Source organism: Phyllostomus hastatus, unplaced genomic scaffold (genome assembly GCF_019186645.2).
Source record: "Phyllostomus hastatus isolate PE091 unplaced genomic scaffold, TTU_PhHast_1.1 phas_scaffold_21, whole genome shotgun sequence".
NCBI lineage: Eukaryota > Metazoa > Chordata > Mammalia > Chiroptera > Phyllostomidae > Phyllostomus > Phyllostomus hastatus.
This window is the reverse complement of record NW_025334017.1, coordinates 9,354,156-9,426,244: the sequence shown is the minus strand read 5'-3', so window position 1 is coordinate 9,426,244 and position 72,089 is coordinate 9,354,156. Positions and strand designations below refer to the sequence as shown.

General features: G+C 38.5%; 1 long non-coding RNA gene across 1 annotated transcript; it reads right to left on the bottom strand.

Annotated features, from left to right (window-relative positions):
• Window positions 1-22,889: 22,889 nt before the first annotated feature.
• LOC123832884 lies at window positions 22,890-24,522 on the bottom strand. Its single transcript, XR_006788136.1, has 2 exons — window positions 24,387-24,522; window positions 22,890-23,846 (listed from the first exon to the last, which is right to left on the bottom strand). It is a non-coding gene; the product is annotated as an uncharacterized LOC123832884 (long non-coding RNA).
• Between the last annotated feature and the right edge of the window lie 47,567 nt (window positions 24,523-72,089).

The following is a 72,089-nucleotide window of genomic DNA, read 5'->3' as shown; positions in this document are numbered from 1 at the left end:
ATATAGAACATCTTTTCATGTACCTCTAGGTTTTTTATATGTCTCCTTTTTATTATTTATTTTTCAGTTACAGTTTGTATTCAATGTTATTCTGTATTAGTTTTGGGTGTACAGTATAGTGGTTAGACAACCATATACTTTACAAAATGGCCCTCCCTGATATTTCAAGTTCATATATCTCTTTGGAGAAATGTCTATTCAGGTCCTTTTCCCATTTATTAATTGATTTATTTTTTATTTTATTTTTTGCTTATTGAGTTCTATGAGTTCTTAACATGTTTTAGATATTAACCCCTTAATAGATATATGGTTTGCAAATATTTTTCCTCTTTCATAGTTTGTATTTTAACTTTATCTGTGGTTTCTTTTGCTGTGCAAAAGCTTTTTAGTTTGATGTAGGCCCATTCGTTTACTTTTTCTTTTGTTGCCTGTGTTTTAGGTGTCATATCCAAAAAATCATTACCAAGACCCATGTCAAGGAGCTTTGCTTCTATGTGTTCTTCTAGGAGTTGCAAGTTTTACATTTGTCTTTAGTCCATTAACTTTTGTGTGTGGTGTAATATATGGACCTAGTTTCATTCTTTCACATGTAAGGATCCAGCTGTCCCAGCAGCACTTAAGGGACTGTCTTTTCTCCATTGAGTATGCTTGGCACCCTCGTCAAATATTAAGTGACCAAATATGGTTGTGTTTATTCCTGGGCCCTTAAGTCTGTCTCATCGCTCTATTTGTAAGGGTTTTTTTAATGCCAGTACCATGCTATTTTGATAGCTATAGCTTTATGGCATAGCATGAAGCCTCTAGCTTTGTTATTATTTCCTGGGATTAGTTTGGCTATTCAGGATCTTTTGTTATTCACATCTTAATAGTGAGCAGACCACCAAGGATGGCCAGATATTTTTGAAAAGACTTTATGTAAAAAATAGAAGACAAAACACACACATTGGAGAAAAATAAAACAACATAAAAGAAATTAGGATGAAACAAACTATTTTAGGACAAAAAGTAAAACTCTTTTATTAACTATAAATGTAAAAAAATCTAATCTGTAGTAACAGAAAGGCAGATCAGTGATTGTTAGAAACCAGAAGTTAGGGGGAAGGTGGTGAGAAATGGACTGGAATAAAACAGAAGGGAACTATGGGAGGATTATGAAAATGTTCTATATTTTGATTATGGTGGTGGTTGCACAAGTGTGTACATTTGTGAAAGATCTACTTAACAATACACTTAAAATGGGTGCATTTATTGTATGTAAATTGTATATCAATAACATTGATTTTAAAATCTATTATTAATAACTAATACTCTTAAAAATAAGTTTATGTATCCATGAAAGAAGAACAAGATGCTATATGAAGGTGGAGATGAGGCACTCATCTCTTTGAAAAAGAGATCTTTGAAATTAAAAAGTCAAAATGAAAAAAAATTAAGTTGATAAAATTTCTCATTAAATAGAGCAAAATATAACAAAATAGAAAATAGAAGATAAAAATAAAACAATTAAAGGGCCTTTCTAGAAAAGAATTCCAATATTCAAATAATAGAAATTCCAGAAAGAGAGAATGTTAGAAAGCAGAGAAGAAAATCAGGAATAATTCATGAGGACATCCTAGACCTGAAAGACCTGAGTTGATGTGACAGTTCAGAAGGGTCTATAAAGTTCCTGACACAATAAAATTTGAACAATTTAAATAAAAATTGACCTACACCAAGCATCATTGTGGAATTTTGGAATGTTAGAACAAAAATAAAGAAGTTTCTGTAAGTTTTCAGAGAGAAGAAAATCTTATCAAAAGCAAGTGATATGGGATAAAAATGACTTTGAACTTCTGAACAATGTTGGAAGCAAGAAGACAATAGAGTAATAAATACCCATAGAATTTTTCAGCAGCCTTATTTTTAACCTAGAATCTATATTCAGCTCAACAATCAGTATGAGGATAAGTTATAGACACTTTGAAAGATCTGCTGAAAAACTCCCATCAACCATCTCTTGAGAAACTGTTGGAAGATATGTCCCACTGAATAAGAGAAACACCAAGAAAAAGGAATACAAGGAACAGAAAACAGGATAAAAACAGGATACCCAAAATAGAACTTAGTGGAAAAACAATCACCAGGAGAATGGAGAGATATTCTAGGATCCTGGGTGTGCAGCAGCTGTGGAGGGCCAGACAGGGTGTGGAGAACAGTGGGAGCACGGCCACCACAAGGTCCTCTCTTCTCAACCTGAGGACAGAATGCCTGGTGGGACTGACCAGGATTCCTGTACCAGGCTTCCTTTGACCATGTCCTTATGAAATTTACGCTCTTCTCTATTTGCCTTGCATCCCTACTTGTGGACACTCACATCACTGCAAAAATTGTGCTTTGAACTTCTCATAAGATTGTCTCTGGTGAGCTTAGAAACAAAATAAAGATAAGCTTGTCCTCCATGCCAGAGTCTTGCTTGATATTTTAAATCTGATTTGTACTTAAGGTCTGCCTGTGTTTTCACTGTGGTGAGCCCTGTGATTCCCAGGACAGACTTCTATTTGGCCTTGCCCACTGACTTTCTCAGAAGAGTTCCTGTAAATTGCTAGAAACTGAAACCAGACTCACAGGCTTTCTCTGGGAGCTTCCTTCTGACAGTGACAACAGTACTTTTCCTTACACAGTTGGATTTGAGCTTGCTACTCACTTTTTAAAAACTGAACCATGTACTGCTTAGGGAGACATGTGTATGGGGTAGAACTATAGAGTAAAGTGGAGGTATGAAGAACACAGAAATCAGGATCATGGCTACCTTTGAAGGGGAGGGAGAAGGGTATCAGGGAGGAATATGCAGATGGCTTCTAAGGTAAGATGATGTTCCATTACTTGATTCAGATAGAAAAAATACAATAGCCTATTTTATATATCATTTAAATTGTATATATGTATCATTCATATATTCATGTATATATGAATGATATATTTCATAATTAACAACATATCCTATGGCAAATGTGTTAGACTTTGAGAAGTGACATAGAAATGCTCAACTCTGTTTTATATCTTTCCAGATACCCTGTGGGCTTTGGCAGATGTTGAAGCCTTAACCTAGCAGGATCTCTACAAATCAGGTTTCAGACATTTTATCCTCAAATACATTGACTTTAAAGTTTCAACATTTCAAAATTACTAAATATCCATAACTCAATTTCAAGTGATAAATAATATTCAAGAATATTTTTACTGTTTTTCAGATGTTGTCATATTTTGTGACTACAAGCAAACAACATAGTAATTTAATTTTAATTGATCAAGCTACTTCTTGTTTCAGATTATAAATTCTCTATGTATAACTCCCAATGACATTTTTTTTCCCAGAAAATCTTTATTGACTGCTCAGACCTAGAAATATATCTTGTACTCTTCCTAAGCAGTGGGGACTGAAAGGGAAGAGACTGCAGAGGCTATGGGAGAACCTCGATGAAACTGATGACATGTGAAATAGGAGAGACACATGAAGCATTATTAAATGATTAGGTTGAATATGGAAGGGCTAATGTAGCCTGGAGAATTGTGAGAAAATAGAGTTCCATATCTTTATTGAGAAAATCAGGATTTATTAGTCTAGTTGCTGGACTCATTCAAGGCCTGTACTTGTTAAATTTAGAAATTACTTCTCACAGGATTTTAAGAATATTCTAAGGCTAGGAACTATAAACGTTTCACAAATTTCTATTTTGATTAAAATGCTTTCCCACACTACCAAAAGAATAAGACTTTTATGAAAGAAAGTGCATAATAGTATGCTATCTTTATTTCCTAATGCAGGAGATAGAAAATCAAGGACAATGTAATATGGAAATAGTCTACTCTAACGTAAGGTCTTCATTGTGGACTTGCTGCCTAAAAAGACATTGTTAAGATGATATTAAGTAATAAAGTTATTTGAAAGCTCATCTCAAGTTTTTCATAAAATTTCTATAATTACAGCTCATCAGGAAGATGACAAGTGTTTAACTTTAAATGAATGCTAAAATCTAATATGCCTTAGATTTCTAGAAGAGAATCAGCTCTTACTCAATGCTGGTTTGTATTTAGGAAGACCAAGAGCCTAAGCATTTTCCTTGCACCCAAATTAGAGGAAAAATTCTCAAGTTAGCTTGGGACCAAAGTCTTAATTTGAAAAGAGAATAAATCAAAACAAAAAGAAAGAGAAAAGTACAAGCTAATTTTCTTGCCACAATACATACTGGGATTGAACAGACTAAAATTAGCTACAGCTAATTTTCAAGATAGAGAGAGGAGTACTTTCATGCTTCCCTAGACAATTTGGTTTTATGCTTCTTTTTGTGAGCACCTCCCACATTTTAAGGTTTTTCTGTCTGTGTGTCAGAACATCTTGAGTCAAAGAGATGGCTATCTCAACAATTGCATACATGTGGCCTACAATCTTCTCACAGTATGGTCAAGGGCAATTTCTGGACCCAAATATAAAATTCAGCTTCTTGTTGACTGTATTGTTTGTTGTAATATTTACCCCATAGTCTTGTATTGAAGATTTCCCCCCTCAATGATATGCTATGCCCATTTAAAAAACTCAGTCTATGGTTGATATTCTTAATGTTAAAAATTCTATTGAAAATAATGCATTTTACCTTTAGAAATGTTTATTTAAGGTGTGCAAAAAGATACAAGTTAATACACTGAACACGAATGCTACCTGGCTTAAATGAATTAATATGTATAGTTAAGAGTTTATTTTCAGTGTTTTATGAATATCTCATAATTTACTTAACCATGCTCCTGTTGATGAACATCTAGGTCAATTCAAACTTTTTTCTAGCATAAACAGTGCCCAAGAACATTCTTGTACTAGTTGCTGCACACACATGTGAGAGAATAAGGCACATGCCTAAAACTGGTCAGAGATATGTGCATTTTCACCATTATTAGAAATTAACAGTGTCCTCTGGAGTGGTTGTAGCAATTTAAATTCCTTAGGTTGTTGATTAACAGTTCTTTTTTCAACATCATTGACATTTTTACTGTAAGACTAAATTTCACCAATCTGATGGGTAAGCAATTGTATCTCAGTGTGCATATAAGAGTTTGAAGCGTCAGCTGTGTTGTGTGAGGGTCTCTGAGTGATGGAAATTTTGGCATACTTGTAACCAGCACATGTTTTCTCTAACTATGAGTTATCAATATTTATTTGACACAGCTAAAGATTGAGAAACCTAAAAGCATGAGAGAACATGCCTCTATCCTCAGGTTCCAATCCTCAAGACTTGGGAAGAGTGGTAGGAAGAAGTGGGTTGTATGGTTACCTTCAGCATTTTAGACAATGTCAGACTTCTAGTAGTGGGTGTCAGGGATATTCAGGATGCTGCTTTTGCTTTTCTTCTACCTACACTGGAAAAATCATCTATTTATTCCTCATAAGGGGGAGAAGAATGTAAACATGCTAACACATTAAACCAGGTCTGATCTTTGATAGACTGAAAGACTAGATATAAATAGAATTTTTGATAATTACTGCAACTATGGCAACTTTACAAGTGTAGATTTTATTTTATATGGAATTAGACATGTAGAACTATCATTTAGTTAGTCTGCTTATACATCCATTCAGTAAGTATTTTAGAACCAAATACATATAAGCTACTGGTGGTATTTCCAGCCTATGGGGTGGGGGAGAGAGAGAGAGAGAGAGAGAGAGAGAGAGAGAGAGAGAGAGAGAGAGAGAGAAATAACCATGATGCTATAAATCTTTACTGAGGACATAATGTGTAAAAAAATATTGCAGATAGTCAAGAGAATGAAGAGGCAAAATGCTGATTCATAAAATGACTTTAGGCTATGCTCAACTGAAAGATGGAAAAAACTAAAAAATAAAATAAAAGTCAAAGTTTTCCATCAAGTCTAACATGTTATACTAGGTGCCTGAGTTTAAATTAAATTTCAGCCTCACCATTTCCTAGCTGCGCAACCTTGGGCGAGTCAAATATACTCTCTAAACCTCAGTTTTCTAACCAGTAACGTAGAAAAATAACTGATTATACCTCTTAGAATTGTTGTAATTAATAAATAATTAATATACGTAAAGTACTTTAAAATATACAGGCATTCAGTTAACATTCAGTAAGTGTTAGTGATTCTAGGATCACTCATTAGTATTGTATGAAGCAGAGTGAAATTTCCCTTCATCCCCAGTGTGGGGCCGTACCTCTGTATTTCCTAATTTCATCTGTGATCTGGAAACAAATATCACCTACAAATCATGGTTTCAGTCCTCTCAGACTCCATGATTTTCTGTATCTATTTAAGACTTTGGCTTTGGATTCATATTTGAATAATTTCTCAAGCCACATTAAACTTCTAATTTTGTTCTTTTTACATATGTCAGAACATTTGTCCATTGTACATCATAGATGCTTTAATTTCTGCTCTACTTTCTGAGTCTTTTATATTTCATTTTGCCTCTGGGAATAGCATTTTCTCTTTTCCTTTCAACATCACTGTTGAAGCTTTGTGTCTAACTGTTCTAAAAACTTAATATCTTCACACTGGCTTCTTTGATTTTGAATGCCATTATTGGGGGGAGATAAATATAGAATCTCTATTTCTTTTTTATGTGGCAGTCTTGAGAACTTCAACCTTGTGGCAGTTGCCAGCTGTAGGCTTTTTGCAAAGCCTTCTCTGTGCTTTTATCAAACCCAGACCAGGCTGGCATGTGAGTGAAGCAGCCACTGGCAAAGCTCCTATGCCATCTTTTCTGTACTTCTCCCTGTTCTCTCCCCTCCTGGACATACTGTCACCCTATTTGAGTGAGATGCTGGATAAGGGAAGAGAGCAGAAGAATAGTCTGAACCTTGAAGTGAAAGGCTAGGGAAGAAGTGTGAGGAAAAGGAAGAAAGAGAGAGTGGAGAAAGAAATGAACATTTATTTAAGACTCATTATAGGCCTGACACAGTGCTAGATGCTTTACACATATGATCTCATTTCACCCTCTGTGGGTATGTATGTGTGCATTGGGGAGGGACTGAGTTGTAGTGTGAAGACTACTTTAGTAAGTTCTTAATGAGCTCTTTTTGGAAAGTAAATGATATTTTGGATGTGGCAGAAGGTATACTCATGCCTAGATATTTTAGAATATTTTTTCGCAGTTATTGGCAGGAACATTCAATAAAACTCTTGAATCCCAAAGTATTTGTTTTTAAATAATAGTAATAATAATAATAAATAATAATACTTTGTTCTCACTTCAGATATAACCACAAGTAATTATCCACACCCACTAATTCATTATCAGTCTTGAAAAGAATTTAGTAAGTGCCTATAACGTACAAAGGAGTATGATAGCAGGCACAGCTGTAGGACCACACAGTTATGATATGTGAAAATGCCAGGATCTATTTTACAAGTCTTATGTTAACTACAAGGTTAACTTTGTAGTCTGGGAAAAGCAGCATTGAAGAAATGAAACTTGATCAGGGTATTATTGGTGATAGAATATAAGTAGGCAGAAAGGAGAAAAAAAAAGGCTTTCCAAGTAGACGGAGAAAAACCCAATACTGAAGTCAGTGGAGCATGCTTTGGAAAGTCTAATTAGGAATCACTCAGAAAGAATGATTATGTGTTACAATTTATGTCTAAAAATGTGCCAAGCTGATGTGGACCCTGGCTCATGGGGTCTGAGACATTGTGGATGGAGGAGAGACATTCACATGGACTACCGAGTGCTGTGGAGGAAAAGGGCGGGTGGCTTTGCTCTCAGGAGGAGCTGAAAGCCTTGGCCTCCGCCATGACAGGACTTTATTTCTTTTTCTGGGCATATTACATGATGGTCCTCATTTACTATGCACAGGTTCGCTTTAGGTGGTTGCCTTTTACAGAAAACAAAGGATCCTATGCTGCTAATCACATCACGGAAGAAGGATATTTACAAATGAAAAGGGGAAAGTAGTAGAAACTGTTACACTAGTCCTTGGAAGGTTTCGGATAGATTTTAGGAAGTTACAGTAAGCACTTGCTGTCTCAATTCAGGGTGAGGGAGTTTTAGCAAAAGTAAGTCTCAAAGAGGCCTAGGTACATTGCAGGCCTGATTCCACATGGGAAAACCTATCTATGGGCATGGGTCCTGTGCATCTCCAAGTGGGAGCTGGTCCCACTCCACACAGAATGGTCTCCTACACCAAGCCCCAGACACAGCGATGGCCGTTATTATTCTCTAAATGTGACTTTATGACAGTGAACCCAGTGTATGTAATTTTTATTTACTGTGTGTAGAAAATATGCCTCCCTGAGACAAAGGCCAGTGGCCATGGGTGAAACTGTGAGCTTCCTGTGAAGAAGGCTAAGGGCTTATGCTATCAATTTTAAACTTGGGAATATGACTATTGCAAGACAGTGGTTAGGGGTGTTTAGTTTTCTGTCTGATAGCTCTACCATGAAATTAAGAGTTCAATTGCATCCTCCCTGAATGCTTTTTTAATTCAAAGAATTTCTTTTTATTTATTATGTATAAAATAATATCATCTGTAAAAATTATATATTTTTTCTTCCTTTCCATTTTTTTGTTTTTTTAAATCCTTTTCATTGTTTTTTCTATTATAGTTTCCTCAATTTTCCCCCTTTTGCCCACCTCCACCCATCCCACGCCCAATCCCACAGTAATTCCCACACACTGTCGTCCACGTCCATGATGGAAGGGGAAGGCACTAGGCAAAAAGCATGTATGAATGATCCCTGAATGATTTTGAATCTCTTTTTCACCCCATCTCAATTTCCTAGGACCCAACAATGACCCTTAAAAAAGTAAAAGAAATCTATGCCTGTGGCTGAAAGGCATTCACATGCCACTCATTAATATTCCTTTGTGAGAAATATTGAGAGGAGTATCTAAAATATAATTGTGCTCCAAGAGAACTTAATTTTATTTTTGAGAAGTTCTTATGGTGATTACTTGACACACCAAACATAGGATTCGGCACTTGATCAGAGCTAAGAGTGAGAGCTTACCTTGCAAACACACAGGCCAAAGCTCAAGGACAGTTATAAATATGCTTCTTGGTGTTCCTTGGCAAGGAGAGGTTCCTGTGCATCCTGGACACCAGCCAGAGAGCGACTCCAGGTTGGCACGGTTCAGGGACAGGAAAAAGCAGTGGGTTTTGCATCAGAAGACAGTGGGAGAATGTCGCTTTATTCACAGCAGTGTGAAAATGCTGCGAAACTATTAAGTGCTAGACAATTGAAGTTTAATTTTATTGTGATTAAAAGGGACTCAAGTGAACTGTACTCAAATTAGCACTTATAGCACTTACTATGGCAACTATAGAATTTCTAGCATCTTTAGCCTCAGTCTGATGGACAAACTGCTGAGGGCCGAGAATTCAAAACAGCAGGATTAAAAACTATTAATGATTTCACTACTTTGTGGAATTTTAAATCTGTACTTGTTAGAAGACACAATTTATTGATAACTATATTATATCATTAGTAATTAATTTGTGAAAGACATAGTAGTTATTAGCATGAATTACATTCAGTCAGAGAGATAATATGCTCATACCCACATTGTTTAGACCCTGGGACTACTCAGAGAGAAAGTGTCATACATACACGTGTGAGCTGTCATCAGCCCCTTATGCTTTTGAGCATCATAATTTCAAAAGGCAGGAACATGTAAGAATATGCATTTATCAGTCACCTGGAAGCTGGTTTCCTAGTCATTGACTTAATTACCATGTATGATTGAGTTAAAGATCTCACTTATATGTGGAATCTAATTAACAAAATAAACTAACGAGCAAAATAGAATCAGAGGCATAGAAACAAGAAACAGATTGACAGCTGTAAGAGGGGAGCGGGGAAAAGGGACTGGTTGAAAGAAGGTGAAGGGATTAGCCAAAGAACATACATGCATTACTCATGGACATGGACAATGGTGTGGGGATTGTGTGAGGAAGTGGTGAGCAGCTAGGTGGAGAAGGGTATAGGGGGAAAATTGGGGCAGCTGTAATAGTATAAACAGTAAAATATTTTTTAAAAGATGTTAATGATTTGGATCACATCTTCTTTCAGTATTATCATATCTTTTTAAAAAAGATTTTATTTATTTATTTTTAGAGACGGAAGGGAGGGAGAAAGAGAGAGAGAAAGAAACATCAATGCGTGGTTGCTGGGGGCCGTGGCCTGCAACCCAGGCATGTGCCCTGACTGGGAATTGAACCTGCGATGCTTTGGTTTGCAGACCGCGCTCAATCCACTGAGCTATGCCAGCTAGGGCAGTATTATCATATCTTAACGGAAATTTGAAATACATAGCAAGAAAGATTATTTTTAAAAAAACAATAAAATATTATTTGAGTTTTTGCTGTTGCTCCTGTCATGTGTGAGAATATAATGACAAACCTACATATAATAGATCTTAAATAGCTTTCTGAAGAATTTGCAGTCTAATCGACAAAACAAACAGGCAAGCAAAATATAACCAGAGACATTGAAATTAAGAACAAACTGACGGTAACCAGAGGGGAGGTGGGAAAAGAGGAAAGGGTTTTCAGGAACATGTATAAAGGACATGTGGACAAAGCCAAAGGGGGACAGGATCAAGGGTGGGAAGTGGGAATGGCTGGGATGGCGGCGAGTGGTAGGGGGAAAAAGGAGACAACTGCACTTGAACAACAATAAAAATGTTGGGAAAAAAGGAAAAAAAATAATTCATGGCTTCTTTTGGGTCTAGATACTGTTATGTTATATAAATTGAGCAATTGGTAAAAAAATTAACTATAAAAATTTAAGATATAGCTATTTCTATAAGAAATCATTGCACACTAGCCTTTTATAACAAAGGATAATAGAACTTTCTCCTGAAGATAGAGGCACAGTGTGAAAGTCTGTTATACATAGATGTATTATTATGCATTGAATTATATAGCATGTATACTATGCTTTAGAATTAAGTGTAAATCAAATGCCAAAGAAGGATATACACCATTCCAACAAGATCCAATTAATCTTAAATCTGCTGATTATAGTCTCATTTATTAGAAAGATATTCCCACTGCATTAAATAAATGCATTGTTAACGAATGTCTCCCCAGATAGATAAAAAACCATTCATTAAATTTCATGCACATCTATCTAAATGGAAGCTAATGTACTTGGTGTCAGAGTCAGGTTTCACATCTTTCCCAGGCTTTTGAGGGTGACATGTCACTTTGTGTGCTATCTCAATGCGTTTCAGTTTTTCTGGTTCCTCAACGCAACCTGGATACTCTCAGTGTAGTTCCACTACTCTCTCCTGAAGTTGGCACAGCAGCAGCCTATAACCAGTCTGTGTCTCAGGGTGATTTGTCAGACAGAACAGGGGAAGGGAAGGCCATAACTTTTGTGTTTGATGGTGTTCCTGCTCATCCAAGAAGCACCAAGAAGTGCAGGTAGGATATACTTGAGAACTATTACTTATTTCTCTATATACTAACATGGGAGTTTAGAGGGGTACCTATATATTTTAGGATGTATTAATTTTCTTTTTTTAAAAGATTTTATTTATTTTTAGAGAGGGAAGGGAGGGAGATAGAGAGAGAGAAACATCAATGTGCAGTTGCTGGGGGTCATGGCCTGCAACCCAGGCATGCACCCTGACTGGGAATCGAACCTGCGACACTGGTTCGCAGCCTGAGCTCAATCCACTGAGCTACACTAGCCAGGAGGAGGTATTAATTTTCTCACTGATGCACATCATTACTTATCAAATTAACACATGGGAAATGCAGAATTACATTACAGAACTGCAGGAGTCTGGATGCCTTTCAGCACTATTTTTCTGTTCTTCTCCACCACAGCCAGAGAGATGGAAAACTGGATCAGAGCTTTGGAATTTCTCATGAAACTATCTTCTTGCTTCACCTATGCTACAGCTGGGGAAGGTCCAGAGAGTCCTATGAAGAGTCCTTTCTAACTTTTGAGATGTAGAAACTGACTCAACAGTGAAGTTGTACACTGAAGTGAGTGAGTTTAGGGTTGGCCCTAAACTCACTTAAATCCCTGGCTGTCTTTGATCCTATATGTTCTTACCTAGCTGAGATTACTCTGCTAAGCCTGGGTTCCCCTCAGGAGGTGCTGACTAAGGCAGAGACTTTTGTAGGCAGAAAATTAATTTTGAGAGTAAAACCAGGGAATGGAGTGGAGATGGGGCAGAAAGGGAGACTGAAATAGAAGGAAGAAAAAAATCCAAAGAGTGCATTCGTGTGTTGGTCTTGTGGGCTTGATTCTGCTAGAAACTTGAAAGGGGCTATGCAGAATGCATCTCAGTATTATCCATTCCAAGAATGAGGTTGCAACACCTGAGTGTTGGGCCCATTTCCCTAGGCAACCCTAGAGCTCTTTATTTCCAAAATATTCATGAATACATGGAGAGAAACTTAGGACCCTTAATATCCAGTCTTAGAGCAATTCCCTTCATTTCCTATATGTAAAAATGAAAAGATTTCTTCAGCAGTTTGCTATACAGGTATCAGATTATATCATGTTTCTATTGCTTTTAATGTTGCTGTTAGTATCAGAATAAATTTAACTTTGGAATATATCTTAGTTATATAACTCTATCCTTTTTGTCTTTCAAACAAGAAAACACAGGCCCAGAGAGCCAAAATAAATATCTATAATCACACAGCAGTTCAGAGAAAGAGCCTATTTTATACCACAAGATGACTTGGCTCCCTGTTTAAGCCCTATCCACCACACCTTCAAAACTGCACAAAGCATCTGAAGACAGGTTCTATTTTAGCCACATTAGATTCCTGAATTCCAGGACCCTTAGAGATGAAGTAGTCAGTCACTATATACAAGTAATAGTGATTACAAGAAGTCTTATTTTGGTAAGCATTACTACTCACCTATATCTATTATCTTCAATTTCAGATACATGGATGATTCCAATTCTCTGTATGGCCATGTGACCAGTTGTAGTCAATAAAATGTGAATGGAAGAAATATTATAACTTTTAGGTCAAACCATTTGCCTGTACTTGAATCTCAAGCCTTTTCTTTCCCTAAAATATTGCTTGGGAAGTTCATGTGTTTGAAATGATGGCACCTTTAGACAGGGAAGCCTTCATCAGCTGTATTTCTTGAGGCACCAGTGTGAACAGTCTTCCTTCCAACCTCTGTTGTTACATGCCGTTGAATTGTCTCTGACTCCTGATGACTCCATGAGAGAGTGATGTCCACAATGACCTGTCTTCAGCAGCCCTGCTTTACATATATTCCAACCTATACTGGGCAAGTAGTATGCACAATATGCCAACATTTATTATTCTAGCTTAACCTAGCCCATCCTAACTAATATATTTTGGGAACAAGATAATTATTCAATACTTTTTGAATCACCTTTATCTTTTATTGATAGTTTATCCTATTCATATGAAATCTGGGTTTTCTTTAATGTGATGGTAGGTAAATCTGTGTTACATTTCCTGGCAATTCACTCTTCTATTAACAACAATTTGCCTCTCTGTGGTAGCCATGAGAATATACCTCACAGACCTCCAATTACAGAGAATGTAATTAACCAAGGATACCCAGCTCTTGTGCTTAAAATCCATCATTATGTTTGTTCAGAGACCATGTTTCTCATGGACTGCTCCCAACCTCTGACTAACTCTGAAAAGGATACTAGAGCAAGCATGTTCTTGGGTGAACTGGGACTCCTCCAACAGCCAACTTTGGCTCAGGGACTTCATGATGATTGTGTCAAAACTTCCTACCTTACAGTCTAAGATGCTTGCACTCCACCTTCCCTGCCTCCCTCTTTCACTGAATATCAAACCTCCTCACCCAGCTTACCCACTGCCCTACTATTTTCTCTCACACAAGCATTTCCATTCATAAGGACATTGCACGTTTAATTCAGTTTTGGCATTTATTTCTTGAAGGACCCAGACTTATACTCTATGTCACAGCTAAGATTTCCTCTAAAATATGAAGTCTTTCTGGGCCTGCTTATTCAGTGATCAAATTTGCTACTTTAGAATTATTAATTTTCTTTAATTTCTAGCCAGAAAATTTTAAGCAAGAAAAATGCTTAGAAAAATGAACCAGAGTTTCTCAAAAACTCTGCATTGCATCAGAACCAGCTGTAGTACTTGTTTAAATTCATCTAGACCTCTAGATGTCTCTGAGGATAGGACCTAGAAACCTAAATTTATAAACTAGCTCCCCAAGTAGTTCTTATAGCTTATTATGGAGAATCACCAATCAAGTTCACACAAAACTGAAATCCAGTGAAAGAAATAAAGTAATCCCAATTACTCAACCAATTAAAGTCAGAGTTCAGCCTAAAATAGGTCTTCAGATTCCAATGTCAGCACATTAACTAAGTACATGACATACCATATTATACACACTGCCTCCCACAGCTAGAGAATTCCTACTCTCAGATTTTTTGTAATCAGAATTTATATGAAAGAATCTTTTACCCCATTGGTACACACAATACCTGCCATTGCCTTGACAATTCTGACAGACATTTGGCCATTGTCAAAGACTTGGTCAAGGTGATAGCCAAGAGTTATGAGCAATAAACTGAAGAGGTAATCATGACCACTTTTCCCGAGCCATAAACTGAAAATTTCACAGCTACTAATATGAATTAAAGAACAGCTGAAAAATTAAATGTATGGTAGTACTTTGGAGTAGACTTTTGAGTGATTAGTTGATTTGATGTTTAAACATTTAATATAGCAAGATCATGAAGAAGTTGGTCTCATTATTATAACCAATTTAATAACTAAATTAGATTTGGTGTGCACCATTAATCAATCTAATGAAACCAACTGATGGTTTGTTTGATCTAAGTTAGTCACATTTACAAGCCCTGTAAAAAGTAGCATATAAATTGAAAAGGATCTTGATAATTGAATAGCTCATTAAAATAAAGAGTAGAAAAATGAAAAAAATTAACAGGAACAAAGCCACAGTTTATCAGAAATATTCATAAATAAAAGATAACTATCAAATTATAGAGTTTACATGTACATACATATAGTGAAAAACACATGGGAAGTCAAAATCTGTGTCAAACTGGAAATAAATATAATAATATTATATAACAAAGTAAGCACCAAGTTCAAGCATGACTAGTAAACCAAAACTCAGATAAAGTTAATACTTTATAATTAACATTAGGGCAGCTAGTGTTAATATTTGCTCAATTGGCCTTCAAATTTGACAGGGGATGGTAAAAGCATTCCATTACCAATGGGGAAAAGAAGTGGAACCTACAAGGAAAGTGTAAATGTATTGTCGTGTTTATCCCAGAAAAGTAAAACACAAGTCTGCTTTTATCATAAAGAAAGTTCTAATGGCTGGAATAGAAGCCCTTAAAGATAAAAGGACTTAAATCATAAAAAGTTAGTTTATAAGAGTAGAAAATTTCTGGGAACCAAAGTGTTCCAGGTTCGATTCCCAGCCAGGGTACATGTCTGGGTTGCAGGCTTATAACCCCCAGCAACCGCACATTGATGTTTCTCTCTCTCTCTCTCTCTATCTCCCTCCCTTCCCTCTCTAAAAATAAATAAATAAAATATTTAAAAAAAAACAAAAAAATATTAAAAAAGAAAAAGAGTAGAAAATTTAACTCTGGGACAAGCTTCTAGATAAGACTATAAATTCCATAGAATAAAAATTATATCTGTTTTATTGAATGTTAAATATTCGTCACATGTAACAGTGCCTGGCACCTACTAATTGTTCAGATAATGATGAAATGGATGAAAAAACATGTTTTTTAAAGTTGAAAGTCTGGGAGAATGTAGGTGTTTACCAGGACAAGGAGGAAAGCTTAAAACTGACAGTAACCAGAAGGGAGGTGGAAGGGAATAATGGGGGGAAAGCGGGAAGGGTTTTCAGGAACACGTATAAAGGACACATGGACAAAACCAAAGGGGGGTAGGATCAAGGGTGGGAAGTGGGGATGGCTGGGGTGGTGCAGAGTGGTTGGGGGAAATGGAAACAACTATACTTGAACAATAAAAATGTGAAAAAATGCAAATTAAAAATTAAAAAATAAAAAAATATATACAATCAATTCAAGGTTTTTTTATATTTATGATTCTGTGGTATAAGTTTGGGTCTTATGTCTAATGGCTGATGGTTATGTTCAATGTTATTGGTCTAAAAACTTACCTTACTGGATTCCATTATTTAATTCATATAAGAATAAGCAGAGGGAGAATAGTGGAAAGATGATGTAGAAATTTTTTTCATTGAAATGACATAGATTTAAAAAATGTTAATATCTGCAGAAAATTATTGCAGCAACAACAGCAGGAGGATGGAGTCTGAAAGAACCAATTTAAAAATTTTTTTTATTAATAATTATCTTGTGTCAGGAGGTTTTACCATGTTGATTAGCTAATTGTTTGAAGGTAACTGCAGGAGACATGGGTTCAGGCCACAGATAAAGTTGATTTTATTTTATTCATAATCATGATTTAGATGTTAACCACAGATATTCTTTATCACTAGCTTTTCTCACATGCATGTACATACATACACACTCACTGCAACCTTCTTCCTCATACCCAGCTGACACAACTGCTGATGCCTACCGGGCATTTATAAATATTTTACTCTCTGAATTGAAAAAGTAAGTAAAAATAACCCATTTATAGAATCAGAATCTATTTTGTTTTGAGTATATCCAGATTGTGAAAATCACTTACTGAAGAACATATTTTTGGAGTGATTATGGCAGGTCTCTATTTGATACCTGACATTGTCAGGCCAATTAAAATATATAACTACCAAAGCCTTGTTCTGGGCATACAGAGAGTAAAATCAGGCCAAGACATTCAGGGAAAGGTAAAATTCCTCTGATCTAAAAAATTGACACTCCACGGCTCTTGGGCAAGGGGATGCCTTTCTCAACTTAATGTTTTTTTAGCAACCCAAACTTCATAATGTTTGCATTGATAGTGGCCAGGGTTCTTAATGTTTAGCGTGTCAGCCTGGAATGCACAGCAGCATTTCTTTGGGGAACTCCTATGAAGCACTGTGACTGGGTTCCGAATCCTGTCTGTCTAAATACATGGTCTGGCACAAACAGTGCCCCTTTTTTATTACAAAATTGTAAGCATGCAATTCTGTAACATAACAATATCACACCCAAGCACACCATATGACATTTTAGGTGAAATATTCAAATTAAAACTATAAATTATTACACCCATATTATTACCCTACCAACCATATTCAAGCAGGCCTTATTTCTGCTGGGCCCTGTATGCTGTGACCATGAGGTAACACATTAAAATAAGTAAGGAACAATGTGCTAAACTGATTTTCTTTTTCAGATATCACTGTTTTGTATTTAAACAAATTGACAGGAGGAGGGTATTTTGTCTATATTGTAATAATTCTATTATTTATATCAGGAACATTATTGCATTCAAATTAATGTTGTCTTTGTTTTTTCTACAATGAAAAATTTTGACCAACAGCTAGGAAGGAAAAAAACAATTCTGCCTTTCAATCCATGGGATAAGAGTTAAATAATAAAGTAATATATTGTTAATTTAATTTCCTATTATTTTTGTCTTAACATAACAGAATCAAAATAGCAGTGCATGCCAATGAAGAAACACTCTTCAGATAATATCTAGTAATTTCTTAGGAATTTTCTACATAAATATATTTTATTGAAATATTGAAAACAAAATTGAAGTAAAATACCCTCTTAGTTTTTTCTACTGTAGCTCAAAGACTTAACTGGCCCCATTTCACCTTATTCTGCCTTGGTAGTATATTCTGCTTTGAGTACTTGGCTTTTTTTTTCTTTTTTCTTTTTTGTTTTACTGGCTATTTGTTCTTCAATGGAAATATTTTCCCTGCAACTTGCAACTATCAGTCTTCTAAAATAATTATTTCCAATTTCTTGATATTCCAATTTTATTGTATCTTAAGAGCATTATATTTTCAATTCCTACTCAGCCACATTTCTATATTATACTAGTTACTTAATAGCAGCTGATGGAAATAGCAGCGACAGCTGAGTCCAAATACCAGATTAAAAAAACACCGAGTTTACTAAAGCCCATTCAATCTAATCTAAAGAGCTTTTATTTTCATGATCCACAAGTATTAAATTCTGTATTAATTTCACCTAAGAGCATAAATGAGGACACAATTACTGTGTGGTTAATTTTTAAAGAAAAGTACCAATAATTAGTTGCTTTTATTGTATTAGTGCTTCCCATAAATATATTGTTTAGATATTACTCCCACAGAAGTGAACATTTCTTTGGATTCTAAGTAGCCAGAAGTCAGGAGGAGTGTTTCAGTTACAAGATGTCACCCCTGTGTAAATATAAAGTAAGGAGGGGTTAAAACTCTTATATAGAAATTCAGAGGCAAATACTGGTCAGGCATTTCACCTCGGGCTGCATCTCGTGGACATGAGAAGCCATTTTAATTGGTTCTCTTCAGTTTGTTTTAATAGAGCAAATTTTTTTAAAGTAGAAATGTTTCAATATGTATTTCATATTTTAATTACCTAGAAATTGGTTTTAAACTTATAATAACTATTAGGAATATGGTAAAATGTCACTGGGTTCATTCTCTCATGAGTAAAATATGAATTTACTCAGAAGTTGAAATTAAGCACAGAGAAATAATATTTTAACTTTTTAAAAGAATGTTTAGAATGAAAATATACATGTTCTAATAATTTTCTTTATTTCACTAGGCCATAAATTTGTAAATGCATTCTTTGAAGGGGTAGCTTTCAGAAGACAAATGTACCTATAGTTAGTTGTATGAAATTTTACATATGTAGCTAAATCTTTAACTTAGTTTAATATTTAATCAAGAACTTTTTTGTATTATAGCAAATTATAAAATCATAATTTTAAATATTGGCTTATATTCTCAGCAACCTTACAGCTTAATATTCTTGTAAGAATTTCAATTTTAAAATTAAGTTTAAAATGAGTAATATTAGATAGTTATTTCATTCTGGCACCATAATATAAACAGAACTTTATTTTTACAAAATTTATTTAACAATCACATTATTAGTAGAATCATTTTATTACATTAGCACTGATACCTTCAACAATAGATTTCATGTCAAAGATTTTTTTTAGAAATAGGCTGTAATTTTGAAATACACAACATTGAATGAATACAACTGTACATATTTTTATTCATTATACATCCTATATTACATAAAAATTAAAAAAGATTTTAACCTTTTTAAAAATCTCCATTTCATTTGAGAAGAGATTGTATACTGAAAAACTCATTTTTAAGCACATAACACCTCCTGTTAGTGCCTATGCTGTGACCATATCTTGTCATGGCTAAAGAGGACTTTGCAATTTGAGGGGGGTAAAGGTGCAGAAATATAACTACAGAAATAATTGGACAGAATGAAAACTTTAAAACATTAACTTTTCACTATCCTCCGAATAAAAGGAGATTATCCAAGGAGTGTTGGAAATTGAAATTGGATGGCCCCTTCAGAAGTACAATATGATGAGAGCTTTTAAATTTTACAGATTAAATGTTTCTAAGAGCTTATTGTTTTCATTCCTTATTGCAACTCAGTGCCATCTGGCTTTTGTAACTGATGTCCTGCCTCTTATGGGTAGCAGAGGGCGCTCTGGTATTGTTGACACCGGATACCTCCTGGTGCATTGCGCTAGCATCTTGTTCCTGGGACAGAAACATACTATTTCCCTGGAGGGTTGTCCTTGAGTATCAGAAAGGGTCAAGCTGTTCCTAAGTTTATTCCGAGAAGCTTTAATTTCAGCCCACTAAACGAAAGTTATGATTATCAAAGGTCTCCCACAGCATGCCTCACCGAAAATTTCCAATTACGAAGCATTGATTGATTTATTGCAAAAAATGCTAAGCATAGAATTTCATAGCAGGGAAATTGGCAATGCACATTACAGCAGATGATTATTTTAAGAGAAGTAGAAAATAGTCTTTTAAAAAATCTAGAAATATTACTAATCAATAACCACTCTAAATTTAATCACGGCAAATAGATTACTAAATTGTGTTCCCTTACCTAAGTGGTATTTTAACTTCCCTCTTTCACAGTATGTACTTTATTTCTGTTTAGAAAGTGATTTTTAAAACGGATTGAGTTTTCTGGAGGATGAGTTTGGGCTGTCCTAAAGAGAAGGATGAGGGTAAGGGAGATTAGGTGTGCTTCTGTTAAGTAATGTGAGTTATAACTCTACTCAGACAGCAGTGTTTTCCAGGTTTGGACCTGTTCCTTCATGAATGAGCTGGGGGGATGTGGATGCAGGGGATCAGTGTGGTTGTATGAATACTGGAAGAAAACCAAGGCTCTAATGCTAACTTGTAATGCTTTAAACCCATTTCAATGTCCATTGGCTGGACATTGGGCTCTTAGAGGGCTCATAGTGGCACATGAAGAATATTCCCCTAACCCTTTCCCTTTATCACTTTAGTCCCCCTTTTTTTACCAGTGTGTTTTACCTACTCCCTCCCAAATTGTATAAAATGAAATACAAACCTAAGTCATCAATGCACATAAAAGACCAAACTCGCAGAGTTCTAAAATTGAAAGACAAATAAAATCCACTCTGAAGGATGGGGAAAAGATATATCTGGCTGAGGATATTATCCTTGGTTGTTTTATTTTATGAATCCTTTCTCATATCTCCTCCACCCAGGGGCATAAAAGAACAAACCTGATGAAATGTATGACCCATTTATGGTCCATTTCTATGTCTGGATCAAAATTGGTGTTGCTGCCTCAATTGCTCAGTCTAGATTGTTTTATCTATTCCTAATTTTAAAACTGTGTACAATTTGTGGATTTATAAACTAACACAAGCAAAGGCACAGTACTTTCTTTTGAGAGCCCAGGCTGGCTACAAAGTTGTTGGTTTTCTCGCTCTTTCTCTCTTCTTTTGTTCATTGTTTAGTTAGGAGACTTAAATTTTATTATTTATATATTACAATACTTTAATATTTAGGACAGTGGAATATGCTGAGATATTTAAAAAGGCATTGAATATACTGATATGGACCCACAGGACCCTAGGCTCCAAAAGTGAATCTTCATGGCCTGGGATTTAGTAAACAAACCATCCTGACTTGTTCTACCTGCCAGAGCTGTGAGGATGCTGCTGTGGTCGGTTTTTCCGCAGTGCGGGTTTCAGGCCTCCTGGCCTTGTTGTGCTTCCTGCTGGCTGGGAATCGGTGAAGCAAGCTCTGAGCTTGGGACCTGCCGGGAAAGGCTGCCCTGGCGAGAGCCTGGCCAGAGGCAGCAGGCTAGGTGGGTGGGCTCCTCTTGTCTCTCACCTAGTCAGTCCCCATCTCATCTCCTTCAGATATGTCTTGAGGCCCACACTTGAGTCTGTCGCTTGTCCCTTTGGTGAAATCACCAGCACTGTTAAACTCTGTGGCTGAGGAGCTTATGTTGGTGTGTTTTAAGGTAGATGGCTTAAGAGAAAAAAATGGCGACTTCATTCTTCTCGCAAGTCCTGCCCTTTGCTTAGATTCGGGTTTTAGCCTAAAATCTGAAATTGTTTCCCAATGCATGTACACTAAGTGTATATGCATAACTACATAAAGTTGGAAAAGCACAAGCCAAGTGTGGCAACAGCTAGAGTGGACGCTCTTGGTAAATATTAGGTGTTGCTGTATGCGTCATTTCCCTGCTTTTAATGTTTCTTTCGCAAACTACCTAATATCCTGTTACATTTCGGGGGCAGTAGCAGGACGGTCCTATTGCGTTTGGCGAAATTAGAGAAGAGGGCCATGGTCAGCACCGCGGACAGCGGCAGGCGCGGAGGGCGCGGCCACTTCAGTGGATCCTCCCCTTTGTTCGCGGCCCCTGCCGGCCCCGGCAGAACAAAGGCTTCTATCAAGGCTCGCTTCCCAGCTCGGGTCTGTCTTTGGCCCTAAGGCAGTGGTGCAAACTACTATCTTAACAAAGTCCACCTTATTGGCTTTCAAATAAAATAATTTACCAAGTCCTTCTAAAGTTTCTTGTTCTCCTTTGACTGATTTGGCCATTGCGAGTATGACGAAACAAGGAAATTATCTTGGCTTTTTAAAGCCAGGCTAGGCCCACTGCAGACTGGGAAGAGAAAGGGGAAGTGATGGTGGGGGGTGGTGGTTGTGAGCTTCCCCAAGGAGCTGAGCCAGTTGAGGTTTCTTGCGCAATGTGGTGAGGACGCCACTTAATGTTATTATCCTCTTTCTCGACGGTTCTGTTACCGCAGCTTGGCCCAGGATCGCAAACAATCATTACTACCCGCTCTTGAAGGAATCACTGCTTTCTAAAAACTTAAACTCTCTAGAATATTTGCACAAATGGGAACTCCCGCTCTCCTGACAGCTGTCACTGAGGCTCCCCCAAAATTCCCCTCCGGGATTTGCGTGCGGATTTCCGAGCTCTTACTGAGAACTGTGACCCTTTTGCTTGCGGAACACTAGGTTGGTTCTGGAATCAATTTGAGGGTCTCTATCCGCCAAAGATGGGGTTGTTCTACCACTCCTTAAAACCCTTTTCAGTTGCCTTTTTCCCTCTCATATCCTGAGACGCTCTGGTGTCCTTCAAGTGCAGCCGTAGGCTCCGCTCTTGGCATTCACCGCGTGCCTTAATTGTATGACATTAAATCAAGGTCCGCTGTGAACACGGAGGGCAGAGTCTGATCTTGATCCGTAAAGTAACTGACCCCCTGCGAATACCACACGTCTCCTCCTGCCCTTCCCCCTCCCTGGAGCTCTGGGTCCCCAGGACTCCGCAGGAGCCATAACTCAGAAGCCCGGCTCCTGTCTCTGCTCGCCTCCTGCCACAGCTGCCAGAGAGAGAGGCTGCTAATTAGACTGTTCGGAAGAAGTGTAGACGATGCATGTCTGCGTATACATATGCATATTTCCGCATGCCATTTACAGCACCCCTAAAAACATACATACGCCTATAAATCTAGTTTTCAAATGACGGCGTGGATCGAAGTTAATTACCCCTCTGACACAGATCTAATTTCACAATCGTGTTATTTCGCTGAAGGCAATTAACCGGGTTGGTGTGCCCCGCATCTCTTCTTAGTCCCTTGTAAGGAATGGCAGGTTTTAAGGACCGCGCCACGGCATGTTCTGCTGAAGAAAGCCTTGTCAATCGTTTCCTGCTGTGGGCATGCGATCTAGCACATAAAGGGGAAGATAACCATACGTGTGTGTATGTAAGATAAACACGCAGATATGCCTAGTCTCTACGTCCTCTGATAGCGTTACCGCGGTTTTGGTTGGGAGATTTGGGGAAGAGAGGAGTCCAAGGGCGGTCTAGGTCATCTTTCTTTGTGATGCGGAAAAATTAACTCAATCGCACCTGCCTAGTCCCCAGAGAGCGGGGCGGCCCATCTGGTATGGCTACAGCTTTACTGCAGAGAGAAAAGGCTGCTCGCTAAGGCTTCCCCACGGCCGGGGAGCGCGGACCCGAAGGCTGGGGCCGGCTCCGGGTCCTGGTTGCGAGCAGCACAGCGGACGCGCACTCCTCAGACTGCGGCCAGATTCCGGAGGCAGGAGGAACCTGGGCCGGGCGGAGGGAGGGCGAGTTGGAGAGGAAGGGGTGAAGGGAGTTGACCTCTACGGGTGGAGCCCTCTGCGCAGCGGGCGGGAGGCGGCGGCCGCTGCGGCTCTTTTCGCGGCGTCCCCTACGGCGCTGTCGGCCCCGAGGGAAAGGCCCGCTGCGGTTCCAGGGTCCGAGGAAGGGGGGATATTCTCCGCCACCGCGGCCTGAGGGCGCGTAGAGCTGGCTGCGGCTGGTGAGAGAGTCTAGAGGTGGTCTAGTTCTGAGACCCCAGAACACGCCCCTGCAAAATAGAATCAGAGCAGCATTAGGCAGGGAGGCAGGAGGGAGGAGCAGGAGGCTGGGGAGAAGGGACAGGAGGTGGCAGGGAGCAGGCAAGAGAGATAAGGTGACCGGAGGATGGGACCCCAGATGGCGGGCCTCGACCTCCGTCCGTCCCCAAGCTTCAGCTAGGCGCGAAGGGACCCGCCGCGCGTGGTGCCGGGGAGCACAGCCCGGGGGGCGGTGCGGTAGTTGTCCGCTCAGGTCCCGGCTGCGGAAACCGCGAGGTGGGGGCCAGACGCTGCGACACCATCGCAGCCGGAGAAAAGATTTCGTGAGCAGGAACCGTCAAAACACGTCCGCAGAAGGTCATTCGGTGCAGCCCGGCCGTTCCCAAACCCTGTGCCCCCTTTCCCCTGCCTCACCCCTTTAGACCACACTCCTGATCCGCACTCCCAACCCCTTCTTGGCTTAGGACCCTGCAAACTGCAAGACCAGCGAGTCTCAGCAAGAAAATCGAAACGATCGATAAGAGAAAGAATTACATATACACACAGCCTACCTACTAGCCCTGCTCAAACCTGCAGAGGACCAAAGCGCTTTCAATCGCTGCTCAGCGCGTTCACGGAGGAAAGAGGAGGGTGAGAGGCTTCCGTGGTATAAGGTGCTTTAGGGTGGGAGGTGGGGATGGGGAGGGGGTGGGTCGGAGCGGTCCAGTCTTTCCCCCTCGCTTGCTGATCCAGAATTAGGGATTAATGGCTCGCTCCAGCCAAACAAATAAGGCATCTGCCTTCAGCACAAGAGGATTACACGGGCTGCTGACGTCACCAGTCAGACAGATGTTGGCTCCCAAAGTCCTGAGCAGCTCGCTGTGTCCTTGAAACCAAAGAGCCGCAGAAGGCGCTCAGCCCCCAGGAGCTGCGCCTGGCTACAGCAAAGGGCGAGCGCCCTGCCCTTGTCTACTTCCTACCTCCAGGTGCTAATACAGAGACGCAAGACAGCCCCCTAAGACGTCGCGCCCCTTGTCTCTCCAGCCCTTCCCTCACAGCCCTACCGTCAATGCGTAGGCTCGCTCAAGGCAAGCCAAAGTCAGCATTCTTAGTTACCTCTCCTTACAACGGAGACAAGAGCCGACCCCTTCTGGACGTCTCCTCTAGATCCCTAAGTCTAAGCTCTTGGACCCTTGTTCGCGCACACATGGTTAGCCAAACAACAGCAAAATTAGCACCTTAGGCCGACAGAGCCCACGCTCCAGATGAGGAGCAGCCCCTTAATTATGTGAGCAAGCAACAGAAACAGGGCTTATCTGCTTCTCCTCTTCTCGCCCCGAAGCCACCCTTTCCCCAGACCAAGGTTTAATTTATGTTTAATCTTGTCACGATTGCCATTCCGGACGAATATGCCTTTCTAAACAATGACTCTCTCCCAACCAGCGAACTCTGCGTCCCAACCGGAGCCTTAGGCCGCCACTCCCTGAGCCATGGGACCTCACCATGGTCCTGATCATTGCTTTTTCTCTGAAAATACTTTGAAGATTTTTTTTATGGGGGGAGGGGAGAAGGGAATGTGCGTGTATCTCCGAAATATATCTAGCATCTACTTTTATGAATCTGTATATTCAGATAACTGCCATGTCATTCTATAGCCAAATCCAATGAATAAAGATAAATTAATCACTATATAAACCACAAACCCTCTTCAATTTAATGTCGTTTCAAAATTTAATTTTAAGTACAAACTAATTTCTTGAATTAGCATATTAGTTTTGCCTTATATAATTCCCCAGGCCTTTAAAGTCACACTGAATTCAGGTTATGAAGTAAACCAAAGATAAATGAAATTGGAAATTTAAATGAGCAACATTGAATGTGTTATGTAAGCCAAAAATGAAATGTTTTTCAATGAAGTTCAGCTCTATAAAGGAATAAAGGCAATTCAAACAACATAAGAAACAAAGTAAGTTGATCTCTGACACAGTCACAGTGAAGTAATCTTGTGCCCCAAATCAAGTCATTCATATATATATATATATATATATATATATATATATATGGACACACACACACACACACACACACACACACACATGGTTTTCTTAGGAAAAAACGCTTGCCCACCACATTGCACTGCTAGTTAGAGACTGCAATGGCTAAACAGGAGGAATAGCTGGATTGTATCTCTATTCATATTATCCCTGTCTATCAAAATGGCATTTAATCTTTCCAATTCTATGCATTTAGAAATTCAGCCACTGATAAAAATCAATTTAATTTGCTCTATTGTCATTCAACTAATGCCAGCTTAAAATTGTAAAATTTCTCTACCCTCACTCTGCTTCGAGGCCTTATAAGAAACAGCCCATATCTTAAATGAATAGATTTGAATTTGTTATTTATCAGTAACAAAAAGTAAATCTCATCTTATTTCAAGTGCATAAAGAACATATACTATTTGATACATGGTATATAAATCATTGGATTTATTTTTTGTGAAACTTGGTTTGAATACATTTAAAATGCCACACTTTGAAGGAGTCTGATTCCTTCTAAAAATTGCAAGGATTGTTTTTGCCTCCTGATGTGTTTTGAACGTAAACTTCTATTTTGCTCCCACAAAATTTTACTAGAGTCCCTTTTGCTCAGTGATTTAATATAAGTTCGCTGTCCATGGTTTTGATCCACATGGAGGGAGATCCTAGTGGAGCATTTTGAAGAATATAAATCAATGTTTTTGCACCAGTTTGATGCCCTGACATTTTACGAAAATGTCAAAGGGGGCACGTCTATAGGCTTTAAATTTTCTCTCCCATTCTACTTGTTTTCATTTTTCTATATTTGCCACCAAATTGAGAGGGCAGGAAGCAGATGGGGAAGTTTGCATTTTATTATTTTTAAGCTGACAAAAATCACCATCCCATTTAAGGGTCGAAAGAATTATAGCAAATAGAAAGTAGTATTTTAAATATATATGTATTATATATACAGCTTTCAAAAGTCACATAGACATCCTTGTATAAGCATTCTTGTTCATTTTTATAGTTCAACAAGTGCAGAAATTTTTACAAAAATAGCAAATTAAGAAAATAAGGCTAACAATAAACTTCTCACCTCTGTCCACAGGCAGACAGACAGATAACATCACACGTATGCACACATACATAAGCACTAAGAGCATTAAACTGAATCCCTTCCTTAACACCTTTTTTCCCTAGTGAAGCAAAAGAGGCATATGCTACACTATTTAAGGCTACTTAATAATTCCTTCTGTCTAAACAACGTTTCACCTTCCTTTTGAAAAACAAAAGACCGACCTAGTAGAGTAATAACATGTACTCTCTCCTGGGGTTTCCTCCGGGGGGTGAAAGAATAGAGAAAACTTTCCTCCTCCCTCAAGACATTCGTATTTCGTCTTTTATTTCTGCCTTCAGATGGTCGGGGAAAGTATGTTACTCGTGTATGCGCACACAAACACACGCACACAGACAGGTATTGTCCGCGTCCGCGAGAGCCACTGCGGACCTTTGAAGGGCGCCGACCTGCGCCCAGCGGTTGCGTTCTTGTCTGGACACAAGCGTCCCGACTCGAGGAAGCGGCTCTCACCCACGCCAGGCCGGGGCCCGCGCCGCATCCCCGGGCCGAACTCCGGCGATTCACACTTTTCTGAGCACGAGAAAGCTACGTGGCAACGAAGTGCTTAGAACTTGGGAAAATCCTGGTGCCGGGAGAAAATGGCCTAAACACAATAGAACTCGCCATTTTCTCCTTGGGAAGCACAAAGCGCCCGGCGCTCCCGGCACACAAAGAAAGCGTGGGCCCGCGGAATTCTTGCACATTTTCAAAGAGACCAGAAAATACCTCACTTGAAACGCAATTTCTCCCGCCTGGGCCCTCCAAGAGACACTCTCCCACCCTCTTTCAGCCCTTGCCGCAAAAGGATTCTTTATTTCAGATGTAGATTTAGAAAAAACAAAAACAACCAAAGGACCAAAACAACGAAGGCGCGATGCTAGTGATAGCGCTATCCCCGCCGAGACAAAACCGGGCAAACCTCGGAGGCCACCCCTTGTGGCCCCGGACTCCATTCTAGGCCAGGCGTGCTTGCGTTCCCTCCCTCCTCCTGGGGTCTCTCCTTCCAATCCATCCCGTTTCCCCAGCGTGCCTGGGAGTCCGGGAGCACAGGATTCTCCGTGACCCAATTTCCGTCTAGTGCCTGGGACCAACCTCGCAGCCTGGAGCCGGGCGGGAGGCTCTCAAGGATGCTCGCGACGCGGGAACCCCTTCACTCGGCGCCTCCCGCCGTCCCCCGCCCTCTGCTCTGAGTCGCCGCAACGGAGACAGCCAGTGCCCTGTTCTGCACGCCCACAACGGGCGACACTCTTCACCCGCTCACGTGCAGAAAGTGCAAGCTTCGAGGAGCCCCTGTGAATAACAACAACCCAACTCTACCCGCGCCCCACTCACAAAGCGAACACTCCCAACCAGCCAGCGACGCAGAGCCCAGCGAAGGCAGGAAAAGATAATACTTACAGCCAGTGTGCGTTTGGGTAATCCGCGTCTCAGCCCGTTAGGTTTGTTTGAAAAATATGTACAGGTCTCTTTATATTTGATTTTGCCCATCTTCCACCGTTGAGAAAGAAGGAAACAAAAATCTTGTCGCCTAGCGGGAATGGGGGAGGGGGTTGGAGATTTTCATTGTCTACGCTTTGCACACGCAGCCGAAGGAAAGACGCTCATTGCTGTGTGGGGCTCCTTCTACTTTCTGCTTGAAATTCAGAAGCTTTCAGCACAGTAAAGCGGGGTTTGGTCTCCCTCGCTGACTCCCTCCCTCTGTGTTTTCCTCTCTCTTCCTCTCTCTTCCTCTCCCTCTCTCTCTCTCTCTCTCTCACCCTCTCTCTCTCTCTCCCCTACTTTCCCCCTCTCCCCTCCCTCACTCTTCTCCAGCCAGAAGTCTCTCATCCTCTCTCACTCTCTCTGCTCTCTCTCTCTCTCCAGCTTTTTTTTCAAAAGAGGGCAGGTCGCTTCCTGCATCCCAATGAGTTAAATCAGTCACTTACTTCTCATGCATCAGCAGCCTCTTTAACAACCCGAGGGCTGCAGGCACAAAAGAGCATTTAGCTGCCTCCAATTTGTGTAGAAGGCCTGTCCTTAATTTGTTTTTGGAATATAATTAAATCATGTATTTCACATAATATAAAAATACCAAGCTCCCAACTTTAGCGAATGAACTGCTAATGGTAACCTTTGAAAATATACCCCCCTTCTGGTCGGTGTTCTTAGAAAGGGCCTAGGACGGCCCAGAAACCGAGAGGCCAGAGGTTTGGTCCCCATCTACCCGCCTCCCTTCACACGTCAAGGTCACAGTCATATGATTCCCCTATTGATTTAAAATGGAGCCTTTTATTTTATTTTCTTTAAACCAACTTTTCACCTTGGAAAGGAATTGAGTCTTTTTGGTGGTATTGGAAGATCTGAAGTATTAAATAAATAAATAAATAAATAAATAAATAAGTGAATGCATCCTTATCTGAAATACACACGTAAGCAGACCCAATAGTGATCAGACGTTGGGGTGGGTTGGGGAAAGGCTGACACACCATGTGAGAGTGTGTTGTTTTCATCTCCCCCCTCCTCGCCTGGCGAATTCTGAGGTCTCTCGGTTTTGCTCGGGTTTCTTCCAGTGGCTGAGTGGGCCTTACCTGTGACAAGACGGGTGCCTTGGGTTTTGTTGTTGTTGTTTTTGTTATTTTCTTAAGCTCTCCGAGAACCTCTGAGGGGTCCAGAGCCTCGTGGATACCGCCCAATGGTGTGTGTGTGGGGAGGGGGTACTGTGTATGGCTCCCTCTCCTCTGAAGGCGCTGGTACACAAAGAGCAACTCTGCCTTCCTGCAGTTTTTCTGTGAGAAAAAGAACCCCAGGCCCAGCCATTGTTCTTCCTCATCAAGGAAGGGGGCTGAGGGTGACAACAGAGACCTCCTCTTCCCCACAATCACCACCCGCTTCCTCCCTCTCCCCACCCAAAGCCACTACTGGGGAGGCATTTGGGAATATGTTCTTGCTCCTGAGATTCTTTGGGGGGGGTCATGGAATCCAATATCATTAATATCTTAGTTACCCTCTTTGTATTTCCTTCAGCCATATTCCGTTTGGTCGTCAGCCCCCTAACTTCCATTTTCTGTTTTTTTGCAGTGCCTGTTCAGAAACATTGTATTCGGGTACCAGGGGGGTTAGGACTGCAGATATTAGTTCCATCGAAAGGCATGAAAAAATATGCCTCGCCACGTCCTGCCTCTGAATATTCGCTCCTATACCCTAAATCACCTTGGGGTTTTGAGTAAGGCCATATTTCACCTTGAACATTTATCAAACCGGACTCTGCCGCCTCTGCTGCCGCAAGAGGACGCACAGGCCACTAGCACCCTGCTGACATCTGCTTCAAGAAGCCAACAATACCCACAACAGGGTATTTGCAAAAGGGGAAAACCAAAAATGAAAAGGATTTTTTCGAAAAATACTATATATAAAATATATATGTAATATCCACACATATATTTGTTCCCCAAATGCTCAGTTTAGGGGAACAAATCACTTAAGATTTAACATCTTTGCGGCTGAGCCCAGACGGAAGGCCTCGCTACCCGGGTGTTTTATTAGCGGCGAGATACAACGCTGTCTTTGGAGGCACCAAAAGGAATGTACTTCGTCCCCTTGCCCTTTATCCTTCACCGGATGATGCTCATTCTATCCATTTCCAGCTTATTGACCTGGGATGTGGGACTGTGAAAGATCGGAACGTCTTGCCAAAGCCTAAGGGGAGGCAAGGTCACGCGGCGCGCACCGCATCCGGCCGCCCGGAAGGTGCTGCTCTGTGCTCTGGTTCGCCAGAAGGGTCTGCTCTGTGGGGTGACAACTTCTGACGACTCTGGGTGGGCATTTAATCCAGAATCCCCCACCCCACCCCCATCGCCGCACACCCCGGCGCAAGACTCTAGCGATGCCAGTTTTTCCTCTTCTTCCCGGGTCCTGGAATTTCAGTCTTGTTGGTGGGGAGGCCTTACGAGGAAACCCAGGCCGCGTGTGCGTTTCCTCCCTAAGGACCTTCCCTCGCCTGCGGTTTATTCCAAGTAGAGATTGCAAAGAAAACACTAGAGGTCAGAGACGAATGCTGGAACGTTCGCCTGGGCCTTACACCCCCCACCTCCTATCCCAAACAGATGGCTAGGCCAGGACACCTGAGAGGCAGGCCGCAGCCGCCGCCTCCGCGCAGCTCTCCGGACGAGGGCCTGTGTCGGATCAAATAAGGTCACCTAACATCTTGGTTTCAGATCGCTCATCCCCCGCCTAAAGAACCTTTCTCTGGGACTTCTCGGTCTATTCGCAGAACCAAGCTTCTGATTCTCGCTTCCCGCCCTCGGCCCAGGAACCTGATCGGGAGACTCGGGGTTTTTGGGGGTTTTTTTTTTGTTTGTTTGTTTTTTCCGGTTGCCTCCGCGCAGACCTCCTCTTGCCCAGCACACCTCGTCTCCCGGGCTCGAAGTTTATGAAAATGTAACCCAACTCATTGCCAGAGTTGTTGCTAATTAGTGGATAATAAACTTCTGTAGCCAGGGCACAAAAGTCTTTTAAAAGTGCAAAGGTGTTCTTTGTTATGGCATCAGAAAAGGGATTAGCATATCAATTGGACTGGGGGGACCGGACAATGAGCCCTCCTCCCCTTTCTCGGCGCTAAGTTCACCGCCCGGCTCTGCCACCTCGTCCTCTTTCTGCCCTTCCTCCTCCTCTTCTTCCTCTCCCGGCTGGGAGACCTGTCAAGGAGCGGTTGGGGAGCTCAGGGAGGTGGGCCGGGCCGAGCGGGCAGGCGCAGTGCGATCTTCCCGCCGCTCACCGAACAGCGGGGCCTGAGCGGCGCCCTAGTCTTAGACCTTGCCCCGCGCCCAGGCGCGCGCCGAGGGTAGGTGGAGGCGCGTGGAGGCGCGCGTCGTGGTGTGCGGGACGCGGAGTCCCTGCACCGTGGGTCAGGGCGGCCGCGATGGTGCGGACCCAGCCAGTCCCTGAGAACGGCCTCGCGCGGCCCCACGCGGCGCCCTCTCTCGCACGCCCGCGCCGTCTGCCTCCCCCGGGCGGCGCGAACCGCAGGCGGCCGTTCCTCTCCTGGGACAGCTGGGAGCCTCAGCACGTACCCTCCTACGGCCTTTCTTGCCAACCCGCTGACCTCCCGGCCCTCGATTGCCGGCGTCTGGCCGCTGGCGAGTGTTCCGGGCCAGCTGAGGCCTTCAGTCTGGAGGTGGCCCTGTCCTCGGGGCTGCAGGTTCGCTCGGGCGGTCCTGGGGCGAGGTGCCGGCCGACTGAGCGCTCGGGGACCGTCAAGCCCCGGCGACCGGAGGAGCCCAGGCCCGGGCAGGCCTGGCCGACTCCCGGCGCGACCTCGCCTGACCCCGACGTCCCCACCTGCAGCCCCTCACCCCAGCGGGTCCAGGGAAAGCCGGCTCCCTGGGCCGACGGAAAATTCGGAGAGCCTGCCCCAGCCAGGTGCAGGGAAGCTGAGCCGGAGCAGGCGCCTTGGAGGCAGAGACGCGGCCCAGGCCTGCGGGGCCCTGGTCTCTACTCCTTCGGTGACCCTGCCCGGCTGTTTCTCCCCCGGGGCAGGGCCGCGGGGCTCAGGAGGGAGGAAGCAGAGAACCGCGCGGGAAGGAAGGAGAAAGGGAGAACTAGAAGCGACGGCGGCGCGCGGTGCTCGCCGCCGGCCGACACGGACCCGCCACTACGCGGTCGGCCGCTCACTGCTGCGCCCGCATTCCCGGTAGCCCCGGCCACCCCGGCCAGGAAGCGTTTTCTTTTCCGTTTCTTCTCCCCTCCCCCCCTTCCCTCTTTCTCCCCAGAGGCAGCTTCCGTCCTCTAAGTGCATTTCAAAAAAAAAAAAAGGAAATCTCCGAAGCTCTCCTTTTTTACCCGTCTCGCCTCCTCCTTACAGTGACTGGTGCTCGGAGAACAAGCGCCAAACTCACACAAGTTTCTCCGAAAACCAACCGCTTAAACTGCCGGGAGGAAAAATTTCGGGGGGAAAAGTGGAGGCCGGTGGTTCCCTAAATGCAAAACATCAGAGAGGAATGTGAAAAGAGCTTTACTTTCCCTGCGAAATCTCCATTGTTACTTGGCAAACAATGGGAGCCAGGGCGACTGTGGGGCTGTGAGAATGAATAGGCGATCCACGGGATGTGTGCGGGTCAGTGCCTGGGGTCCCGGGCCTAAAGCCCCTTTCTCAGCTTGCCACAATAAACCAGAGCAAGGTTTAGTCTTTACTGGGTCACCGGCCATCCTCCATTATTCAACACTTCACAACAAAAAACACTTATTAATCAGCGCTGACCAGAGGCCCCTTTTGAAACAAGAGAAGAGGGGAGAGAGGAGGAGAGTGAGAGGGGTGAAAAGAAGATTGAGAAGCCCTGGACAGATCTTTCTAAAGCCAAAGCAACCATAGGATACTTTCCTCCAGTGGCCAAAGTTTATTTGACACAACAAAGTTTCTAATCAGGCCTCGGAGACCTGGATTTCTCCTTATTTGCCTTCCTCTCCGTCGTTTCCTCCGAAGATTTTTGGAGACTTTGTTGCGAGGAAAGATGGCTTTAGGTCAAATTGCTCAGGCCTGATCTTAAAGATCTAATTGCTATTGGAAGAGAAGCCGGTTTCCCAGCTGGGCCTCCACTCTGGAGATGGCACAAGGAAGACTGTCCCGCTCTGCTCTGGGCACCCTGCTGATGGATGAGGTGTCAGGCCAGTAGTCATGTGAGGAAATGGTATGAGCAGTAGTCAAACGTGGTACTTACTGGTAATACCGAATGCAATCTGTAGATTTTCTACTTGATGATATTTCAGTGTGGATATATTAAACGCCTAAACTTGCTTGCTAGAATCAAGAGGAGATGAGTATTCCTATGCTTAGACAAGGATTTAAAGGGAAGAAAGTGACAAATAGTTTTAGTGAAGACAATGGTTCAAAATGTTTCATACCACTAAAAATCAATGGGTTCTTGGCTGAATTTTGATATTTATTTTTTTGCTGTTTGATGTTTGTAATGTAATTGTATTTCTTTCATTTATCTGGTTACATGATAATTATGAACACATACTCAGGCAGATATGGACACTCATATACATCAAAGTGAAGTGCTACATACATCAGCTTTATGGATGAATTTCATCCCTTTGGAACTCAGCTAGATACTTTTGATGGAAAAATTTTGTCGCTTTTTGATTTGGGGTTGGAAGTCAGTATTTCTTGGTTATTCTGTCTGTTTTACATTACTCAGGTTGTAATTTAGCCAAGTGCACAGAGCTCTTTTGTAATGGCTGATGTGTGCAAGTGAACAGAGGCAGCAGATACTGGAGTGTGGTTGTCAAAAGACATAAAACAATTATTTTCCTAAATAAATAGAAGTGAATGTCAAAACAGCGTTCTTTTAAGTTTAAAATTTTGTTTGTGTGCACTTTTGGATTCCTGTGTAACACAACTAGGCATTTCACTTCTTATGATTCAAAGGATCCTTTAAACTCAGAAAATGTATGGAAGGGGGACTGTGAGTTCAGCAAATTAAGCTGTAGTACTAGATGGCTTGGTAATGAAAGCAAGAAGGCAGAATTTCTTGGTAGTAAACTACACCAGTATTTACCAGAGTTTATGTAGTAAATGCAAAAATGAGTTGCATGGTTTAGTCTCAGGAAGTGTTTTTCTTAAATGCCTAGTATTTCAGATTGGCTTTTTTATGTAGAAATTATTGTGTTACTCAGATTTTGCAGAGCTCAACGGTTCTTGCAATGGAGTAATCAACTCTTATCTGAATTATTTAAAGCCTGGGATTAAAGGCCTTGGAGTTGAATGCTGACAAGCTCTCACATGTAGGCAGGGGAAAGTTAAGTATTCTTTTCTTTCTGTATATACTTTGAAAATAATTTGGTCAAGTGTAGTGAATTATTTTTAAAGTTTATGCATAGGAAACAATGAATAACTCTTTTACAAATTGTTTTCTAAATGAACAAATAAATTCATTCAGAAAAAGAAGAATAATCTGTTTAATGCAAAACGGTGTGCCCCCTAAAATACATTGTTTTTGAAGGATTATTCTTTAACACACATATTTGCTAGAGAAATCTTCACTGTTTCAGAAAAGTGTTAAGGGTGTGGGTACACAGAATATATTCATTCAACAAATTCATTTGTACAACATGACAATTTTATGTCACATTTTTCCTTTAGTATTTTGGCTGACTTCCTAATTTGCTTAAAGGAAACAGTATTCCATGTGTATGTGTATTTTTACTTGTAAACTGAAGGTATGTACTAAGTGGGGCTGACCATTCACAGATTATCTTCTGAGTGAGTCCTGTTGAATAAGCAAATAGGTGAAAAAAGCTTTAAACATAATATATAATATATTGAATGTGTATATATATCACCACACAGAACATCATTTTAATATACAGCTATAGACTCCAAATCTTTCTTTTATCTTTTTTCCTCTCCTTTCCTTTCCTTTCTTTTTTTGGGGGGAAGGGCTGCAAAATTAAATAAATAACCTTATAATGACATTCCCTTAAACATATCAGTGAATTTGTATGGAAATTGGAATAGCTTCCACATTTGTCAAAGGAGAAAAGAGTAATACATAAATATTATATTCAGCAAATGTTTAAAATAGAGAAATGTTATTTGTTGATATTATTTACCATGGAAGCAATACTTATTAAATTTGGTATATCCTTATGAAATCATTGCTATTCCAAAGTACATTTATTACAAAGTACTACATACATATTGTTGCTTTTTTAAAGAAAATATATCTGTAACAAAAACCTAAAAATTACACAGTAGATTTAACACATCATGAAAATTACTTGTTAGGTATCCAAGTAATCTATATCCTGGAAAAAATTTTTTGACAAAAATCCATCTGGACATTTGAAAAAACGTGACATATTTAATAAATTTAATAAATCTCTACTGCAAAAGGAAACAAATATCTTGGTAGCTAGAACTTGTGCATCTTTATCCAAATGAAGGTTAGATGGCAAAGCCTATGGCTATAAAATGAAAAGTATATGCAATCTGGTGAGTTTATTTTGAAACAGGTTTTAATTTTTGCATTTGTTTTTCTTTCTGACAGATGTATATAACTGAGACATTTTTCCTTCTTGATGGAATTTGTCAGATTCAGTTTCAATTTATATCCACATGATCTGACAAAGTATAGTATCAATAGGTTACCATGAAGTATAAATGTAAACTCTACGAAATGTTGCTTTAATAATACTATCTTTTCTTTTGTCTAAAAATAAATCAATGCAGTTTTTCATGATAGAGATAAAGTAGAAAGGAAAGGAACTGATAGAAATTTGACTTGCTCCCCTCCCCCCCATGATTCACCCTGCTGCCAAAGAATTCTGGTTTCTAATACTTCTGTGGAGAGATTCAACCTAGTACTTATTTATTTATAAACACTAGAGATTCAAAGTTATATTTAGAAAACTAGAGCCTCACATGGTATGTATTTGATATTTTAATTTAAATACTTCATGAGTATACCAAAAGTAATTTTTAATGAAAAAGTTTCATTAGGGTTACATGCATTTCATTTAAACATCCCAATGTATTCCTGTATATTACATAATATGGCATCCCATTTTTTGGAAAAAAATAAAAAAACTCAAGTTTTTGAGTGAAACTTTATCCCCCAAATCATGTCCATAGTCTTTCTTAGTTTAACATTTTCATCAACTAATTACATTTTGATACATATGCTGAAAAATGCATTTCAGCTTACACATCAGTTTTTCACAAAAGTCTCCAAAGGGGTGTGTGTGTGTGTGGGTATACATATATAAACTATTTAAATTTCAATGTGTTGTATATATTTACTATCAGTTTTAAAGGAGTTTTCTAGCACTCCCTTTATGGTAATTTTTAAAGTGAAAGCTAAATTTTAGAAATGCTTATGAAATAAAATATATAAAATAAAACACTTCGGTATTTGGATATTTTACCTTGGCAATCAGAGGCTGACTCTACAAGGTTGGCACAAACATTTCTTCCAATTAAGGAGGAAATCTGGAGATACTATAGGAAACTAGCTGTGTTGAAGTTATGGCAAACACCTAAGGTGTTTTTGTCTTGTTCTTGTGTTGTTATGGAGTAGAGTGTAGCTCAATGTCCTTGAACTCCTCTGGTTCCCCTTGTATGTTTTATTGCTTTTGTGGGAATATGAGTGGGGGTAGGGGTGTTGGAGAGGAGGAGGGGTAGGCAGTAGACTCTACTGAACCAGTCTCTGTATGTCAGAAAATGATCCATTTTTCAAGCCTTTCTTTCTCTGTTATTCTCATGCCTCTCTACTCAAAGAGCCTAAGAGACCCTGTGAAAATTAAGCTTTGGTAAAAATCATTTGTTCTGTACCTGACGACAACGGCATCAGGAGACAGGAGAGTGACTCAGGTCTCGCGTCAGGACTGGCCCTTTGGAGTTTATTCTGATCTGCAGCAAAATTATGTTTTATGTATGTGCATGATGTTTTATTTCCCAGTAGTTACACGTGCATTGCAGATGCATGGATACCATATTTAAAATTAAAACCTTAAAAAAGAGAACATTTACTTGAACATATGTTGTAAGAAAAAAACATTGGAGGCAAAAGATCTTAGCTATGGAGAAGGAAAAAATACATCACCATGAAAATATATAATGACACTGTATTGCAGTCAGCTGGAATCAAACTTCAGTGTTCTGAAGACCACAGTTAACTGAAGTTTATGAATACCCCAAGAGTTTTGCTAGATACTCAAGCTCTTTGTGAAAGGTAACTTTTATTAAACCAGCCAGCTGAAATCCTGCTCTATCTCAACTGCTTTTTATCCCAAGGTGGTTCAGTGATCCCCTGACACCTAGAAATAAACAGGTTTTATTGTACATACACATCACTACAGAGCTTAGCCAGACCAAGTCTTTCTGGGGCAACCTGGGAGGAACTAAGACAGAAGCTGTGGGGCAGGATCAGAAAGGCTGCTGAACCTGACATGACAGGTTCCTTGGGCCTTTGTGAAGGACCTTGCTCTCAGGAACAGAGCCAGAATTTCTTCAAAGTGGTAGGATAATAACAATTTCATGCTTTGGTATGGAGCTGGGTTTGCCAACATTTATACTAATGATTCATACAGCTTTAAAAAAATGAGCTTTGTGATTAAGCTTTCCTGTTCTCTCCCCTCACCTCTTCTTTCTCTCCTCTTCTTCCTCCATCTTTTTCTTCTTCTCTTCCTTCCCTCTCAGACTATAGTGGCACTGAGTAAGCCCTGTGGACAGGTACATACCCTGCTATTGGTTTACTTGCTTTGTTATTTGTGCTGTAAAATCTGTCAGGTAAGGGCTGAAATGAAATGTCTTTACTTATTTTTTCCCCACTTCTTTCTTCTGAATGTTGCACTCTTCAAAGAGGCTGAATGTCTTAGACTAGTGTACTTACTCAAAGCCTCGCCCTGGAGTCTGGAGGTCTGGCCAGAGGCGTAGGGAAGACCAATTTGCAAATACAGATTTGTTCTAGGGTGAGTTTAGGCATACTGGAGTTTAGTAATCAGGTATGCCTCTGGGAATTCTGAAGCACAATCTTAAACCTTTAGGAACTCTTCTTAGTTTAGATGTTCTTCTGGATTTGAAAAGAAAGGGAATGAGTTGCCCTTGTTAGATAATTCTGTTTTGGTTCTGTCTTCATCCTCCTATGGAGTGTGGGTGTATGTAAGGATGGAGAGAATGAGAGGGAGCAAGAGAGTGAGAGAGAGAGGTGAATAGTAGGAATAGTTGCTGAGATACAGGAATGGCCTTGACTTAAAGTTGGAATGCATACATATATAAACATGGTTATCAAGGACTTTTTAGAACATCAAAACAAGTCAAAGTAGGAGAAATAATCGTGCAGCTTTACAGCATCTCTAGTTTGGAAATGCACATCTATAGATGGATGAAGGGATTAAGGAGACTCAAAAATCTGAATTGCCTGGGAGGGAGAACTATTGAGATGTAAGAGAGGCTGTCTGCATATCCTCTAACCTTGAGGTAATGCTGAAGGAAGGTGGAAAGGAAAGGGGCATAGCATTTGGTTGGGTTTACTGTATGTCACATGTTCTAGCAGGCTCTTTCACAGCACATTACTGCATATATTCTCACCAGAACTCTTGAAGGTAAGTATTCATTTTTCTTCATTTTAGAGGTGAGTAAATGGAAGCTCTGGAGGGTGACATAACCTGACCAGGGTCATACAGCTAGCACATTTTGGAATCTAGATTAGAATTCAAATGAGCTTGTCTCCAGAATCTATATTCTTTTTCTTAGATCAGAAATATATCATGTAAGTTATTTTTCTCAAAATCATTTATGACAAAAGTACTTAATCACCATGTATCTCCCAGACTCATCTTTCTCTGCACTGTCCTCTCTGTGGTTATCCCAAACCCTGTCAGAGGGGCGGGGCCTCATGCTTTCCCATACACTCCTACCCCAAAGCTCTGTTCTTTGGCTCAGATTGTTCAGTGTGCCTGCAATGCCTTGGACAGATGAGAATGCTGACTTAGGTTGTGATTTAGGGGTGTATGAACTGATGGGTTTGGGCCCCAACCTATTTATATACACATATGTACACGACTTGGTATTTTATATTGTATTAAACTTGAAACAGAGAAATTGAGTAAAGGAAATAACAATGTTGCTTTTCAGAAATTTAATTTGGGGATATGATAATTCCTTTTCTTTCTTTTTCCAGTTTTAAAATACGTATTTTAAAAAATCTTCTTTTCCCTATCCTATTTCACATCCTAATGCACAATCTAGCCAACTAAATAAAGTGTCTGACTTCAAGGGCTTGAGCTATACTTTTTTGAGGTTAGGCATCTTTGAGCAGCAGAATTAACTCTTTCAAGACTTTGGTTCACTATGTTGCACTTATTAAATGTTGGATATTTAGTGCATAATTCTCAAAGAAAGGGAAAATAAGAGTATGTCATTAATATACCTACATTGCATGAAATTCTCTAGATATAAGTATACTTTTATCTAGAGAATATAAGTATATTGAATATAATTCTCTGCTTCAGTTTTCTTATCATGATAGTAATAATCCTAATTTGAATGGGACCTGTTAAATTGTATTAATATTGGTAGAACACCTTGAGAATAATAAATAATATCAAGTATAAGAATTTTTAAAAATGCCAAATTAGAAAACAATTAACTTCAAGTTAAATTATTGCTTCTAGTTTCTTATTGAAACTTGAGTTTTTCTTCAAGATTCTCATAATAAAGTTTTTAAATGACTATTAATCATATACAAAGACTATTTCTAAAAAAAAAGTCCTCAATGGAAGTAATGTAAAAATTACTTTTATTGACCTGAAAACTCAGAGGAAAAGTAGGTTAAAGAAGAGAGAGTATTATTTTTAAAATTAAAGTATTTTACTGATTAAGATGATTTAGTAAATGAGGATGGAAACATGAAAGAACATTAAAATTTAATGTAGCAGTTTTCAGTCAGGAATTAAACACTGGAGATCACACCAAATATTTGATATATATATATATATATATATAGACTTTAGAAGTTAAGCTTTGGGTATAAGTTACTATTTGTGGTATTGCTCAAAATCCAGAATTGAGGGTTACTATGGGGACCATAGGAAAAGAAACAATGAGAGCACATGCTCACTTGAATACTTCAGACTAGTAATCTTATGTTCAGTTGACAAAACAGTACTCCAACAATCTTTAAATCCTGAGTTTTATTTGGAATCAAATCTCAGAAAAGTCAGTGTAGCTTTTTGATTTTAATTTCTTCATCTGCAAAATGGAGATCAAATTGCTGACTTGCAAAAGAAATTGTAAATACTAATTAATTCATGGGTTTAGACACTGATAATAGATTCCCTCTTTAAAATACAGTTTTCAAGGCTCCAAATTCAGACAGGCTAAAGATGCAGAAGTTTTATGTTTATATGTAATGTACCTCAATACTTGTGTTCAAATGTGTACCTAGCAGACTCAAAACACAAATAGGTTTCTAGGAGGGCTTGATACTGGTTTCAGGCTGACTAAATCACAGTGGAACTTCAGGTAGAGAACACTAAATTCTACTGGTTTTTCCTATGAGGCTTAAGATTTGTATATGTGTTTGTGAGTGTGTGTGTGCACTTATATATGCAGGGGTGTGGGGTTTTTTTTTTTTTTGGCCTTTTAGATAGAAATGTAGGAAAAGTATATTTAGGGAAATAAACCACCAAATCACAATGAACCTGAACAAGCACTTATCTCTGGTTTCTCATATGTACACCATGTTTGAAGGCATGGTAGCCCTGCCTGGAATCAGCAGGAAGGGGCTTAGATGGACCTGCTTAGTCTAATTTTAAGAAGTTGTTTCAGGTTGGCAGGAATTAACTGATCATGATAGTATTATCTGTACAGGGAAATAAATTAGACCACGTGGTAGCCTTCTAGGGTAAGTGGGTTTCATACGTGTGTGGTGTCATGGAAAAAACACTGGATAAGGACCAGGAGCCCCCATCTCTGAGGCCTGGCTCCACCTCTAACCAACTGAATGAGGGAGGAGCGGTGGCAGTTTTCTCAACTGCAAAATGAGTGTACTTCGCTAGCATCATGCTCCCCTTGTGCTGCAGCCCAGATTGCTTGATTCCTAGACTGATACCCTGCATATTGTTTTACCCTATCTTTACAAAAGTGTTTATGTGGGCCAGAAATCAACTCCAGACAAACTACATGGTAGGGCGTATTGCCTGCAGAGAGCTGTGCACATATTCAATAAATACATGTTGCTTGAAATACTTGATGATTAATTAACCATCTAGAGAAAGCCTGTGATCAATGTTGATGACTAAGCCTTAATGGTAAAATAGTTAAAATTTATTGAGTACCTCTAATGTGCCAGGCACTTTATTTGCAGTTTGCATATGATACCTCATTTAAGCAATCATCCAGGAAACACATCTAAATCTTCCTGGAGTTTTGACATTAAGGTATTATTGGCTATTCTGAAGAAAAGTCTTTTCTGCTAGGCTTGTTTGGAGCCTCCCTCATGATGTCATTTGAAGAAATTCAATAAAGGCAAATGGATTTGCATTGGAAGAAAGCAGGGCTAAATATCCATAGAAAACTGAAACTAAGGCATTTGATATATAAATTGCATCTTGAAATCTCAAGCCAATATCAGGATCAAGTCAGAACCTTTCTCATCACTCATAGTTCTTTTTATTCTCTGAATATTTAATTAGGTGGGAAGTGGGGTCTTAAAAAATTTCACCATGGAAATATCTCAAGAATCTCTACTCGTGGGATAATTGTTTCAGTTCAGACATTTGTCATCTCTCTTGTGGACTTTTACAATGGCCTCCTCAATGTTCTTCCTTCTCACCCTTTTCTAACCTATTGTCTTTCCTTGCTGTCAGATTCTTTTCTCATGCTCAAACTGATTATGTTTAAGATTCTTCACTAGTAGCTTCTTTTGACATCTTACACAGGACATCACCTCTTTGCGATCTCTCTTTTGGGAGGAGGTTGTGGCCCCATCCTCTGGTGTCTGCGCACTTTGTTGTTGGCTTCTTGAGCAGGGATATTTTATGAGTGTTTTTCCTTTTGGTTTGTGAACCTTTTTTCTGTAATGAAATATCTTTGAGTCATATCAATGATTGGCATATTATTGTTAATTGTTGAAGGAATGAAGAATTTGGGGAGCTTGAGCTGTTTTCTGTGTTTAGTTGAGGAGACACAAAGATTCCTTTTTCTTTCTGTGACCGTTATCTTGTCCACCAACAAAAGCCTAGATAGAATTTTACCTTTCAAGCTTCATTTCTTCTGCCCCACTAATATTTTTCTTAGAGGTTCTACATTGTTTAGCCTGTTTTAGAGTTTTTCCTCATTTCGAATTTCAGCATCTTAAGGCTTCATGCTTTTGTTGATTTGTAAGTCAGCATACTTTTTTTCTCTAGCTGCTATATTTAGAGCAAGATATAGCTAACTATGTTAGTAGAAATGATTTGGGATCTCAAAACATAAGCAGTAGAGTCAGAAAGAGCTAGTTTCTAATGACGATTCCATCATGTATTAGTTGTGCAAGGTCGAGTGAATTCCTTAGCCACTCTGAACCTTAATCTCCTTTTCTGTACAATGGAGATGATTCTTAGGATGTAGAACTGTTTCTGATCATTGAATGTTATATGTGCAAGGCACCAATGTAGTGCTTGGCATAACGTAGACTCTCATAATAGTAGCTATTATTATTATTAGTATTATTATTATTACTAGTGTTTAGTGCTCTGCTATAGTGCAGAATAGTATCACAGTTAAAATTGCTTTTCTAATCCATTATCTGCTTGATTTTCATGAAAAAACACAACCATATAATTTTGATACATGAAAAGGTCTTGGTTCATTACTTTAGAATTTATGAAGGCAACTTATTTGGCCAGGAGACAGTTGGGCAGGGCCCAGAAATAAGTATTTCAGGATTAATTATTAAAGGCCTGATCTTTTTTCCTGATAGTAAGAACTTAAGTCTTTGGGCCAAGGTTACCATGAGAGTGGAAGAGGAATTCCTAGTCCCAAAAGGAAATATTTCCAGGGCTGAGCCCTGGATGGTTCAAGAGGTTGCAGAAAGCAAGGAGGAGGAAACATTCTTAGAATGACCTGAATGAAGATGAGGGGAGAGAGGAGCAGAGGAGGAGCCTTCCTAGAGGTCCTGCAGAAGCTTCTCAGATCTGTAAAACCTAGAACTTGGGGGCTTATCATTGCCATGCCCTAGAGCAAGTGAGGCTAATGGATAGCATATTTAGGAGCCTTTTATAATATGTTAAGAAGAGATAGCCAAAGGTTTTTTGCATTAAAGTATTTCTTCAATTTCTTACCAAATTTCTTCACTTGCCATACTTCATGACATCCCATGAAATAGAGACTTTTCTTTCTTAGTGTGGCTCTTTTCATACGCAGATGGGCAAAAAGCTTCACAAGTTTGATTTGTCCAGAATAGAGCTCTTGAGTTTCTGTGATCCCTGAAACCTACCCTCTGCCAAATCCTCCCAATTTTCCCCTCACTAAATGACACAGTCATCCACCTGAATTCCTTTTTTTCATCCCTCCCTCCCCTCCCTTTCTCCCTCTCTCCATCTGTAAACCCTATCAGTTCTTTCTTCAAAGTCTTTCTTAAATCTGATCACTTTCCTCTGTCTTTAGCACCTTACATCGAGCCACCATCATTTCTCTCTTGATCTACTGCAATAATTTGCAAACTGTTATACCTATTTCTACTCTTGACTTGCTTATTCTCTGACCATAGCCCATCCTCCACAGAGCTGCCAGAGGAAGCTATTAAAATGAGGGGATTGAGAAGTACAAATAGATAGTTACAGAACAGCCATGGGGATGTAAAGTATAGGAAATGGAGTAGCCAAAGAACATACACACATGACCTATGGACATGAACAATGGTGTGGAGATTGCCTGAGAGAGTTAGAGGGGGGCTTGATGGAGGGGGACAAAGGAGGAAAATTGGGACACATTTAATAGCATAATCAATAAAATATAATTAAAAAATGTAAATCAAATTGTGGGCTCTACTGCTCAAAACAACACAAAGCTTTCTATCACACTTAGAATAAAATCCAGAGTCCTTGCAATAACTCACAAGGCCCCACATGATCTACCTACCACCTATCCCTCATAGTTCCTTTTTTCCTTCCCCATTCATTTTTTCCCCCAGCCATTCTGGCCTTTCTATTCCTGAACCTTGGTATTATGAAACTGATGGACTTGCCCTCTTATCTTGTTTCTAATAAGTTGAGAGCTAAATTTATGGTCCAAATCTAGTAAGGCTATAATAATATACATTGAAAAAAACCCACTACCAATCTCTTTTCTAACTTAGCCTTATTTTCTTGCTATTACTTTCTATTTCTCTTCCCTTGATGAATTAAAACTAAAATATAACTCCTACTATCTTTTTATTGCAAAATCAATATATATGTTTATGATAAGAAAATCAGGAAATACAATAAAAAAGAGAACAATATTCTTACTAAATTACCCCTCATTCCAATCCTCTGGTGACTCTCTACTACATTTATTATAAAGTTTCAATGCCTTGAGATGAGTTAAAATCCTGGTTTTGCTTATTTCCAGCCTCATCTTTCAACTCTTCTTGACTTGACTACTTTCTGTTCATTCTACAGGTTTCAGTGGACCTGTTAGGAGGCTTTCTCAGATATCTCTTCTGTGATCCTTTGACCTCAGTAAATCCTAGCACTCTGTGATAAAATGATGATATTGCCCCTATTGGAGACAGTATCTCTCTTATACTTCATTGTATTCACAGCGTATTCACATTGTATTTCCAGTTTAGTATCTGGCCTATAGAAAGCTCTTAATGAATATTGATGAGTGAGTGAATAAATGAATGGAGAGATGCTCGTGCTGGAAGAGTGTTTTTTAAAGTATCTGTCTAGGGTTTACACTGTACAACAAATATATTATGAGAGGTGGGCAGGGAGTAGGTGTGAATTATAAAACACTCTAAACAGATTCACTTTAGGGGATAATATTGTTGGAATCCTTTCTCTTGGAGTATACCCCAAAAGATTCAAGATTTCCAAAGCTCTTTCTTTGATAGGGAATCTCTTCAGTCATCTTCCCCTCAGTGCTATTCATGGAAACTATTGAGTTTGAGTACTTGAACATGACAGAATCAAACAAAAAGCTGGAGAAATAGAACATGACCTTTGTCACCATTCTAATTTTATTGACTCACAGTATTCATTTTATTGATTTATAAAATCAATGATGTTTTCTTTGTTTCCATAGCTGGGTAGGAAGCACTGCAAGCTTGCAGCAAATTTGTAACTATGTTTTCAGGCTCAGTTTGTTATCAGAATGATGGAGATTTGGCTCAAAAGTAATCTATTTTTTGAATTAATGAAATAGCTTTCATTTGGCCCCACCATATTTATGTAGTAGTTAAATCTTTGCTCTAGGCAGAAGTGATGGTAACACCACTATTTATAGAGACAGCAATATGCAAGGATAGAAAATGTGGATAGTCCTAGTAAACAGTTCCTTCTAGATTTCGTGTTCTTTAATAAAATGGTCCAAATTATCTCTTTATATGCACATGATTTTTATGAAAATGAGAAAGAAAGCAGATTGAATTTAGACAGATAATTTATAGGGTTTTAGATTTGGAGGCTACTATGATTAAACTGATTTCAAATGTTATTTTTTATTCATTTGGACTTTCTGTGAACACAGATTGGGTGTTCTCCATCCAATAAGTAGACTTTCCTTACTTTCTTCCTTCCTTTTCTTTTCTTTTTTTCTTTCTTTCTTTTTCTTACTTCCAAGTAAGACCAGCTGGAAGATTCCGAGATAAGTTGGCTACAATCTCTGCCCTGGTTTCAACAAGGCCACCTTGTGAGGGGAACTAGAGGAGGGGGGAATGAGACAGACAGTATAGTGAATTATATAATATTGGGTTGGCCAAAAGGTTCATTTGGTTTTTCATATAAGATAGCTCTAGTAGGGCTAAGTTGTCTTTAACTTCATTTGAGACAATTGTGTTAGATTGTATTGTGATAGCTGATATAACAATGTGCATTTTTAAAAAAACTTATCAAAATTGCTGAATATTTGTGTAGCCATTTTAACATTGAAGATGGAAGAGAATATGCAACATTTCAGCATATTATGCTTTATTATTTCAAGAAAGGTAAAAATGCAACAGAAATGTGTTGCACGTGGGTCACCAGCCAGCAGTGACCACGGAACGCTGTGGATGGCACGACGATAAACACGCGAGAAAAAACAACACATGCACAGAGACAGACTAGTTTCTGTGGGGAAGTAGGGACAGAATGGCCACCCCCCCTAGTGGGGAGCGTGCTGATTTACCATCCGTACCTGCTTTTATTAGGCTCATTTTGCATAATAATTCAGGTAAAGTACAGTACTCATTAGGGGAAGTAAGGAACTATAGAAAACAAAGAACTCTGCCGGTCTATTGAGTTGGGGGTCAAAGAGCTGTAAGACTGAGGAACAAACTAACTTCCTCCTAAGACCCTTCTCATTCAACTGAGAGCATTCTAAACAAAGAAGGTTTCACAGTAATTTACATGTTCTTTCTTAGGCCTGATCACCCTGGGGAATCCGCACTTCTCAGTACCGAGCTGTACCACCCTGTCATTGTTTCAGGCTTAGGTGGAGCAGGGGAACTAGGTAACCAAGAGATAAGGAGATTTTCTTCCAGATGCTGAGAACTCAGACTTTGTCAAAGCCGAGGAGCGAGGGTCCATCACCCCCCTTTTGCTGCAGCCCCCCCCCCAAGTCCTTCTTTTGGGGGGCCTCCCAAAGTGATCGTGCCTGGCTTAGGTCGTTCCCCCGTGGGGAATCTTACCCGTCTTTGGCTAACCGACCAAGCTTTTGGGGGTTCAGTCATGAATAAAGCAGCAGAAGCAGCATTCCTGCCAGGGAGATAAGCTTTTGTCTCCTTGCTGGCTCATGGTTCCAAGGGCGTTCCCTTAGCCTTAGCTAGGCGGGGGTTTCAGCCTCTGATACCAGTCAGGGCGGTTCCCAACAGAAATGCATAAAAAGAAATTTGTGCAGTGTATGCAGAAGGTGCTGTGATTGATCAAATGTGTCAAAAGTGGTTTGTGAAATTTCATGATGAAGATTTCTTGCTGGATGTTGCTTCACTTGTTGATCACTATCAACCAGTTGAAGTTGATAGTGATCAAACTGAGATATTAATTGAGAATAATCAATATTATACTGGGCAGGAGACAGGTGGCTAGCTTGAAATATCCAAATCAGTAAAGTTATTGGTGAAAATGAAAAATATGTATTTTACTTTATGGAAAAAAGCATATGGACGTTTTGGCCAACACAATGACTGTATATACATAGAAGATACTTTGGAAATATAAAAACAATCATGACTATTTTAGTGGAAACACACAGAAACTATTATGTAAAGTCCTAAGTGTTATAGTAATGTTAGCAAAGCGCTACATACTGATACAGTTACAGAAGAATTAATTCTTCCTGGTGGTTTTAAGAAAAACTCATTGAACAGGGAATGTTTGAGAGATCTTAAAGTATGAATTTTTTCCAGGCAAAGAATGAAATTAAGTGCCAAGAACAAGGATGAGGATGCTGTGCCCTTGATCTTTTACAGAAAGATTCTCAGACTAGAAGTATAATCTCCTCAACCAGAGAAAGGCTTTCAAACTGTAGACTCAACCACATCCTTCTCTTTCAATTATTATTAAAATGATCCAAGATAAAGCAGTTTTCCAGCTTCTGTGACAGTTAAGCTTACTTATAATGATGGGTTTCTTTGTACAAGTATGTTTTGTTGTGGTGTTTACATCTATAGATAAAGCACAGGAGAAACTACTGGAGCTATAATTTCTCCAGTGGTAATTGGAGAGAACTCTATTTGTCTCTGGTAGTTGAGAGGATCAGACATGAGGTGCATGGATGTATGTGTCTACCTAAAGGGTAAGGTATGTATAGACATCAGAGCCTGGGCAAGGCCAAGATACTGGGAAGAGGCTGTGATTCCTGCTTGCCTTCAGGCTTCTTTAACCACCTTTTGTTTGCGTCCCTGTAGAAAGACTGCACTGTCCTGTTATTTATTGGGTTGGCCAAAAAGTCTGTATGGTTTTTTCCATAAAATAAAAGACACATTTTTCATTTTCACCAATAACTTCATTGATTTGAATATTTTGAGTATGTTGGCTCCCTCCCACATGATATAACATTAATGGTTCTCAATTAATGTCTGGATTGACCACTATCAACTTAAACTGGTCTGCCCGTCCATGGAGCATCATCCAGCAAAAAATCTCCAGCATGAAACTTCACAAACCACTTTTGACACATTTGGTCAGTCGCATCACCTTCTCCATATACTGCACAAATCTTTTTTTGCACTTCAGTTGCATTTTTACCCTTCTTGCAGTATTAAAGCATAATACACCAAAGTGTTGCGTATTCTTTTCCATCTTCAGTATTAAAATGGCTACACAAAAATTCAACAATTTTGATAAATTTTTTTAAAAAATGCATGTTGCCATGACAGCTGTCACAATACGATCTAATAAAATTGCTTCAAATGAAATTAAAAGCAACTAAGCACTACTAGAGCTGTCTTACAGAAAAAACTAAATGAACTTTTTGGCCAACCCAATAGCTAATAGCCTTTGCAGAGATCTAGCCTCAGCCAGGTTCACTCCTCATAAACAAAAGACTACATTGCATGTGGAGATATTCTACCTTTCATAGTAAGACAATTAAATGAGACCATCTTCATCCAGAGATCAGATTTTAGTTTTCAAATTATTTTCTCTGGTTCACAGTATAGAACATGTCTAGTTGGTTTGCTGTTGCTTCTCAACAGCTGCCCTATGGTGGAAAAAGTCAGGCACAGTATGTACCCAAAATTATAGAAATGTCAGCATTTGCTACACTCATATATTAATTCCAATAGTGGTGATTCAGAAATGTGTAGTGCATATACACCATCTGGGCCTTAAATATTTATGAAACTTAAAAGTTACAAAAACAATTTTTTAGTATAAAGGTTAAAAACCTATTACTATAATTTTTCATAAACTAAATTTTAAGCCTTCATTTTTTAATTTACACATTATTCTATTACTAAAAAGACACAGAATTTTATTTTTTTATTATTATTATTTGCTCCTTTTTACTGAATTCATTGAGGTGACACTGGTTAACAAAATTATACTGGTTTCAGGTGCACAATTCTACAACACACCATCTGTACACTATCTTGTGAGTTCACCACCTGATTACCTACTCTATAAAAAACACTATGTTAGGCACTATGGAGGAAAAAAGAATTCCAAGAATTGTGAGATTCATAACTATTTTTTTCTTATGTTCTGTTTTTGCCACATATTGAATGGTAATTTTTCACTTTAAGATAAGAATTGAAAGAAAGAGTAAGGAAATCTCAAATGAGCTCAGTCTGCCTTTGCCCAGTGAAATGGCCTATAGAGGGAAGCAGAACTTGGAAGGAGGTCATAAAGCAATCATTGGAAAAAATGGTGTCTTAAAATTAGAAAAACAACTTTTCCATTTTCTTTCCCCCTTAACATGTCTTCCAAGCTTGGTGTAATGCTAGAGTGATTTGGGGTAATTTAGTCTAAAAGCTCTGGGATAGTAACTCATAAACTTGGCTTGTAGCTGTGGTTCTTATACTAATTAGCTGTATCTTAGTTTATTAGTGAGAGACTGGTTTGTTTATCCTTAACCTTAAGGCCTTAAAGATTATCTAGCCTATATATGTTTACAATGAAGACTTAGGACCCTGAGAACTAGAATCATATCTGCTTTGATCACCACTATACAGAGTGGGGCAGAAGTAGGTTTACAGTTGTGACTATGTGAAACACAGAGCTTATCCTTGTATTAGTATATTATTTATTGTATTACTTTCCATATGAATAACTGTAAACATGCTTTATCCCAACCTGGTATGACATGTACTTAGTACAATTCTGGGCATACAAGTTTGGTACAGACCACTGCATTAAAGAGATCATCTCAATAAATTGAATCATATAAATTTTTTGATTTCCCAGTGCCTATAAAATTTTGTTTCTCCACTTCTATAGTCTATTAAGTATGAGTCAGCATTGTATCTAAGAAAACAACATGCATACCTTAATTAAAAATATTTAATTGCTAAAACTGCCAACTATCATCTGAGCCTTAGTCATAATCTTTTTGCTGGTGGAGGGTTCTGCCTTAATGTTGATGGCTCCTGACTCATCAAGGCGGTGTTTGTCACAGGTGGAGTGGCTGTCTCAATTTATTAATGTATGCTAGCAATGAAGTTTGCTGCACTGATTGACTCTTCCTTTCACAAAGGATTTCTCTGTTGAATGTGATGCTGTTTCATAGCACTTCACTCACAGAACTTTCAAAATTGGAGTCAGTCTTCTCAAACTCTGCCACTGCTCCATCAACTAAGTTTATGTGACAATCTAAGTCATTTGTTTTCATTTCAAGAATCTTCAGAGTATTTTCACCAGGAATAGATTCCATTTCAAGAAATCACTTTCCTTGCTCATTCATAAGAAGCAACTCCCCAAATATTAAAGTTTTACCATAAGAATGTAACAATTCAGTCTAAATCTTCAGGCTCCATTTCTAATTCTAGTTCTGTTGCTATTTCAATCACATCTAAAGTTACTTCATCAACTGAGGTATGGAGATGCTCAAAGTCCAACTTCTCCCAAACTCCCGTTAATGTTGATATTTTGACCCCTTTCTGTAAATCATAAAATTCTTAATGACATACAAAATGATGAATCTTTTCCAGAAGGTTTTCAATGGACTTTGCCCAGATTCATCAGAGGAATCACTATGGCAGCAACAGCCTTACAGAATGTGCTTCTCAAATAATGACTTGGAAGTGAAAACAACTCCTTGATCCATGGCTGCAGAATTGATTTTGTGTTATCAGGCATAACATCAATTTTAATTGCATTATTCATCTTCATCAGAGCTCTTGGGTAACTAGGTGCGTTGTCAATAAGCAGTGTTATTTGGAAAGGAATCTTTTTTCCCCCCTGAGCAGTAGGTCTTGACAGTGAGCTTAAAATAGTTAGTAAACTATGTGGTAAACAAAGACACTGTTAGCCAAGCTTTGTTGTTTCATTTATTGAGTACAGATAGAGTAGATATAGCATACTTCTTGAGGGTCCTAAGATTTTCACAATGATAAATGAACACTGGCTTAATCTTAGAGTCACCAGCTGCATTAGCCCCTAACAAGAGAGCCAGCCTGTCCTTTAATGTTTTGAAGCCAGTCATGAGTTTCTCCTTTCTTGCTATGAAAATCCTAGAAGGCATCTTTTTCCAAAATAAGGCTGTTTCATCTGCATTGAAAACCTGTTGTTGATTGTATCCACCTTCATTTATTATCTTAGCTAGATCTTCTGAATAACTTGGTGAAGCTTCTATATCAGTGCTTGTTGCTTTTCTTTTTACACTTTTGTGTTAAGATGTTTTCTTTCCTTAAACCTCATGAACCAACTTCTGCTATTTTCAAGCTTTTCTTCTTCAGTTTTCTCACCTCTATCAGCCTTCATACAGTTGAAGAGAGTCAAGGCCTTGCTCTGGATTAGGGTTTGACTTAAGAGAATGTTGTGGCTGTTTGGATGTGTTCAGACCAATATGACTTTCTCCGTATCAGCAATTAGGCTATTTAACTTTTTTATCATTCATATGTTTGCTGGAGTAGAAATTTTAATTTCTTTCAAGAGCTTTTTCATTGCATTCAGAGCTCGGGGCTAACTGGTACAAGAGGCCTCCTTTCAGCCAGTCTCAGCTTTCAACATTCTTTTCTCACTAAGCTTAATAATCCTTAGGTTTTGATTTAAAGTGAAAGATGTGTGACTCTTCCTTTAACTTGAAAATTTAGAGGTCATTGTAGGGTTATTAACTGACCTAATTTAAATACTGTTTTATTTCAGGGAATAGAGAGGCCCAAGGAGAATGAGAGAATGGAGGAAGAGCAGTAGGTAGAGCAGTCAGAAGACACACATTTATGGGTTGTTTGCCCTCTTATATGGACATGGTTTATGGTGTCCTGAAACAATTTCAACAGTAAAATCAAAGGTCACCAATCACAGGCCACCATAACAAGTATAATAGTAACAAAAAGTTTGAAATATTGCAAGAATTACCAAAATGTGACACAGACATAAAATGAACAAAAGCTGTTGGAAAAATGGCACTTGCCCAACTTAGGGTTGCCAATAATCTTTAATGTATAAAAACACACAATATCTACCAAGTGAAATGAAGTGAAGCAAAGTAAAACAAGGTATGCTTGTTCTTGTTTAAGAAATATTAAGAAAAATAAAAGGAATAAGGTGCAAAATGGCTATAGAAGGCATCTCTATTATCTGGGAGCCTAAGGCAGTTATGTGGATCTCACAAATTCATGAACTATCCTGTAGTTCCTTGACTGTACATACCCATCCCTCTCACCATGACTTAATCAACATGTAATTTTCATCAAAATTTTCCTGACACCATCATGTCCTTTTTTAGGTGATATGGCTTCTACCTTTAATTGCTTACTTGTTGCAATGAGAGATGTTGGGTTGAGAATTGCTTTGTCACATAATTTTAATATAAATAACCTCATGCTATATTTTGAACACCTGGAATCCATTTTATTGTCTTCCTTCTATCCTTTGTGTTATTGACCAATTTCTATGATTCATCTATATTAATAATTTCAGCTTATAGTTTGCCTCCTGTGAACATCCTTAAATTTTTTTACTTAATTATTGAATACTTGTTTTTTCCCCTTAACTTTTCCATTTATTCACCTTAACTTTATCAGTCTGATTATTCCCATGGTATCTCATCTCCACCTAAAATGGTTTATCTCCCATCTCTAAGGTCAGATCAGTAATAATAATAATAATAATTAATAATATCAGTATTATTTTTAGTGTTTTCTTTTTCATCAATCTTTATAAGTTGTACCTTGAACTATCCCTCACACCAAAGAACCTAATATTTACTTTTTATTTTTAAAACTCCTTTATCTTTTGGGCTATTGATGGACTTTCAAGTTGTTTTGAATCCCTGTCTACTCTGGATCCTTTGATGAGTAATTAATCCTTGACATTTTGAGAGTATAGTAACCTTGCACCTTCTTGATCTTGCAGTGGATCTGCTGTGGCATTTCTAGGATCTAATACAGCCTGACTCTGCATTCTCAACTCTCATGTTACCAATTATAGAAAGTCTAAAAGAATACTAATTGGGTCCTACAGAAAATTATGTAATCTGTCCTCAGCCAGACCCACTCTGTTCTCTGTGACCTCACATCACCTTTGGGTCCAGCAGCTCCAATCCATTTCTCTTCTCCTAATGTCCTCAGTCTTGTTCTGATTCCTTTTACACTGAGAAGATGAGCTTTCCTGAGTCACTGAGAGCATTGAGATGCTCTGAGGCAATAGTCCTGCGAACCTCTTTTTAATTCAGACAGTCTCTCATACTTTCACTCATTATTCTCCTTATTGCTGTCCTTTTTTCATGGTTAATTGCAGCAATTTGTGTTTGATCTTACTGTCACCTAATTCTCACAGGAATCTGTTTATTTCTTGTAAGTTTAGGTTCCCTGATCTACCACTTATTCATTATTGTTTATTTTTTTGAGTAGGTCATTTGACTTACAGGCTCAGCTTTCTCATCTGTAAAGTAGTAAAATTATACTCATCACATTGGGCTGCCAGAGGATCAAATGAGATAATAGATTCTTATGTTTTTTCCAACTGCTTTTTTTTGTGGTGATACAGTCTTAGGTATCTGGAGCAGAATTGTAACATTTTCCCCTCTCAAATCATTAACCTTCACTCTAACTACGACCAGAATTGCAGCAAGCAGCATGCCCTAACTACAGAGTGTGTAAACATATATATGATGAAGAAATCAGGCTAGAGTTAGAGCTATGCTGTTATCCCAAGGCAATTCCCCCCCTCCCCAAATGTAGAGCCTCACTTGTTAAGAAAAATGATAACATTTAATTTTAAACATAATACTAGGAGGCAACTTGGGTGTCGACATGACTTTTAAGAGCTCAACTGTTTTACCTACAAAATAATGGGGTTTGACTGGATGATCTCTAAAGTCTCTTGCAGCTTCAGGAATCTGAGATATTATGGCCCTGAGTCTGAGCTCCTTTTCTGGGTATGAAATTCATAGACTGTATTCCAGTGTGCCCTGAAATATAAGGTGGAAGCTAAGGGATGGTACTATTTCATCAGACAAAGAATTTCTTGTTGCAAATGATTGTACCATTAGTTTTTGAGAGAAAACTCAATGATCTGCTCAGTTTACAAGGAGCAGTATTGAGTGTTTCCTAGCAGAAAGATAGCTGGCAGGCTTAAAATGAGTATTGATGTGTTTATGTGGAGATAAGGATACATGTTAGCTTTTCTCAGAATTCCATTTTCAATTACTCTTGAACTAGTTTGAAAATTCATCGTCTTCACGCCAAATATCTCTTCATGTGCCACATATGCTGAGTAGCAGACCTTAACATCTCCCCAGGGCTCATATTAGTATACTCTGGCAAAAAATTAAATGGAATCATGAGAGTGCAGGCTTCCGGTATTGCTCTGGTAGTTAGGAATTAAGATTATTTGTCCATTAGATGATATATCTATATCTTTTATCTTTTCATTCTTGTTTTGCTTCTTCCATCTCTCTCTTCCTTACGTATTTTCTCTTTTTTGCATTTCTTTTCACATAAAATCCATTGCCTTTTTAGAAAAGAATGAGCAAATGAATGACTATAGGCCCTTTACCATAAACTGCTCTTGCTAGTTAAAAGCAGAGAAAATATCACAGAGATATAGGACTGGAGGGGTTCTTGGGAAGTCATTCACGCCACTTCTCTAACTTTACATCACCCCGCACTACACATAGATGATCTCTCTACATAAAAAAAAATACTATCGCCTTTCCTGGTCTCTCTTTCAATATTGACCAACTCTCATTGTCAGAAATGCTGCAGTATTGAACCTGCTGCTAAATTGTCTTAAACGCTGGCAACGGTGAATGTGTTGACACTTTAGGAAAAAAAAGAAGGAATAGGGGTTTTATGCCTGTTTTAGTGTTTCCAGAAAAGTTCAATGTTTCTAAGTGTGAAGCTTTAGAGGATGGCTGTAGGTATATGCCACCTAGTATTGAATTGGTGCTCTTGAAATACATAATAAGACTATAATTCTCAGCTACTTTAAATCTTGTCTTGATCCCATATGTGGTCACAGCTGTGAGTTCCTCAGTATCGTCATTTTAAATCAAACAAATTATTTTCTAAAGATAGACAATTAATAATGTTAGTAAAATTGTGGAATCCATATTTTTACAAATTGAAATATACTTATTTTACTGAATTTCATGGACTGTGGAGTGTAAAGGGACCTTTAGTCCTCTATCAGATGCTTAAATCCCCTTTTGAATAACCAAATGACCATCTCTTCTCTACCTGAAGGTATCTTGGGAATGGAGTGTACTTATGAAGGCTCTTGCATTTTTTAAGGCACACAATTATTAAAATTTCTGCCTTGGATGAGAAGATTTGGGCATAATCCAAGTTTTTATCTATCCAATCCCTTTTCTTTTTATCCTTCTGGGTTTGTGGCTTGCTTGTGATAAACCATATTCGCTTTACCCCAATAAAACAAAAAAAAAAAACACAGTAAACTTGAGTGTAATTTACAAAGCCAAATTGATCAGTGAGAGACTATAAAATTTATATAATAGTTTAGGTATTTTGGTAGTAATAGAAAAAAAGTAATGTGTTAAGGCAGGCACACATACAAAAGTTGGTATCTATTTATATGCTTTTCTTTTGAGGAGTCCAACCTATTATTGGCTGAACTATTGATGACTTCAGCTGTTCTCAGAAGACTTAGGATCTGCCCTTTGTTTTGTATTTGTCAAAAACATGATATTAACTACACATTAACTTATTTTCACTTCATAAAAGCAAAATCTTTGCTATAAATTGCCTCAAATCGCAGTGCAAATGCAAAACATTCTATTAGCTTAAAACAAGAGTAAGCTGAACTAAAAATGGAATATATTAAGAATACCATATTTTAACAATACAAAATTATTCCTTTTAGCTTGCTGTTGACATGAAAAACAGGCAAGAGTGGGGGCAGGAGAGATGGACCTTAGCACATTCCCCAAGATGGGGGTTCTCAGAGTTTCCCTTTAGGTTTGTGGTACCTGCCCTTCATCCTCAAGACTGACCTGTTGTGTGGGAACGGGGGTGGTGTTTTGACAATACTTGGGTGAGAGGAGTCTGGTTTTTGGAAGTAAATTATTAACTCCTGGTTCTAGGGCTGGCCTCCTGAGGACACATTGACAAGGTGGGGGTCCTCCAGCCTCTTTGTCTAGCCAAGTCATACCTTGGTGTATCACAGCCATAGATTAAAATGTTATGCAAATATTTTAAAGCATGGTTTTTTAAAACGTGTGTGTGTGTGTGTGTGTGCGTGCACACACACACACACACACACACACACACACACACACATTGTATATCTTGGCTGGACCAGGAGGTATTTGTGTCATTTGTGTCTTATGTCCACTAATTTTTGAATTTGCTGAAAAGTGAAAGAGCCTTAGAAAACCTGTTTTTGGTTATTCCTTTGTTTCAGCAGCTTTACTCCTTTACAAATAGAGGTTTTACCTCCCAGGGTATTATGTCACACCTTCTTAGTCCCTTCTAACTTGTTGCTATTTGCTTCCTTAGAAGTGTATTCTCTTCATGGGTATAAATGGAGAGGTGCTGCTGATGGTCAGGAATGGGGCAAACAACACTCTGGCTGCTCTGAAAGATGGCAGCCATACGACAGAGGTCACCTACATCATTATCCAGCTTTGCAAGCAGGGTCAGGCAATGGGATTGAGGAAGACACTTTCCTACATTCTTCCACAGTGGCTCAGCTTGGGCTGGCCATTGCCTGTGCTTCTCAGTCCATTTTATTGGCCTCCGTATTAATGGTCAAACCATTGGTCTTAGTTTTCAGAGTTGTAATTTTTAAATGTTCACTATATTCAAGAGTCTTTTTGAAATGAAAATTGGATTATGTTATTCTATCACTTTAAACATTTTAAAGATACCCCATGGCTCTAAAGATAAAAAACCCACTATATTCCTTCATGAGGCTTAAAAGGCTCTGTGTTATTTGATTTCTGAATGCCTAGTCAGCCTTATTTTCCTCTATGTCCCACCACATATTCTTCAATCCAGCCACATTGAATTTCTTTATTAAAAATCAAGTCTCAGCCCTGGCTGGCGTAGCTCAGTGGATTGAGCATGGGCTGTGAACCAAAGTGTTGCAGGTTTGATTCCTAGCCAGGGTACATGCCTGGGTTGCAGGCCATAACCCCCAGCAACCACACATTGATGTTTTTTTTTCTCTCTCTCTATGTCCCTCCCTTCCCTCTCTAAGAATAAATAAATAAAATCTTTAAAAAGAATCAAGTCTCCTCCATCTCTTGGAACATACTCTTGTTTCCTTATCACCTTTGCTATTTCTTGCACCTTGTTTCCCCAAATATTTTTCACTCAATTTTTGTATTTCCATTTAGACTGGAATTCATTCAGGAAGCATACTGTATTAGCTTTAGTTGAGGTGACATGTCCCTCCTATGTGTCCCTGGCATCCTGTTCAACCCCTGTCGTAAAACTTACCTATATCTCTCTGAGGTGGCCTAAGTTCTCTACTAAAAGATAAAATCCTTAAAGGTAAAGACCTTATATATCTTGCTTTCCAATATATCCTCAATGTCTAGTATGGTGCCTGTCATGTTATGGTGTGGAATAAACACTTGATGACTGAAGTTTTAATACTTTTATATATTTATGTTTTCATATTTTTATATATGTTCAACATTGAATATGATTTAATATTTTAATATAATACTTTTTTCTTTTTCTGTGTCTTCAGAGACTTAAACACATATTATTTTAAACCATAAAAAACATGCATATTGGAGGGGGAGCTTAGTAAAATGGGAAAGAGCCCACAATCTGGGCTTATAAGCCTGTATTTGAAAGTCTGCTCTGACAGTGAGTTATAAGCTATATGACTGAGCTATTTATTTAACTTCTCTGTGCCTCAGTTTACATATCTGTTAAATGGAGGTAGCACATGCCTCACAGGGTTGTTATGAAAACTAAATAAGTTAACCTTTGTAAAACATTTAGAGCTTACATGGCACATAGTAAATATATATTTTGAGTGCTTGATTAATAAATAATAGATCCCTCCAATAGCTTTTAAACTGAGAGCTATAAAGTATTTAAAGAATATTTTCAACTGACTTTCAAGTCCATTAACATACCTCAAAGCCTGGCTGCCAACGCTAACTTGAACTTTTTTTTAACATTGTGATGTTTATCCCATTGGCAATAAGGAACAAGTAGCTCATAGCACTATTTTTATTCATCATAATCAAGTGTAATATTTATGGAACATCCTTATGTTCTTCAAAAACTTACTTCATGAACTACACATCTTTAATATCTGCCAGGCATTATAATATGAAAATAATGTTTGTGGTCCTTCTATTTTCTTAGTAGTTCCTTCCCTGGAAAATTATGGCTCTTGCCTTGGACTCTATTTTAATATCACATTTTTGGCTGATTCTCTATAGTAACCTAATCAGGTGTACTATGAAATGACACTGCAAAATAGTTATTTGCAGACGACTTAGGCAGCAGCTTTGCCTGTAATATGAATTACCCCGTGGCTCCCTCTCTTACAGACTCACACTCCTCTGGTGTGCAATGAAGCATGGGCAAGAGCAGAGATCAATACTACTGGTACCATCAGGGTTCTAGGCATTCCTTGCCTTCCCTATATCTCTAAGTACTGAAGTGCTCTAGAATGTGTGAGGTTCTAGCACTATTCAGGAACTGTGAATTTGAACTAGGAAAAATTAAGGAAGAACAGAAAAAAATTCCATGTAAAATGTGTGTGTTTGAGATAACAAAGAACAAGTAAGTTTTAGAATCATGTTGAACCTCTCAATAATCTCAATTGTTTAAAAGCATTGGGAAAGGATGTGAACTGGATGCTGTAAATACACTTTGAAACTCATTAAATTGATTCATCATTATTTATTGAATAATTATTATTAGGTTTAGTTGTGCAATGTTGTAGGACTTTACAACAAAGTGTAAGTGGTGTGGTGGAGGATCTTGGAATTTGAGTTGACCCACTCTTGAAAGCATGGTTTAAATTAGATTTTTGGATAAATCAATTCAAATGCAGAATTTAGCTCTGGTGAGAGAAAATGGGAAGTTCGAGGCACAGGGTGCAAAAGATTAGTAGGTTCAGGTGTGACTTTTCACCTCTCAGGCAAATTAGCTTCTTTATGAAGCAGAGAATAGAGGTTAAGATGGAGCCCATCAGAAGAAAGGCAGCACTGATGTCCATGTTATGAGATCTTTTCCAGACTATCTCTAGTCTTCTATGGAAATACTTGGTCTTGGGGAGAAAGGTTGCCCTTCGGGTTTTATATGTCATTTTTATGTAATGAGAACAGTGATATGTTGCTGAAAATGTCGGGTCTTCAAGATGCCCAAATAGATAGTGACTGCATTTGAAACCTTATTATTTCACCCACTGGCTTGAACAAATACAACTATGCTCTGAACTTCCCCTCTCATCTATAAAATAGGGTTGTAAAATAATTCAACGTGATAATGCATGTAAAGCACCTTGCTCATACCAAATTGTTAGTGTTGCTCTGGGTTCAATTTTTCAAAGATAATTATACCAGTTGTGAGTGTCCAGTATAGATATTAAGGACAAATTGTATCTATGACTTTCCTCCTCTTGGGATGAGATGTTACTGTGTATTGCTGATGAGTATTACTCTGATTTATGGCTTTCTGCATTGTCTGGCTCACAGTCAATAGATTACTGTTCATGAGTAATAAAAGTGACAAAGGAATTCAAACTGGGATTGAAGGATAGAGAGGATTTATACAATGTATTGGCTTCTATACTGGTCTCTGGGCAGTAATCTCAGCTCTGAGCCTGCACTCTAGGGACTGGTGGGCTAGTACACTTGCCTTAGAAAGATGCCTTGATATATCTGGAATGGAAGAATTTACTTCTACTGTGGTCAATTTATAAATACAGATTTTTCTGGTAGGTAGATGCAAGGGGTAATCACTAATGAGCCTCAACCACAACTTGAGGTCTAGAACCACCAGTTCTAGAGACTTGGAACAGAATTTTAAGAGACTGTCATTATGATGGGTGAGGTCAGGACTGTACCTGAGATTTATATATTTAGGGTGTGGGCAGAAGGTTACCCATATTCTCTAGGATGTCTTGGGAGATCACTGGAAGTTCTATTTTAATTTAATTGAAAACAGAAGTCTTATTTCAATTTAGCATTCTTAGAGTTCTTTATCTTCATCCATCTTTTATTCTATTTGGCAAGGGAATTTCCAGCTTATTTTCAGGCATTTTCTAAAATAAGTTTATATGTAATATGGAATATATGATATGAAGTACATAATTAGCCTCACCCACTACTTACAGGCTTTTAAAAAATTCAGTATGTGCAACCTACAGTGAAAATTGAAGGATAAAAATACGCAGCTTTTTCGGTGGATTTAAAAGAGATTGGATCAAATATCTAGACATAGGATAACAAGTGCATGGAGATGGAGAGAATGAAAATGTAATAGGGGAAAAAGAAAATGGAGCAAATTTCAGAGAAGGAAAGCTAGGCAAGTGTAGAAGGCACTAGGGTAGAAGTGCTAACACATGTTTCTTTCAGATGGGGGATTAGGTGGAGTGGATGATGAGGATGTGGAGAACCTTAACTGGATTGTCTCCACCTTTTCAATGAAGTGACAATGTCATCAACCCAGTGTGGTTGTGGGGAAAAGGGTTTAATACAGCTGCAGCATGGAGGGAGTGGCTGATGTTAAATGCCATATTTGTACTGAGCACAATTGACAAGATTCTGTGGCTTTTTTCTGGCAATGTTAAGTAGCCTGGGGATAGAAACAGAAAATGATGGAACTAAGTGTCTTGTCTTCCAGAATACCCATCTCTCAAGTTAGGAGCATTTTTTTTCCCCACGGAAAAAAATCTTTCTTTTGCTTAATCTAATGCAGTTTTGTCATTTATCAAGTCCTCAGAATTCTTTTTGGGGGTACAAACCATGATGATGTACAACAATTGATCAGCAATTCCTCTTTCTTTTTGTAAGGAATTCTTAATAAAAAGTTTTTATAAAAATAAATTTACTAATTATTCTTTAAGTGTTAATGGCTGCCTAATATATGGAACATGGTTATTCACTTTTTATATCATTATTGTCTAATCAGATAGCCTTTTTCATGTATGTTGCTGTAATATTGCAATATGTTACTTAAAATGTTTCTTCATCTTTTAGTAGAGTGATGTTGAACAACATATATCCTTTGGACAACATTATATTATACATGAGATGCTACCAATAAGGTTTTAGAACTTTTGAGTCTATTAAATGATTATATTTTAAGTTATTGGTATTGTGTTTAGTTATAGTAGACAAAATCTATTTCTTATTTCAAACAACAATATATTCCAAGATCTTAGGTACATTCATCATCTTTTCCTTCTTGAGCAGTCCAAAAATGGTATTTTGATGAGCTTGGCAGTTTTCCCAGCAAAAGTTGGTATTAGGTATTGACCTTTCCAATATTTTGAATTCTACTGACTTTTCTTCATTACTTTGTAAAGGCTCACCATGTTATCTTCTTGGATGCAATGTCATCAGTCATGCTAAGACAATAACTAGCTGAGACAGGTAGATTGTTCCATTAAAATATGTAGGTTTGGGAATATTTAGGGAAGTAAAACTATTTTGTGTAATACTCTAATGATGGATATAGGTTGTTATTAATTTGTCAAAACTCATGGAATGTATAGTACAAAAAGTAAACCTTGATGTAAACTATGGACTTCAGTTAATAATACTGTAACAATATTGGCTCATCAGTTGTAACAAATGTAACACACTAATGCAAGTTGTTAATCATAATAGGGGAAACTTATCTGTGTGAGGATGGGGGGGGAGAGGGACTATGTGGGAAATCTCTGTACTTTCTGCTTTATTTTATGAAAAACTAAATGACTCTAAAATGATTATTAATTAAAATAATTCATAAGTTTACAAAAAAGAAATAAAGATTCCTAGCTGAAAGAAACAGTCAGCATTATAAAAACTGCTATACCAAGCAATACAGAAAGGAACAGAATATGTGTTAATTTAAAAGTTTGTAGGTTATAAGTAAAGCATTCTAATTACGTGGTTCTATATGTATTTCAAACAACATATCCATGTTGGCTTAATTATGTATGTAATAGTAAATCCATATATGCATATGAACTACTGTTGCTTGTATACACATGAGTGTAAATGGGCATGAACAGTGCTGTGCTCCCAGACCCGAGCCATGCCCACCAGTTATATTTCTAGCACTCAAATTCTAGCACTCAAATTCTGTTTTGTGGGAAGATCTGGCTGTCGCCAACTACTGAGATTCAAATTCCTCCAAAGTTTAAAAAAAATTTTTTTAACCTGATATGTAGTTATTTACTGTCTTATCATTGATCTTCTTGAGACTATATTTTATTCTTTTCTGAATAGGTAACACAATCCAAATAATACTTACACTTACCAGTCACAGTTTTATGACTTAAAATTGTCTCTTTAAAATGTTCCCAAGGGGTAATCCATTGTTCTAGAATTATGGCAAATGAGTTTATTTTCACTTTGTTTAAATGGTTCCTAATTTAAAAAATTAAAATGACATCTCAATTTATATCTTTTCCATGATCACAGCATCATTATTTTCTTATTTCTTAGAAAGAGAACCTTGATATTACATGTTATTCTAAGGAAGAGTAGGAGGCTGCCTAGTTCACATGAGTTCAGGAATCCCAATAAAGTTTGTTTCCATCTAGTACCTTGCCAGTTAACTGGTAAATGTCTTAGATTTTACTGTTAAATATTTATTTCTTTAACATAATTGTGTGACCATGGCTAAAATTTGATCATGCCGGGAGAGACAAAGAGTAAAGAGAACGGGAATGGAGAAAATCAGCTTCCTCAAACTTTGTGCCTGGAAGAGCTGGAAATTTGTGAGTGGTTTCCATCAGTAGATGCTCAAGAACATGAGATGATGATCTATTACAGACACCAGAAATGTTGGCTCTAAAAGCACTTCAGCCCAGTGCTCAGTAGTCAGGTTACATAGATTCCAGATTTACCTGTTGGGTTGTTATTAGTTGCTTGGTGCAGTAACAGACCTTGAAATATTTTCTCCAAAATTGGAATATTTCACCTAAAATCATACCATTCTGGGAGATAGCATTTTATGATTCAAAGAACATAAACAAGAGAGAAAGATCTGAATGCAAATTCTGGACCATCTAATAATACCTCAGTGACTTGAAACAAGTATCTTATTTTCTCTTTTTCCTCAAACTACCCTTCTGGAAAACAGAAAAAATATACTCATAGGATTGTTTTTGAGTTATGAGTCAATAATATCACAGTACAAGTTCAGTGCCTGGTACATTGTTGGCCCCCAATACCTGGTAACTTTTATTGTCCCTCAAATGAAGTTTATCTGCCACTTTTCTGTTCTTCCAGGGTCTTCTTGTAATTTATTCTTAGAGGCTAAATCACTGGTAGAAAAAGCCAAGTTTAACCAACTAAAACAGATTTCCTCAAAATACTTTCTTTCAGATCATTTGGAATCTTGAAATGAGAAAACTGGAAAGAACTTGGAGATAACCTCTTTTCAAAGCTTTAAAATGCATAGCAATAAATTGACACCAAAGGGCTTGGCCTAACTAGCTGAAGAACCTACTCAATACCACTCCCTTACATATACATAGTAAGACCAAATGTCTTCCTATTTCTTTAATGAAGAAATGGCATGCAGCAGAGATGGTGATGCAGCAAACACAAAAGGCACTTAGTATTTTTTCAATATCACCTTTGCAAAGATCAAATTTTGTTTCTAGTTCTTGTCCATATATAGCATTACTTGTACAGAATTATAAAAATAGAATAAGTACTATTCTAAATCTTGTGTTTTACTTATTATATACCTATCAATTTTACATAGTGTTATATAATTTTATATTATATTTTAAATGGTTATATAATATTTAATCAAGTGGAGGTATTATCTGAAAACATTTGGCTGTAATTGAAAATTCTAATTGTTACTTATATTTTAATAAGTAAAGGCCAGGACCAGATCCCTCAGGATCACCAGATTCCTGGGTCTGTAATGCAATTGCAACACATTTATTCAATAAATATTGAATGTGTGCTGTTGATTTGCCTAGTACTGCACTCTACGCAGTGAGAGGTGTCAGTGGGTGAAGACATGGTCCCTGTCTAAAAGGAAATTAAACATTATAGCCTTAGAGTCACATACTACTTATTGCCAACTTTCAATTCCATCTCTGAGTTAAGAAAACCTTCCAATGCCTCAGTGTCCTGGCACTGAAATTCACAGAAGGTAATCACAATTCTCAAATAATTTTCAGTTGCTGGTTCTCTAGCCCAAATCCACTTGCATTGGCTCCCATTCCAGTAAAGCTATATAAAGGTACATTATTCATAGTTTTCCCCATGGATTTCAATTTCAGGTTGGCTGATCTACTTAGAACCACAATGCAGCTTTTCTCATTGGAGTATAGAGCAACAGGTATTTTACACATTTCTTCCTTTCTTTTCAAATATATCTCTAATTTTTTATTTCCATGCCCCCACCTCCTATCCTTTGGCAACCATCATCTTGTTCTCTCTATCTATGGGTGTGTTTCTACTTTGTTTTGTTTATTCATTAATTTTGGATTTTTAGATTCTGCATATGAAACCATATGATATTTGTCTTTCCCTGTTTTATTTCACTTAGCATAATGTCCTCACTATCTATCCACGTTATTGAAAATGGCAAGATTTCATTTTTTATTTTTGAATAATTTTCCATTATATATTCACTTGATGGACATCTGTGTAGATTGCGTACATGTCTTGGCTATTACTAGCAATGCTGAAGTAGACATAGGGGTACATCTATATGAATTAGTAATTTTTTCTAAGATTAATATCCAGAAATAGAATTGCTGTATTGTACATCAGCACTCTATTTTTATTTTTTTGAGTAATCTCCGTACTGTTTTCCATAGTGGCTACACTAATTTACAATCATATCTACAGTGCATGAGAGTTCCCTTTTCTTCACATCCTTACTAGCATTATTTATTTGTTGACTTATTGATGATAGCCATTCTAACGGGTGTGAGATCACATTTCATCATGGTTTTAATTTGCATTTCCTTGATGATTAGTGATATTGAGCATCTTTTCATAACCCCGTTGGCTATCTATGTCTCCTTTTCAGAGAAATGTCTATTCAGGTCCTCTGCCAATTTCTTAATTGTATTTTTGGGGGGTGTTAAGTTGTATGATGTTCTTAAATATTTTGGATATTAACCCTTTAACAAAACATCACTGGTGAACGTCTTGTCCTTTTCAAAGGTTGTCTTTTTTATTTGGTTGATGATTTCCTTCACTGTGAGAAAAACTTTATAGTTTAATGTACTCCCATTTATTTATACTTTTTGTTTTCCTTGCTTATGGAGATATATCCAAAAGTGCTAAGAACAATGTCAAAAAGTGTACCGCTTATGTTTTATTCCATGAGTTTTATGGTTTCAGGTCTAACATTTAAGTCTGTAATCTATTTTGAGTTTATTTTTTGTATATGGTATAACAAAGTGGTCCAATTTCAGTTGCTTTGCATATATCTGTCCAGTTTGAAGAGACTATATTTACTCCATTGTTTGTCCTTATCTCCTTTGTCATAGATTAATTGACCATATGAGCCAAGATTTATTATGGTGATCTTTCTTCTATTCCACTCATACATATTTATACACACACACATTTATTTTTGCAAGTACCATAATGTTTTGATCATTATAGCTTTGTAGTTTGATATCAGGAAGCACGATACCTCCCACATTGTTCTTTCTCAACATCTCTTTGGCTATTTGTGGTCTTTTGTGGTTTCATATAAGTAATTGGATTATTTGTTCTACTTCTGTGAAATATGCCATTGGTGTTTTGATAGACACTGCATTGAATCTATAGATCATTTTTGGGTGGTAGGGACATTTAATGATGTTAAGTGTTCCTATCTATGAACACAATATATGCTTTTATTTATTTCTATCTTCTTCAATTTTTTTCCCTCAGTATCTTATAATTTTCCAAATATAGGTGTTTTACATCCTTGGTTAAATTTATTCCTAGGTATTTTATTTTTTTGAATCATTTAGAAATGGGATTTTTTTTTAGTTTTTCTATATGATAATTTATTATTGGTTGATAAAAATGCAACTCATTTCTGAATAGTATCCTGCTATTTTACTGAATTTACTTATCAGTTCTAGTAGTTTTTTGGTGGAATCTTGAGAGTTCTCTAGATACTGTTATCTATAAATAATTATAGTTTTATTCCTTTTCCAGTTTGGTTGTCTTTTATTTCTTTGTTTTGTCTGATTGCTGTGGCTGTACTATGTTGAGTAAAAGTGGTGATAGTGGGCATCCTTGTCATGTTTCTGATCTTTAGAGGAAAGGCTTTCAGCTTTATACCATTGAGTATGATATTAGCTGCTAGTTTGTCATATGTGGCCTCTATTATGTTGAGATAGGCTCTTTCTGTACTCACTTGGTTGAGAATGTTTTTTTTATTTTTTATAAAAGGATAGTAAATATTTTCAATTTTTTCAGCCTTTCTTGAGATAATTACATGGTTTTTATCCTTTATCTTATTAATGTTGTGTATCACCGTGACTGATTTTTGGATAGTGGACCATGCTTGCATTCCTGAATAAACCCCACTTGGTAATTGTGTACAATGTTTTGCACATATTGTTAAATTCTAGTTTGGTAATACTTTGTTGAGGATTTTTGTATCTTTGTTTATCAATAATATTGGCTTGTAATTTTCTTACTTTGTAAAGTCTGCATCTGGGTTCAGCATCAGGGTAATGCTGCCTTCATAAAATAAGATCAAAAGCATTCCTTCCTTTACAATTTTCTGAAATAGTTTGAGAAAGATAGGTATTAATTTTTCTTTGAATGTTTGTTAGTATTCACTTGTGAAGCCATCTGGCCCTGGACTTTTATTCGTTGGGAGCTTTTGTATTACTGCTTTTATTAAACTTTAAAATTTGTATTATAAAAATAATTTCCAAAAATGAAGAAAATATAAACAACAATGAACACACAGGTATACCTGTACCTACATTCAATATCTGTTAAATTTTGCTATATGTGCTTTATTTGCACAAACACACACAAACAAATATTGCAGAGCTATGTCATATTGTAACATTTTATCTTAAAAGGTTTTTTATTGAATTTATTGGGGTGACATTGGTTAATAAAATTATATAGGTTTCAGGTATACAATTCTACAATACATCATCTGTATATTGTATTGTGTGTTCACCACCCCAAGTCACCTTTCATCACAATTTATCTTCCCTCTACCCTCTTCTCCTTCCCCTCCCCCCTTTCCTCTGGCAATCACCATACTCCCTTCCCTCTGGCAATCACCAATCTTCCATCTGTGTCAATGAATTTTTTAAAATTTATTTTTAGACAGAGGGGAAGAAGGGAGGGAGAAAGGAAGGGAGGGAAACATCAATGTGTGGTCCTCTCGCATGCCCCACAATGGGGAATCTGGCCCACAACCCAGGCATGTGCCCTGACTGAAAATCAAACCAGCAACACTTTGGTTTGGAGGCCAGCGCTCAATCCACTGAACCACACCAGCCAGGGCTTCCATGAGTCTTTTTTCTTTGCTTGATCCCTTCACTCTTCTCATCCACACCCCAAACTCTTCCTCTCTGACAGTTGTCAGTTTTTTTCTCTATATCCATGAGACTGTAGAGACCTTGCATGCAGGCCAGAGCACCTGGATAGAGCCCCTGCCCACCCTCTGGAGGAGGAGGGGGATGGAAACATTGGAGCTCACAGGCCCCTTCAATTCCAGAGAATTCTCACAGTCCCTAGAGAGCCCCCATGGCTCCCTAGTCTTTCCTTTTACAGTCTCTGGTTTTTGTATCAAAAGTGGATCCATGCACAAGACCTCTATACAAGCTTTATATGCACGGTAGTTTGGAGAAGCTGCTTAGGGAAGAGCAAGCAATTAAGGCACCTGGAGCTCTAGCCTGCTGGGCCTGAGCAGCTCTGGGCAGGGAGGCCGGGTGAGTGTGGTGAGGCTCTCAACAGACACTTCCAGGGCTTTGAGCATGAGTCTTCCAGGTCCAGGCTGCTGGGATGCAGCAGTTTTCTGCAGATAGAGCAGTCGGGTGTGGTGAAGCCCTGTTGTTCCAGCTTGTTCCTTTTGTTCCAGGCAGTGCAGGTAGGCCAAAGATTCACAACTGAGTTCCTATCTGCCCTGAGTGGAATGAATATAAACAATGGTTCTCAATAATTCCTCTGTCCTGGAGAATTTTGGCAGGTCCTGGAGGGCAGCCTAGGCCTCCCAGCCATCTCTATTGGTCTCTTTCTCTTGTTTGTTATCAGAAGCTGTTCATTCAGTGCTTGGTTGTCCCACAAGAGTAGTTGCTGCTTATATACATGTGTATTTGGTTTTACTGCCAGGAGGGGGCGAGTTCAGGGCCCCCCTGTGCTGCCTCCATCCTGGACCTCTCCCTGCACTTCCAAACTTTGTAAGTCTGTTTTCTTCATGAATTCTTTTTATATTGATGTTGAGGAATTGAGAGGTAGTGGATTAAAAAGAAAAAAAACCAGGGTTTATTTCTTTAACAACATATGACAAGATTATATTTAAATTGGGCTTATAAAGTACCTTTAGAAAGGTAAAATTTTTATAAAGTCACAGATTTTTTTATTGTTGTTAAAGTACAGTTGGCTCTGTCCCCCCCCCCACCCCCCACCACCACTCCCTTCTACCTCAGCCATCCCCAATTCTCTCCCCTGATCCCAGCCCCCATGGTTTTGTCCATGTGTCCTTTATAATTGTTCCTGAAAACCCTTCCCCATTTTCCTCCCATTATCCCTTCCTACCTCTCCTCTGGTTACTGTCAGTTTGTTCTTAATTTCAATGTCTCTGGTAATATTTTTCTTGCTTGTTTGTTTTGTTGATTAGGTTCCACTTATAGGTGAGATCATAAGGTATTTGTCTTTCACAACCTGGCTTGTTTTACTTAGCATAATGCTCTCCAGTTCCATCCATGATGTTGCAAGGGGTAGGAGCTCCTTCTTTCTTTCTGCTGCATAGAATTCCATTGTGTAAATGTACCACAGTTTTTTGATCCATTCATTTACTGGTGGGCACTTAGGTTGCTTCAAGCACTTGGCTATTGTAAATTGTGTTGCTATGAACATTGGGGTGCATAGGTTCTTTTGAATTAGTGTTTCAGGGTTCTTAGGATATAATCCCAGAAGTGGAACTGCCAGGTAAAAAGGCAGTTCCATGTTTAGTTTTTTGAGGAAATTTCATTCTGTTTTCCCCAGTGGTGGCACCAGTCTACATTCCCACCAACAATGCACTAGGGTTCCCTTTTCTCCATATCCTCTCCAACATTTGTTGTTTGTCGATTTGTTTATAACGGCTATTCTGACCGGTGTGAAGTGGTATCTCCTTGTAGTTTTAATCTGCATCTCTCTGATGACTAGTGATGCCAAGCATCCTTTCAGATGTTTCTGGGTCCTCTGTATGTCCTCCATGGAGAAGTTTCTGTTCAAGTCCTTTGTCCACTTTTTAATTGGGTTGCTTGTCTTAGAGTGGAGTCATGTGAGTTCTTTATATATTTTGGAGATTAAACCCTTGTCTGAGGTGTCATTGGCAAATATGTTTCCCCGTATACTTGTTTTTCTTTTCATTTTAATGCTGTTTTCTTCAGCCATGAAGAAGCTTTTTATTTTGATGAGATCCCATTTGTTTATTCTTTCCTTTATGTCCCTTGCTCTAGGGGACATATTGGTGAAAATAGTGCTGCATGGAATATCCAAGATTTTCCTGCCTATGTTTTCCTCTAGGACTTTTATTGTGTCATGACTTATATTTAAGTCTTTTATCCACCTGGAGTTTAGATTTGTGCATGATATAAGTTGGTGATTGAATTTCATTTTTTTTTTTGCATGAAGCTGTCCAGATCTCCCAACACCATTTGTTGAAGAGTCTATTTTTACTCCATTTTATGCTTCTGCCCCCTTTGTCAAATATTAATTGATCATAGAGACTTAAATTTATTTCTGGGCTCTTCATTCTGTTCCATTGGTCTATATGTCTGTTCTTATGCCAGTACCAGACTGTTTTGATTACAGTGGCCTTGTAATACAGTTTGATATCTGGTATTGTAATTTTCCCACTTTATTCTTCTTTCTCAAAATTGCTGCAGCTATTCAGGGTTGTTTTTGGTCCCATGAAAATTTTTGAAATGTTTGTTCTATATCTGTGAAATATGTCATTGGTACAAAAAGTCACTGATTTTTAAGGCACTACTATTGGCCATCTGTTCCAATTCATCTATCTTTTCTACCACATTCCCTAAAAGTAGTTTTTCAATCTATGCTTGGACATTGCAATGACAGGAAATGTACTGCCTTCAGAGGCAACCCCATATTAGGAGAACTCTAAATGTCAAAATTTTCTTTCCTATATAGAACTAAAAGCTGTCTTTTGTATCTTTTAGTCATTAGTCTTGGCTCTACACTGGATATGTGTGGAACAAATTTACTCTCTTTCCCACATGACAGGCTTTCAAATATTTGAAGACAGCACTTGAACAAAAACTATAATGCGAAGCTTAAAAGAAATGCTATAATTGTGGTATAGAGATAGTACTTTTGGAGGGGCACTGAAGTGGGTGGAGATCACATCAATTTAGGGAATCAAGAGTCTGTGACAATTAAGATGGACAGAAATGAGTGGATAAAATTGTAACAGGGGGATTAAGAGAGGTGAATTTTCTAAATGGAGTGCACTGCAGAAGCAAAGACACAAAGGAAAACACAGAGTATGTCCCAGAAACAGTTCAGTTTGGCTGGTGCTTAGGAGAAAGGTGAACTTTTAGAGAGGGAGATGGTGCCTTGGCTGGGTAGCTTGGTTGATTAGACTGTAGTCCTGATACACTAAGGTTGTGGGTTCAATTCCCCATCAGGGCATACACAAAAATCAACCAGTGAATACATAAATAAGTGGAACAACAAATTGCTGTTCTTCTCCATAAATAAATAAATAAATAAATAAATAAATAAGTGGAAGATGGCGGAAAGCATTATGAGAAGACTTACATGCAAGTTAGTGAAAGTTTTACAATTAGGGGGTATCATGTTTGGATCAGAGATTTGGGAAAGTTAACTGAGCACAAAACTAACAGGATTGATGGAAATGTGGAAAAATAGGATGTGAGATCGATTGGTATTTTCTTACAAAGTTGTAGTCAGGACCAATGAGGTCCTGAATATGTGACAGAATTTGGAATGGAAAGGAGGTGGATATTGCTTAGAATGTATGTAAGTTAGAAAT